General features: G+C 38.5%; 2 protein-coding genes across 7 annotated transcripts; both read left to right on the top strand.

Moving 5' to 3' along the window:
• The first annotated feature begins 9,429 nt into the window (after positions 1-9,429).
• Positions 9,430-33,127, top strand: STEAP2 (STEAP2 metalloreductase). Of its 6 annotated transcripts, none has more exons than XM_019626886.1 (6): positions 9,430-9,706; positions 14,117-14,307; positions 19,244-19,768; positions 22,484-23,011; positions 25,874-26,038; positions 27,998-33,127. In XM_019626886.1, the coding sequence occupies exons 2-6, from the start codon at positions 14,263-14,265 to the stop codon at positions 28,283-28,285; spliced, it is 1,551 nt and encodes a 516-aa protein (XP_019482431.1). In that variant the 5' UTR covers positions 9,430-9,706; positions 14,117-14,262; the 3' UTR covers positions 28,286-33,127. The 6 variants fall into 6 exon arrangements, with proteins under 6 accessions (XP_019482431.1, XP_019482430.1, XP_019482432.1 ...); XM_019626885.1 differs by having other exon boundaries at positions 14,114-14,307; XM_019626884.1 differs by lacking the exon at positions 9,430-9,706 and adding an exon at positions 9,721-10,006.
• Positions 33,128-37,961: 4,834 nt separating this feature from the next.
• Positions 37,962-62,731, top strand: LOC109373186 (cilia- and flagella-associated protein 69-like; the record flags this gene model as incomplete). Its single annotated transcript, XM_019626881.1, has 9 exons — positions 37,962-38,282; positions 47,686-47,745; positions 49,243-49,311; positions 51,491-51,600; positions 54,236-54,312; positions 56,952-57,050; positions 60,508-60,657; positions 60,762-60,939; positions 62,608-62,731. Coding segments are annotated over exons 1-9 (981 nt in total), but the record flags the coding sequence as incomplete, so codon positions are not given.
• Positions 62,732-62,945: the final 214 nt, after the last annotated feature.

The following is a 62,945-nucleotide window of genomic DNA, read 5'->3' as shown; positions in this document are numbered from 1 at the left end:
GAAAGGAGAAGAAGATGGAGAAGAAGGGACCAAGATGGCAGAGTAGATAAATGCTGTGCTTGCCTCATCCTCTGAACACATCAAAACTACAACTAAATTATAGAACAATCAACCTGGAGAACCATCTGAAGTCTAGCTGAATGGAAGTTTTGTAACTAAGGATATAAAGACAAATGGAGACTGGTAGGACAAGCAGACACCAAACAGGCTGGTCCCGGACTCATGTGTGGCAGCTGAAAATTGGGAGAGGTATCTTGGCCACAGGTGTTCCCCACAAAGGAGCAAGGGACCCCAGCTCCCCACATTGGGCTCCCCAGCCTGGAGTACTGTTGCTGGGAAGAGGAGCCCCCACAACTTCTGGCTGTGAAAAACACTGGGGATTCTGGCCCAGCTGTCCGGGTGGGGCAGAAGACTGTAGGAAAACCAGACATCCTCTTAAAGGGCCTGTGCAGCACTCACCCTGGGCTCTGGCAGAGGGATGGTGACTCCGGGGGCATCAGAGACATATGGAGAGAGACTGAGTTGTGTAACTTTGGGGCAAGGACTGGAGGGACAGTTCCCATTTGCCCTGTGTGGGACCCTTCACCTGAGCAGCCAGCAGGTGGGTGCCATCTTTCCTGTGTTGAGCCCGCCCAGGCAGGCCAAATTTGAATCTGATTGGCCTAGTGAGCTCTGCTGCTCCACCCTGGTGATTCGCTGAGACCCAGCAATACCCAACTTGCGTACCACACAAGGCTGTCAGCAGCTGAACCCGGTGGAAGCCAGCAGGTGGCAGCCGGCCTGAGAGTGTCCTGGCTTTTTGCAGAGCTACCCCATACCTGGTACTAGTGGCAGCCATCCTTGGTTCGCAGTGTGGCCTCTCCCATGCACCTCCAGGTATAGCACAGGCAGTGAAAAACTGCAGATCACTTTGTAACTCCTACCAGGTACTCCCTGACTAGTGACAGGCAGTGGCTGACCTGGGCCTCCACCAGAACCCCTCCCAAGAAACCCCAGAACCAATATACTTAAAGGCTGGTTTCAGACCACAGCAGAGTACCACCCAATTAGCCCCACAAGTGGCACACACAAAGGGTGGTCTCAACAGGCACCAGAGTCTGCTGGGTGAAATCCCACTTCATGGGGTAAGTCCCCCACACTGTAGCCCATAAGCTGTGGACATGGCCAAAGCCCACAGCCAGTCAGCCTGAGAGTCAATACCACCCACTGACATGCCAACAGCAATAAAGGCTCAACTACAACAGGAGGGCATATGCAACCTACACAGGGGACACTCCTGGAGCACCCAACTCAGCTGACCAGGGAGACAGTGCCACTGGGCCCCACAGGACCACTACTACATAAGGCCACCAGGCAAGACTGGGAGACATAGCAGTGCTACCTAATACATAGAAACACAGAGAGGCAGCCAAAATGAGGGGGGAAAGAAATACATCCCAAATAAAAGAACAGAAGAAAACTCCAGAAAAAGAACTGAACAAAATGGAGGCAAGCAACCTCCAGAGACAGAGTTCAAAACAGTGCTTATAAGAATGCTCAAGGAACTTAGGGTGAACTTCATCAAAGAGCTAGCAAGCATAAAAAAGACATAGAAACCATAAAGAAGAACTAGTCCGAAGTGAAGACTACAATACTGAAATGAAGAATGCACTAGATGGAATCACCAGCAGACTAGATGAAGCAGAGGATCAAATCAGCAATTTGGAAGACAGGTAGGAGAAAACACCCAACCAGAACAGAAAAAAAAAAAAATCCAAAAAAATGAGGATAGTTTACATCAAGCATAACAACATTGACATCATAGGAGTACTAGAAGGAAAAGAGAGAAATCAGGGGATAGAGAAGCTATTTGAAGAAATAATGACTGAAAATTTTTTTTAACTTGGCGAAGAAAATAGACATATAAGCCCAGGAAGTGCAGAGTCCCAAACAAGATAAACCCAAATAAGCCAACACCAAGACACATCATAATTAATATGCCAAAGGTTAAAGACAAAGAAAAAATCCTAAAAGCAGCAAGAGAAAAGGAGTTAGTTACCTACAAGGGAGCTCCCATAAGACTGTGAGCTGATTTCTCAACAGAAACTTTTCAGGCCAGAAGGAATTGGCACCAAATATTCAAAGTGATGAAAAGCAAGGATCTACAAGCAAGACTACTCTACCCAGCAAGGCTATCATTTAAAATCCAAGGATAGATAGTTTCCCAGACAAGAAAAAGCTAAAGGAGCTCATCACCACCAAACCAATATTACAAGGGATGTTATAGGGACTTCTTTATGATAAAATAAATGATCAAAAATATGAATAATAAAATGTCAATAACTATATATCTCTCAACAATACTTTCGATGTAAATGGATTAAATGCTCCAGTCAAAAACATAGGGTGGCTGAGTGGATAAGAAAACAAAACCTTTACATATGCTGCCTACAAGAAACTCACTTCAGATTGAAAGACATATAGAAACTGAAAGTAAAGGAATGGAAAAAGACATTGCATGAAAATGGAAATGAGGACAAAAAAAAAGCTGAAGTGGCGATACTTATAGCAGACAAAATAGACTTCAAAACAAAGGCTATTACAAGAGACAAAAAAGGACCCAATTATCCCACTTCTGGGTATTTATCTGAAGAAACCCAAAACACTACTTCAAGGGGACGTGTGCATCTATATATTCATTGCAGCATTATTTACAACAGCCAAGATGTGGAGACAGCCTGGGTGTCCATCAATGGATGAATGGATAAACAGGAGGTGGTACATGTATGCAGTGGAATATTACTTGGCCAGGGAAGGAACTGGGTTCTTGCCATCTGTGATGGCATGGATGGACCTGGAGGGTATTGTGCTGAGTGGAATATGTCAGGCAGAGAAAGATCAACACAGTGTGATTTCACTTATACGTAGAATCTAAAGAATAAAATAAACAAACAAACAAAACAAAAACACACTCATAGATACAAAGAACATTTTGATGGTTGCCAGATGGGAGAGGGGTTGAGGGGGTAGGTGAAAAGGGGGAAGGGATTAAGAAGTACAAATTGGTAGTTACAAAATAGTCATGAGCATGTAAAGCACAGGGAGTATAGTAAATGATATGGTAATAACTATGTATAGTGCCAGGTACCATATTTCCCCATGTACGAGATGCACCCTTTTTCAAAAAATTTGAGGTCTAAAAACTGGGTGCGTCTTATACAGTGCTTGTAGATTTTTTTACTTGCATTTCCTGCTTTTTTCACACTTGTTTTTGCGCTCATTGTTGTAGATATTTTTACTTGAATTTCCCGCTTTTTCATGCTTGTTGTCTTTGCGCTCATTGTTTCGTACTTGTTACCGGTATATTACGGTAGGTTACGTTTTGCACGTTCTGCCCAGAAATGGCTCAGAAAAGACTTTCGTACAGTGCTGAATTCAAGTTAAAAGACTTTCGTACAGTGCTGAATTCAAGTTAAAAGTGATCCTGTTTACAAAAGTGAATGGAAATCGTGCTGCTGAACGTAAGTTTGGTCCTCCTCCAACTGAGAAAACAATCCAAGACTGGCTACAGGAAGAAACCCTACTGAAAACGCCACAACAGAAGGCCATGAGAGGCAATATATGAAGACAGTGATTCATCATTAGATACAGATGAAGACAAGCTAATGGTTGGGAATTTTGACAGTGATGAGGAGTTGTATGAATTTTATGATGAATAAAACTTGAGTTTGATAACTTTATGTAATACATTTTTTTTCAAATTTCAGGCCCAAAAATTAAGGCACGTCTTATACATGGGGAAATACGGTAGGTACTAGACTAGTCAGGGGGATCATTTCTGAAATGATATAAATGTCTAACCACTATGCTGTACACCTAAAATTAACATAAAATAATATTGAATGTCAACTGTAACTGAAAAACTTTAGAAAGGCAGAAAAGCTGAAGGGTAATAAGAGGTCCAAAGTTCTAAGCAAAAACAAATAAGTTTTAGAGATGTAATATACAGCATAAGGAATATAGTCAATAATATTGTTATAGCATAGTACGGTGTCAGATGGTTGATGGACTTATGGTAATCACTTCTTTAGGTATATAAATGTTGAACAACTATGGTGTACACCTGAAACTGATATTGTATGTTAACTATAGTTTTTAATAAAAACCTTGAAAAAAGGAAAGAAAATAAAACATTGGACCCTCTTAACTAAATGACATAATCCTGGAAAATATGGCCTCATAACATTAATGATGCTCATAAAATGGGCAAATTTACTGCTATAAAATAATTTAGGCATTAAGATAATAAGACCAAGTATATAAATTGAATATTTGAAAATCTGGGAATTGCTTTATTATATAAGTTGCATAATAAAAATAAAAACAGAAGAAATGTCCTTGGCATCTGTAAAATGGTCTACATTTTACTTTTTGCCTTGACAAAGATGCACTGCGAATTTTAAATAGGTAAAATCTTTGGTGATTTGTTTAAAGAGGGAAATAGTTGATTGCTAAGAATTCATATGCAGGAAAAGAATAAAGAGATTATATAGAACGCCTATACATGGTATCTTTCTCAGTGTCTCTGTTTATTAATCAGTTTTAGTTCTTCTTTGTTAAAGAGTTTATTAAATTGTTTTGCCCATTTATTGAAGCTTAAAATTTTGTTTCTCTTCTGAATTTGTGTGATCTATTTAAATATTTAAGGCATAAATGTTTTATTAAATTTACAGCAAACATTTTCCTTTACTTTGTTTTTTAAAAACATACAGAACTTTACATTTTATTTAGTCAAAATATAAATATTTATCTTTGGGATTGCTTCCATCTATTCAAATTTAGAAAGTCTTTCCCCACTAGAAATCTGACAAATATTCATTTCTGCTTTTTCTAATTTTCTTTATCAGGTGACTTTTAAATTTTAACACATTGACCTAAATGGAACTTATTTTGATGTATTGAGTGGAATTCAGTATTATAAAGCACTTTGTTATTTATAAGCACTGTGATCAGTTCCTATAACTTTTGTACAAAAATAAATGGCAATCTCTTCTCAGAGATATTTGTATTTGGAGTCATAACATTTTAACATTGTATAGAACATTTTAATTTTACTTAATAGATTAAAGGCTCTGAGGATTTCTAAGTAAAGACATTTACTTAACCTATTCCCAATAAATTCCCAAATTTATTTTGAGCACTGAAGCTTTGTGAGCAATGCTTATTAAATGAACTAAGTTAAATATAATTTTAAAAATAATAAATTAGAGATTAAAGTAGACTCCTGTTTAATATCTTTTCCATTCCTAATCCTCCCTGATCCCTTTATAGTCATAAGGGTGAAACATTTATGTTTATGGAAATAGCAGTTGGGGTTTTTTTCTGAAAGCTGGTTTCATTTGTCGAGTATTAACAACAGGATTTGTAATGTTGGAGGTGATTCAATTTTTCTTGGAAACTACCTTTTTATTTTTTTAAAGATTTTTTTTATTCGGGAATTGGGGGATGGGAACAGTGCTGGGGATTTGGGACAGGGGTACAGACAAGTTGCTGTCTTTTTGTTCCTCAGTCTAGTTGTGGAGGACGTCGCTTCACTGGCCCAAATTGGCACCATCATTGCGCTCTTCCTGGGCAAGGCAGATCAGTTGCCAGCTTCTGGATGGCCGCTCACGCTGGCTGCTGGCTACACACAGTTGCCCATGGCAACCCACTGCAGCAGAGGCTGCATCTTATGCCATTGCCAGCGACTCACGGCAGCCCAGCTCCAGGTTGAGCTGTTGTTCAGCATCATAGCTGTAGAGGGCAGTGTCACTGGCCCTCATTTGTGGGGTCCGAACTGGGGCCCTCTGGCATCCCAAGCCAGCTCTTAACCAACTTGCCACTCAGCTGGCCCGGAAACTACATCTTAAACCAGCATCAAACAGATGATGAGATGGTATGAAACTATGAAACAGAGATTGATCAATTGCATATCTTCATTGGAGAAGTGTGTATTCAAATCCTTTGACTATTTCATAATTGGCTTGTCTTTTTATTTTTCAGTTGTAAGAGTTGTCTCATTAAGGTTTGACAGGGTGATACTGCTAGGCACCAATACAACAGCAAACACAAGAAAAGTGGGCTCTGAAATTACAGTTGTACTGAGTTTTAACATGGTCATCCATAAAATCCATAAACAAATTTGTTTATACTGGGTTGGCAGAATGGTACTTTGGGTAGGAGTTGGCTTGGGACACCAGCTCTGAACAGCAGGGCCCCGGTTCAGATCCCACATGAGGGCGAGTGACGCTGCGCCCTCTACAGCTAAGATGGTGTACAACATCTCCACCTGGAGCTGGGCTGCCGTCGGTCGCAGGCGAGGGCTTAGGCTGCAGTGGGACTGCAGTGGGCTCCCATAAGCTACCACGTATGGCAGGCAGCAGGCATGAGCTGCCATGAGCTGCCATGAGCAGCCATCCAATGGCCAATGACCGATCTGCCTCACCCGGGAAGAGCACAATGATCACAATACCAACATGGGCCAGTGAAGTGACGTCCTCCACAACTAGACTGAAGAACAAAAGGACAGCAACTTGTCTGTTTCCTTTCCCCAATTCCCCAACGCTGTTCCCTCCCCCAATTGCCCAATAAAATCTTTAAAAAACAAAAATTGTACACATCTAGACCGTGGTGATATATGAAAATATGTTCATGAAACAATGTTAACTACAAAATATTTGTTTCATCCAGATGTACATTCACATACTTTAATAGATTTACAAATGTTTCTGTCATTTTGTCCAGACAAAATCTATAAAAATATATTTATTCTTATAAATATATTAAAATACATGAATGTATTTATAAATGTCTACACCATAGTTGTCTTCAAACAAAACCTATTTCAAACAGATTATATGTATATTTATGACTCTATTAAAATATATGAATGTATATTGACAAATAAATGTAATATTAACATAATTTTATGTTTATTGGATCCTTTGGTTTCAATAAAAGCAGTTTTACAAAAATGGTTCTTTTTATTAATAAGCATTGATCACGAAGTTCCAGTGCTCAAAACAAATTTGAGGATATTGGGAATAGGTTAAGTAAATGTCTTTACTATAGAAATTCTCAGAGCCTTTAACCTATTAATATGCATTGTGAATCTCTAAAAAAAAATCTCTAAAATAATCTCTATTATTTATATCAAAGTATATTTTCATAGAAATTACACTTATATTACTTGTGTACACAAATTTGTGTAAATCTTATTTGCATTTGTTTCCTAGTATATCTTCCCAACCAAACAATGTATTCTATCAGGACAGGTAAGTGTAGCTGGGTTCTTCACCATTGTTCCTAGTGCCCCAGCCAGGGCATATAGCAGGAGCGCAATCAATATTTTATAGTGTATGAATTACTGGCGGAGCATCTGGAGGGACTAGTGCTTGAAGTTACACACTTTGGGAACTACCACTCTCAACTTATTCAACTGTAGAATAATTTCAAAGAAGAAATTGTGCTAACACCTCTAGGCCACTATAGACCCATTTAATAAACTATTGCTGCCCTTCAGTAGAATCAATTACTACTTCATGGAACTGAGGAGATTTCTCAGAGAGCACGTCATGACCTGGAAAAAACTTGCGAAATCATTTTTATACTCTGAAACTTCAAGTGAAAAACAGTAGTAAAAATTATAGTTAGTGTGAGTTGAGCTGAAAGAAATTGCAAAAATACCAACAATTTTTTGGAACACATTTCACTCCATGAGATTTTTCCACCAAGTGTATTTTCTTATTTTAATTATTAAAGTATGATTAAGCAGATAGTCTTCCTGGAAATTCCAAATTATTGACTCATTGATTTTCTTTTAGGATAAGTGATTTCACATATTACTATTTTTTTTTTGATAGTCAGAGTCAATGTTAAGACAGTTTTAGAAATGTTAAGACAGTTTTAGAAATATTTAAAATGTGTTGTACCTACATAATTTATGATTCTAGGATAGTTAGAAAATGGTATATCTTGTAATAACCCTTTGTGAAAGTTATGTACTACTATTGTCTTTTTAAAGCTACACACTTTCATTAACTGCTAAGATTCATGAATCCTCTCCAATTTCCTCCAAAAGTACTAGGGGAAAAATGCTAATTGCATTATTTGAGAATCGTGTTAAAGTGAAATAATAAAAATTGATATAAAATTTAATTAATTTTTTCCAGTTACTACAACAGGAAGAATTTTACCAGCTGTCAATGTCCCATACCCTGACATACCACTAAAAGCTTAGCTTATGCCTAAACTTTAAACTTTAATCATATTTGATGGTGGAGGAGGGAGCACACGTCAAGTCAAACAAAGGATGTATTTCCAAAGCAGCATTTGCAAAGGTTAATCTGTGTATGGACTTCAGAGGGGAAAGTGCAGCGTCCAATGATCGATCCAAGACCCCCTTCTCGGTTTATTCCCTGGTTAATAAACCACCGGGAGAGATCATTTTTAAACTTAATTTGCTGAAATGGGATTTCACTAACCTATGGAAAGGATCTCCAAATTTGAGAAATTTCAGTAAATTGGTTTTATATCTGAGCATAAAGATCTTTTGCTTCTTCTACTGACACATTCTAACAAGAGATAAAAGGCACCTGACTACCTGGTAACCTACAGGGAGAAATTTCACAGAACCCAGAGCCAAAGGTGCCCTTTTCAGCTCAGAGATCCCCTGAACACTCAAGGCCATTGTGGCCCCAGGGAGTTGAAGAGGCCTTCCCAGGAACACAGGTCTCCTAACTCCAGGCTTAACCCTCTTTTCCCCAACACCAAAGCTCGCATGGCACCAGCTAGAGTGAAGGTCAAAGTCAACAGGCTGATCTCCGGTCTGCCAACTGTGAGGGTCCTCCTCTCCGAGGGAATTTTAAGCTATGGTTCGCGAAAGGACATTTCTGAACATTTTATTCCAAAAACACAGTTCAGCCAAAAGATGGTTTGAGCGGGTGGAGGTGAGAGAAAGATCACGCACAGGAGAAACTGCGCAGTTTCTTGGAGACTTGACAGGAACTGAGAGTGGGGAAGAGGGAATGGGGGTGGGGGGCGGGTTGGGGGACGCGTAATAAAAAGCAGTCTAGAGAGGAAAGACGACCACCAAGCACAAAAGCAGTTGAGTACAAAAGTGGGCTTGATTTTTCTAGAGCCCTTTCAAAAGGACTCCTCGGGGAGCCCTGCAGGGGGGGCGCAGGAGAGGGGCAGATGCTCAGCTGCTCCCAGTTAGAGGGGAGCTCAAAACTGCAGCCGCGCAACAGGGACTGCTGGCTGCACAGCCCGCCCCCCTCGGGTCTTCGCGTCCTCCCGGACTCTCCTCAACGCCCTCCCCTGGCCCCTCCGGACTCCGTGACTCCTCCCTGCGCTCCACGGCTGTCCTCCTCGTCCGCCCTGCCCTCCGGCCCGCTCTCCCGCTGCCCGCTCCCCGCTCAGCGCCCTCCCTGCGCGTAGCCCCTAGCGGCGCGTCACCGCGGGGCCGGCCTCGGCGCGCCTCCCTCCCTCCGCCTCCGCTCCGGCTGCACGCGATCCAGCCCGGGGAGGCGGGGGAGCCGCCGGAGCGCGACCGCCAACACAGCCACCCTGCAGCCGCGGGTCGCAGGCGCAGTCCCTAGGCCGTGGAGCCCGGGCGGGCCCCTGGGGAGTTGACGCCGCTCCCGGGGGGCTGCCAGGCTGGCCACTGCCCGGCGCAGAGGGCGCGGAGGTGAGTGGGTCGGGAAAGGGCGCGAGACCAGGCGGCGAAGGCGGCGTAGTTGAGGGTCAAGATGCAGGCGGCGCCACGCACGGCATGCATCCTCCCGGGACTCCGTGCCCTCTGCGGGCGTCCGCCCTGAGCTGGCGGGTTCCGGAGCTCCTGGCACCTTGAGGTGGGGAATGGCAAAGGTGGGGAAAGGTGTTGCTTCCACCGATTACCCGCCCACTCCTCTTGGTCTTCCCGGAGCTCCCAGATAATCCTGAGATTGGGCCCTGAAGAGTGGAGGCCAGGAGAGACCGCGTGTCCCAGGTATGATGTGCCCCACTATTACCTCCCGGATAGTCTACCTACCACTTTTAGGGTTGGTGCAGCGCGTTTCATGGAAGATCAGACAGTACTGGGAACAGGGAAGTATTTCTAGTACTCATTTTGTTTATTACCCAATGACGTGACCGTGGTGTGTTTAGGCCATTGTGTGTTAGAAGTAATTGGCCTCGTCATTGAATGTCCTAAATTACCTTTGAGCCCTGTCTTCAGCCTCAGCCAAAACTTGTTGAAAATTATGCCCTAAAAATCTTGCTCTTAAAATAGCGCAGAGAGAGACAGAGAATTTTTGTCGAGAGATTTCCATTTATTATCTTCCCCCACCTTTTGGAGAGGAATTGGTGTCAGTTTTTACTCCTCAGGCAGTTCGTTTTTTAGATGGAAAAACTTATTACAGGCCATGGTTAATTATCTCTCACAACTACGGATGAAATTGGGAGAAACGGAATTGGAGCTCCCCCGCCCTCATGACTTTGATTTGATTATAGTCCAGTTAACAGCCCCACTACTGGGAACCTATTGAGTTCTCTTTCCAAACCACTTACCCCATCCCACCCCACACACACTTATTCCACCTTTATTATTTCATTGTGTTGATCTCCTCCGTTTATTTTCTTTTTCCTCTAAGACTATATATATTTTTAACTCTGTCTCCTTCTGTTGTTTCATGGCTTAAAAGCTATTTACAGAAGAAAAATATCCATTCTAGATACTTTGCAGAGTATTTAGAAACAATGTGCAGTTTCTTTCTCTTAGCTAGTCAGTCTTTTTTTTGGGGGGGGGGGCGGGGGTGAGGGAATGAAACAGTATCAATAATAATCAGTTGAGCTAATTGTGCAGAAAAGAAATGAAAAGCTGTATCCAAGTCACTTTTTATTGCACTGGTGACATGAAAAATGTACTTTTAGCGAATGAGCATAATTACATTTTAATACTGAAAAAGCACAGATGAAGGCAAACAAATGTTTAAAGAAAGGATTGTAAATGATTTAGAAAGGTGAGAAAGAAGGCACACCAACAGTTTGAAAGACTAGGACTGCAGGATACAATCAGGACTTCAGGAAATGCATTTATTCTGTGCTCAGCCAGTAACCACAACATTAACAGAACTATGACATTGACATATGATTTATCCGCCTTTGGGTCCACATGTCTTGATCAGCAAAAAAAAAAAGGTATCTAACCTAGAGTCCTATTAGATCTTTTTTGGTCCTGACATTTTTTGATGCATTCAACAACAAAGAATATGTATTGCATTCTTATTTACTATGTGGAGGCAGCGCTGGACAAGACAAACCTGGTTCTGCCCTTAGGAGCTTTTTGCCTGGTGGAGGAAACAGTACCGAGTAAAGAAACAATCACATAAGATAATTACAAAGGAAACTTAACAAGGCCTGAAAGGAAATCGGGAACAAAACTGGAGTGAGTCATTCTACTGAAGAGACATAACAGCACATGCAAAATTCCCAAGATGGGAAAGAGATTGGCCTTTTCTAAAAGATGCTGTGGCTGGATCGTAGAGAGTAACAGTCATACAGGACGAAATTGGAGAGTTGTACAAGGGCAGCAAGCTTATTCAGGGCCTTTTAGGTCATGGTTAGGAAGGTGGTGGTTGTAGTTCTAAGTACCACAGGAAGCCGCTGAGTTTTAAGCAGGGGATAGGTATCATCTGATTTGTGTTAGCTCATCATTAAGACGATCTTAGCTGCTGTGTGGAAAATGATTTGGAAAGTGGCAAAGGAGAAAGTAGATGGAAAATGTTTGCAGAGTTTAGGTGAGAGATGATAGAGACCTGGGTTAAGCTGGTGTCAGTGGAGAGGGATTTAAGAAATACTTTGTAGAACAGGAGTTGGTATTGGATTTTATGTCAAGGGTGAGGGAAAGCAAGGACTCGAGAATGAATCCCAGATTTTTAACTTGAGCAGCTGGTGGGTAATGGTACCATTTACTGAGGTGAGGAAACCTGGATGAATGGGAACAGGTCTGGGTGGAAAAAAGAGTTCTATGTTGAACCTGTTAAGTTTGAGATGTCTCTGAGGAGAACATAACCACCGCCCCTTTGGAGAAGAAAGAGGGTGGTCTCCAGGATAGAAGTGGACAGACTGATAGGTGAAGCTGGTGATCATGAATTTAAGGTGAAGCTAATGAGCTCAGTTGTCTGATTTTCTTCGGCAACCTTCACGAACTTGGATACAGAAAATGGATACCCAGGTATCCTTTCTTCCAGGCCTAGAGTTTTGTCAAGTGGATGTGAAAGAGAGCAAGAGAGCTGTCCTAGTTTGTTCAGACTGCTATAGTAGAATACCATAAATTGGTTGGCTTAAACAACAAACATTTCTTTCTTACAGTTCTGGAGGCTGGGAAGTTAAACATCAAGGCACTGGCAGATTCAGTGTCTTGTGGGGCCCACTTCCTGGTTAATAGACTGTCATCTCCTTGTGTCCTCACATGGCAGAAGGATAGGGAGAGCTCTCCAAGGTCTATTTTATAAAGACACTAATCCCACGCATCAGGGTTCTACCTTCATGACCTAATCTCCCAAAGTCCACACCTCCTCGTCCTTCACATTGGAAGTAGGATTTCAACATGAACTGGGGGCTGCGGGGTGGGGACACAAACATTTAGTCTATAACAAGAGTCAGTCTTTTTAAGCAAGTGACAATAGAGATACACCATGGAACCCAGAATAGGTAAAGAGAAACCAATAGGAAATCAATGGAGAGTGAGAAAATCGTGAGTCAATGAGTCCGATGTCTTCTGTCTAGAATTATCAGTGTGAATATTTGACTAAGCTTATTGGAAGATTAGGAGATAGTGTTTGAAGATGTCAGAAAGTGAGTGACTGAGGTGAGATGGAGGCAGAGATTCATTGCCTTTGGTGAAGAAGTGAAGGAAACAAGAGGCCATGAGGTTGAATGGTTCATCCACTTGGATGATGTATTACTGGAGAAGGATGACAGCGGTTGGGCTAGGGAGGAAGACTAGATATATATTGGGGACCCAAGTCACCAGAGATAAAGAATAAACTAAAAGTCAGTAGATGACAGCAGTGAGTATGGGGGAAAGGTATGATGAGGTGCCATGAGCCTCAAAGGAACTGGGTGTTTGTAGGAGAGAAGAAAAAAGTTTCAGATGTGGCCTTGCAAAGTCAAAAATCCCCTAACCCCGTCTCATGGCCATGGAGGATTACATTTTCTTAATAACATAGGAGTATGTAAATCAGCAGGTTTTGAATGTATCAAGATCTCTGAGGACAGCCCTTTCAGAGTTACTATCATCCAATAATTAATGCCCTAGATGTTTATATGTGAAACAAATTAGATTCTCTTTTTATAAATTAACATAGGATGACAGCTACCATTCGGCCAGAGGAATGTCAAAAAACCCTTCCAAACTGAAAATCTTAGGAGGCTATGTAGCTGAATGTAATCAAATTGTCTTACCTTGTTAATAGTATACTTCAAGTATTAAATGCATATAGCAAATCAAATGTCGGTTCAAGAAAACTGTGACCTTGATATTTTAAGGAGCCCTTGTGCTACTTAAATCACACTTTTAGATTGAGCTCATAAAGTTGAAGTGTCACAGTGTTAAATATAAGACAGTGATATTACCATTATTATATAACTTTAAGACTTGGAAATAAAATAATTTTAGTGTTGGGAAAGACCGCAGGAGCCAAGTACAGCCTCTTTGTTTTCCATTTAACTAATGAAACGGACTCAGAAAACAAGTTGATTTCAGAAGCCTTGGCCTGTTCTTTAATCTCAACACCACTTAAACAAAACTTTCTATCAGTGCCACAGTGTTCTCAGTTATTTAGTCTGTATGACCTGTAAATAACATCAAATGAAAAAGGAGAGGGACTTTAGGGCCTTGCTAGTCAAAGTGTGGCCCATGACCGGGACCACAGGCATCTCCTGGGAGCTAGGGGGACATGCAGAATCTCAATGGAGCCTCACTCCATCCAGACCTAGAGAATCACAATGTGCACTTTAACAAGATCCCCGGGTGATGTTATTCACATTAAAGCTCAATAGGCACTATTCTAGGACAAGTCAGTCCACTTGGAAACTCATCTACTCATGTCAGCAGAACCTGTGATGCCTGGAGAACTGAGGGGAGGAGCCTCTTGTCACACAGAAGAAAGAGAGACCATCACTGGAACATTCTGAATTTTGAATGTTAAGGAAACAACAGGAAGAGAGCATGCCGTGCTGTGGGATGACACCTTTTAAGGAATGGCACTGCCCTTCCAAAAAAGGAAGAGAGGAAATTGCAAAATAGTGAGTGGCCCTTCTGATATTCTTCCTGCCTGAGTGGGAAAGGGGAAAGGACTGCCTGCAAATTCTTCCACTTCCTGCATTCAAATGCAACTTGTTATTCCCTCACTAGTGTTGTTTTTTCATTATTACAAACAACAGTGTAAACATGAGCATAACTGAGAATCAAAAAGCCACATCTATAATCTCCAAATACCAAAATAAGCATTAGGTTGAATCCTGAATCTTTTAGTAGATATGTTTTCAATCTTGGCTGCATGTGAAAACGCCAGATGATCTCTGAAAAGAAATCCTGATGCCCAGGCTGAACCCCAGACCATTACATAAAAATCTGGGTGGTGGGGTGGTGGTGATTAGGTATCACTGTGTTTTAAAGCTCCTCTGGTCAGTCTGGTGTGCAGCTCGAGTTGAGAACCACTCTTGTTAGTAGGTCTTTCCCCCTTGTGGGAAGAGGCAGCTCTGAGATTGCAGTTCTGCCTCTCCACTTAGCCAAAACGGTGGGACCCTCTATTCTTTCCACAGCACCAAGCAGAGTCAGCACACCTGGGGTCACACTCTGCTGTGAGTATGAAAACCAGTGAGGCTGTCAGAACATTGAGGGAGGCAGAATTTTTTTAAAAAAGAGGCGCTCTTGTCCAATTTTGTTAAAATTTGAGTAATAACAGTTACTGCTGATGGAAATGTTCTAAAATTGGATTGTGGTGATGGTTGCGTAACTGTAAAGTTTTTTACTGAAAAGTGTTAATTTATACACTTACAGTGGGTAAATGTTATGATGTGTAAATTACATCTCAATAAAGCTTTTTTTTTTAGCTGCTGTGTATGCTTCAACATTCATGATTTTATCATACTGATTAGATAGCCAGGAAACCAGTACGTGCTTTGTGTCTTCAGAGTGTCAGCACCTAGCCAAACGCCTGGTGGACAGGGCTCAATAAGATATTGGATGGGTGAATGGCTAGGAGTGGATGGGGGATAGATGGATGATTATCATTATGATCTTGGGTTGCGGGCTGATTTCTAAATTGATGTCAATCACCAGGGATCCCTAAAATTCATAGCACCCAGTGGGCATTGGTGCCATGTGTAACCTGTTTTATGGTATGGCATTGAATTCAGGGAAATGGGTTTGTGTAGAAGCTAGAATGTCAGGCCTTTCACAGAAGATTAGTTATTTATTAGTGAGTTACACAACACAGAAACAGTTGTATTTGCTAGCCAGTAAACATAGGTATCCTTATCCCAAAGCACCATCTGAAGCAAGGTTATCAGATGGGAAAATTATTTCAGCCATGCTGTGACCCGCTACTGCTAGCTTCATTTTAGACATACCCGTTGGTCATCAAGTTAACTTGCATTGTTATAAAGCCCAGATATGCACAGGGCACGTGGCTACACTGGTGAGGTAGATGGGGGGACGCATATAGAATTCTCCTCTGTCCGATACTTAGAAGAAAAATGGGTGGGGAACTATTCGGAGGTTGTTGCTTTAATTTATTGACGAGGATTCTAAAATTTTGTTACCTGAAGTCCTTGGGAAGTGAATTTTTGAAACTGAATTTGTAAACTAACCTGCATTTAACCAGAAAGCTTTTTTTGTTGAAAATCTTCCTGTCATGAATTAGACTCTTTCCTGCCCTAATAGTGCAATGGAATAAATATGTGAAGTTTTGTTTTGGTGAGTTAGGGTCTAGAAATCATACCCATGTAAACATATGTATTGACTACATACTGAGCCTAGGAAATATCTTGGAAATGACTGGTTATTTTGAATTTGTCTCATTAAAATTCTGGTTGCAGAGTCTGGGAGGCTTAGAATTAGTGAAGCTTTAGCTATAAAGCTATTACATTTCTTTTCTTTGGTTGGTTCTATAAAACATGAATACCAAAAGACACTCATATCTGAGTATGAAATATTAATAAATCATTTACAATTGCAATAGTTTATAAACAGAATTTCAAAGAATAAATCTACATAGTTTTAATAAAATTACTATTTCATGATTTTTGGAAAAGGATTTTTAAATGAGGATGTATACCAAATTACCCAAGAGTTTCAGCTACGGGAAAGAATTTAATAACCTAACTTAAGTGGATTTTAATATTCAAACAAACAGCAAATAGTAGTTGGATTAGGGCAGTTATTCTCAAACATTTAACATGCTTGAACAAACTTTACAATCTTTAAACAGTTTTAAGATTCCCCATATAATGTTTACACTGCTGTTTTAGAATGAGCAGCGGTGGGAAGACTCACATTTGAATCCTGGTTGAGTCACTACAAACTGCATTGTCTTAAGCAAATTGCTAAATTTGCTCTGAGCCTGTTTCCTCATCTTTAAGATGGGCATGAGATATACTCCACAGCCATTTGAGAATTAAATAAGATAGTACTATACATGAAAGCTCTATGAACTATGAAGTAGCAACAAGCATATCATAGTATTACGTGCTTTCAACAAGACACAAATAAGCCATCAGATCCTTTAAAGTTTCCTTTTTCTCTCTCTTATGGATGCTTTTACATTCCTTAAAACTTTAATGAAAAGAGCCTCAGTTATTAGGCCCACTTTTATTTGTAGCCACAGTCACAATATCAAAGGGTTCAGTTAGAACTTGCCATTAGAAGTATAATGTGAATAAGGCCCAAACTTGTTAGAACAGAGTCACCCATAAATATGTATAAAACACATGGTGTAAGGAGGGGCCCATAGGGGACGTTACTAGATAGATCCCAATGTATTTTTACCTGTTCACATTCTGATTTACTGAAGGGGTTTGAACTTGCTTTGTAAAATAAGCAGATAACTGTTATTGCTTTGCTTTTGTTTCATCTTTAGTTCGAAAAGGCCTAGATCATCATGATTTCTTAGATTTAAAGATTTTTTTGCAATTCCTATATTTGGGGGAGATGCTACAGTCTCTACTCAGAGGAACTCAGGACTGGGATACAGGACACTTGGGTTCCTGTGTGTGCATGTACTAACCCTTTCACCCTTACATAACATATACGATTAGGGGTAAGTTAATCAGTTCACCTGAATTGTCATCAAAGGAAATGAGCGATTTAATTACTCCTGGTTCCTTTAGCTGCTCCTAAATCCCAAGATAGCCCACGATTTCTCCAAGAGGATGTTGACAGTTTGGTACCGTGGTGCCTCTGACCCCCTCCTGGCCTCCTGGGTGCCTAAAATCACTCAAGGAAAAGCAGATAATTACCATCCCTTCTATCCTGAAAATGTGAAATGAAGCATGCGTAATAGAATAAAAAATAGTGAGTTTTCTCCTTCCCCAGGATCTGAGTTAGACACTGTGATCACCAGGTAATGCTGAGAAGCAGGGACTCTGCCAGAGAAGGAGAATATACTCATGAGCACAGCTATTATTACCCTTTCCCGTTCCCCCTCCCATACCCAAAGAAAAAGCCGTTTCTTAAATTCCTTACGTGCACCCAAATGACACGTGCCTTAGCTGGACTGCCTGGATTCTAAATCCTGGCTTCCTCTCTTTCTCTGTTATGACCTTGGACAAATTAATTCATCTTCACAATGGGCAATATCAGCACCTATCTCACAGGGTGGTTGTGGGGATTCCATCAGTTATATATAAAGCACCCACAAAGCGAGCATGAGAATGCGCTACAATGGGTATTAGGTAATATTTTACAGTCTTTCCTAAAGATTAATTTACTGATTTTTTTGGAGTCATTGAATGTGATCCATTTCTAGGATAAAAAAAATTGAATTTTCCTGGCTCCGGTAATTTCAACTTCCATTTAGTAAAAACCCCAAAAGCATGTTTTTGAAACATCCGACCTGTTCCTGTAAAATCCATTAAATCCTCTGAAGTGATCCACATCTGGTGTTAGCATGAAAGAAATTGTGCAGTGGGGAGGGAATGGGAGAGTATTTTTCATTCAGACCCAGTAGAGACACCGATTCATGGCACTCTGACTGGTATTCTTGAGCAAGTTATTACAAACATTTTAGATATTAGTCACTTAAATAAAAAAGAATTTGACAAAATTTTCCGAAAAGAATAATTACATCATATTCTATTCCACCAACAAATAAGAGGAGAAAAAGATTTCAGAAATATTGTGTCATAGAAGGCCATACAACATATTACTAACACCCTTTTCACAGAGAAGCTATATTGCTCAATGATAAGTTATAGGATGTAGGGTGAATAATAGAAGCCAATGATATTTAATTAATCTTTTGTTATATTTTGATGCCTATTTTTCTTGAGATATTAAGTGCCAAGGTTCATTTTTTGGTAGTTGATTTATCTTACTCTCATTTAATAACAAAGTCACTCACTAGAGGATAGTTTGTTTGTATACTCCACCCCCAAATAACTCTAGACAGTTTGAATTTAAGTAGCTCTTTGTGTTTTATGGTTTTTGTGTCTTCTGTTGTCCTGTGTGTGATCACGTCCTATCACAGTCCTTTCCTACCTGTAGCAGCATTTTTTATTTGCTGCCTGTATCTGCTGAGAAACTGGGTAATCAGACTTGTTAGAACTGTGTTTTTTAAAAAGTCCTCAGTGAAAACATCAGTCTCTTCGTTTCATGCTCTACTACCTTGCTGTTCAAAGCGGGTCCACAGACCAGCCCCATCACCTTATTAGAAATGCAGAATCTTGGGCCTCTCGCCAGAAATACCGAGGCAGAATCTGCGTTTTAACAAGATTCGCAGGTGATTCGTGTGCACGTGAAAATTTGAGAAGCCCCACTTTTGCTTGTCAACTTTGTGACAGTTCATTTTTCTATTTTGAGATCCTGTTTTAGCCTACAGATTGTGTCTGGCTATGTTCTAGGTTATATAGCTGGTCAAAATATTTTACCTCTAGAAACGAGGGACATTGTTGTGATGTCTAGAAGTATATTAATGTTTGGAAATAGGTAACAGATGACATTTTATTTTCTCTCCCCTAGGATATCCCTGGTGATCTTGGAAGAGTCTACATCATGGAATCCATCTCTATGATGGGGAGCCCTAAGAACCTTAGCGAAACTTTTCTGCCTAATGGCATAAATGGTATCAAAGATGCAAGGAAGGTCACTGTTGGTGTAATTGGAAGTGGGGATTTTGCCAAATCTCTGACCATTCGACTTATTAGATGTGGCTATCATGTGGTCATAGGAAGCAGAAATCCTAAGTTTGCTTCCGAATTTTTTCCCCACGTGGTGGATGTCACTCACCATGAAGATGCGCTGACAAAAACAAATATAATATTTGTTGCTATACATAGAGAACATTACACCTCCCTCTGGGACCTTAGACATCTGCTGGTGGGTAAGGTCCTGATTGATGTGAGCAATAACATGAGGATAAACCAATACCCAGAATCCAATGCTGAATATTTGGCTTCCTTATTCCCGGATTCCCTGATTGTCAAAGGATTTAATGTTGTCTCAGCTTGGGCACTTCAGTTAGGACCTAAGGATGCTAGCCGGCAGGTGCGTATTTTTAAATTTTATTCTTATTTATTTTTGTATTTAAGTAGTTAAACAAATATTATACATTTAAAAACCAAATTCTTATACACACATACACACACACACATGCACACACACACACACACACACACACACACACAATGATTATCATTTTGAAGAGTATGTGTGAACACTTGAAAGTTAAGGGCACTTTTTTCTATTCTCCAAATAATGTGGAAAGCTGAGAAAATAAGTTGGACTTTCCAGTCATAACCTGCTAATTCAAGAAAAGGCAGGTTAGCTGATGAATAATGGGACACAGGGCACTGTGTCTCTCCTTGCTTCCTCAAAAATAGAAACAATAGCAAACATGTCTTTTTTCTTTTCCTCTTTCCCTCCCAACCTTTCTTCCTTCTTCCCTCTTTTTCATCTTCTTTCTTCCTTCCTTGCAGTTATTTGGTAACACAGTACTCCATCTCTGCATGAAACACTATTTAGTCTGACCCTCAAGAAGAATGCTTTAGAAGTGCCTTTTTATTTTACATAGAGTATTCATAGAATTTAAAATAGTACAGTTTGGTTTGTTTTAAGTGCAGATTTTAATCTGTGCGGGGAGGGTAGAGGCAGATTGGATTTCTTAGGTTCTCTTTTAGTTTAAGGGTTCTGTCTAGTTCAACGTGAGAATAAAGCAGATGGGGAGCTCCATTAAAGCCTTTGTGGAATGAGAAATTTTATAGGTCAACATACAGAATAGCGCACCTTAAAAATCTAAGGTGTGGTTATGCGTTATTATTAAGCATGACGCTAAAATCGTTTTATTATTTTTGCCCATAAAGAAAGGTGATTAGATGCCTTAGAAAACAAATTCAAGTGTTATATCATTGTACGTAGCATATCAGAGTCACAATAACCATCTACTTTCAAGCCGTTAATTTGGAAGACTAGTAAAAGAATATATACTTTCCAACTTTCCTAGAGGCTATTTCTGAATCCTTTTTTTAAAAATGCCTTTTGCATAGCCACTAAAGTTTAGTGATGGATATAGACCAAACAAATTCAGGATAAACCTGAATTTAATCCTTTGCATATATCTGTGATAATTTTAATTGTTTAACAACAGCAACAAATTTGTGGAACAGTGATTAAATTCAAAGTAAGCTACAGAAATACCTTCATTTGTGTATCATAATGCTCATGTCCTTATTATGAATGTTTGCTTTCTACTTTTAGGTGTATTACACAATTTTATTTATACTTTATAGGGTTTTTCCCCAATGGAAAAAAAAAAGAGTTTATGTCACCATTGTTACATCTGTAATAAATTAATTTAGAATACTTTTCCTTATTTCTTTGGTATACAGGTATTCTTCCCCACCCCATTTTAAAAGTTCATGAACATTTGTAAAACTGTATAAACTTTGTCATTCATCTGGCCAATATTAGATAAAATTAATCATCCAAGGGCCGGCCGAGTGGCTCAGTTGGTTAAGAGCTCGCTCAAGAGTTTGAGCTCTGAGCAACAGCGGTTCGAGTCCAGCCCGAGCTGAGCAGCCGCTGAGCTGCCAATAGGTAGCAGGATGGCTCAGCTAAAAAAAAAAAAAAAATTAATCATCCAAAAAGCTTTACATTGTCAGCATAATGTAAACAGGTTTAACATGCAAATATTTTCAGGGTGTAGTGTTCCATAGCCCTTATATAAACATCTTTAGGGATATATTCAGGAATTTGTTTTCCCCAAACAACACTCAGAAACTTTATAGCAATATTTTTCTAGCCCTGAGTGAGATGACCTGCCCATAAGTAACAGTGACTTGCTCCAGCAATAAATCTGGTGCTCAACAAATATTTGTTGAATTCTCAACTGCAGTACTATATCTAAGGTTTTGGTAGCTTGAAAGCCACTCTCACCCCCACCTATCAGGTTATTAGAGTTTCCTTTAGAGCTAACACCTTAGTCTTAGAAAATGGTAGTTGATTTATTTTTTTTTAATTAACTGAGCCTTATAATACCATTTTCCCCTCTCTAGGTATATTATCATCATTTAAAGATGAAAGCATCTCATATTCTGACCAATGAGATAAACCAATGAGATACTTGAGATAATCAAATGGGTGAATTGGTTTCTAAGCCGAAAGATAAATTTTACAAATAGTACAGCATTATCACATAATTTAAAGGTTTTTTTTATTGCAAATCCAGTCATCCAGAATCCAAGCCCACCTTCTCTCTTGCTGAATATCCATCCATAAGGGCAGTGCTTGCAATCACTCTACTAGGCAGAATCACTACAGTTCCAAAACTGAATATTGTCCAGGACAGCCTGAACACCAGCTCAACCCTGTTCCCTGAGGGAGAGAGAGCTGGAGTGGGGAGAGGCATGGCCTACAGCGCAAACTCCACCAAGCCCCCCAGTGAAGGGGAGACCTTAAATTGCAAGTGCCACTGAACCACGAGATCTAGAAACCTTTCCTCCCTCCTTCCTTCCCCTGAGGACTCCCCAATCCCAGGTTCTAGTAGATTCCTCTGCATTTTATTTTCATGTCATCACAGGTAGCAAGCGCTTTGTTTTCTATGACACTATTTTAATCTATTAATAAATTAAAAATGCTTTACCTCTTTAGCTTTTTGCATCACTCAGCGTCACCACAAGTGATGCTCCCTAGATTAAGTGGAGCATGGGATCATCACCATTTTTATAAACCATAGTAATGATGCGTCTTTTGTTTTTGCTGCAGGTTTATATCTGCAGCAACAATATTCAAGCTCGACAACAGGTTATTGAACTTGCCCGGCAGTTGAATTTCATTCCCGTTGACTTGGGATCATTGTCATCAGCCAGGGAGATCGAAAATTTACCCCTGCGACTGTTCACTCTCTGGAGAGGGCCAGTGGTGGTAGCCATAAGCCTGGCCACGTTTTTCTTTCTTTATTCCTTTGTCAGAGACGTGCTACATCCATATGCTAGGAACCAGCAGAGTGACTTTTACAAGATTCCTATTGAGATTGTGAATAAAACCTTGCCCATAGTTGCCATTACTTTGTTGTCCCTGGTATACCTGGCAGGTCTCCTGGCAGCTGCTTATCAACTTTATTACGGCACCAAGTATAGGAGATTTCCACCTTGGCTGGAGACCTGGCTACAGTGTAGAAAACAACTTGGATTGCTAAGTTTTTTCTTCGCTTCGGTGCATGTTGCCTACAGCCTCTGCTTACCCATGAGAAGGTCAGAGAGATACTTGTTTCTCAACATGGCTTATCAGCAGGTATGAAACGTGCTTGTTATTTATCTGATGCTTGATATAATTTGTAAAACATAAGATTAAAAACAAGGTATATCTTTGCATACCTTGTAATAGAAATTCTGGTATATTTAGGGCAGGGAAAGTATTCTTTAAACAATGTGTAGGCATAAGAATTATGTGGCTAATTCAAAATCATTTAGGTTAAAACCTGCAACCATCCATTTCTTTGCAGAATAAAAGCAGAGGAATAAAGTGTTGGGTTTTTTTTTTTAATGTTAGGATTGCAATGATTGCGTTCAGTACTGAACAGTTCACTATTTTAATGTTTTGCAGTTGGCTGTGTTCCACAACAACATGAAGGCAATTCTTAGTAAATGTATACAATACAATTAGAACCAGTGAAAATATAAAACAGAATAGGAAGTCAAGATCAATAGACATACTCTTTTTTTGTTATCACAAAGCAGTAAACATACTAGTTCCTCAGGTGAAGCTTTTCTAGCACTTAACTCAAGAAAATCTCAAGGAAAGCTTCATGAAAGGAGCTTGATGGTGGAGTATGCTATGATTTTCTCAGTAATTCCCATTCAGCAAATGTAACTTGAAGGGTATTCTTGAAACTCTTTGAAGTAGCATTTCTCTGTGAAAGCCAAGGACCCTGCACCAAAACTAACGTGAAAAGGCTTTTCCTTTTCATAAGGAACCAAAGCATCATGGTCCCAGTATGTAGCACCTAGTACTTATGCCTGTTTCAACAATTTCAACCTAAAATAATGAGGGGGGAAAAAAATTTAATACATTAATGTTTTTTTTAAGCCATTCTTTCCCTCAAAATACCACTTCTCTTAACTGAATACAAAGGCTTTGATATCTGCTCAACCAGCTTCCTCCCTCCTTCAAGTCACTTGCTCAGAAATTACCTCCTCAGTAAGGCCTGCGTTGGACACCATTTTACATTCTGCTCTCTGCTTCCTATTCAACCCTGGTACTCCCAGACCCTCTTATATACTTAAATAGCAATTTACCATCTTCTAACATCCTTTATGTTTTCCTTGTTTATTATAGTTACTATTGTCTGCCTTCTCTCATCAGAGTGTAATGTTGAATGAACTCAAAAAGAGTCTGGAGGCTTTGCTAGAAATAAATGATAGAGATTGATTCAAGGGCCTTGGAGGCTGCAAACTGGGAACACAGCTAGATAAAAAGCCAGAAGTGTTCCAAAGAAGAAAGAAAAGTTCAAAGTTCTTATGATAAAAAGTCCAATCTTGAGAATTATCAGTCCTGCATTTCTAGTCCTAGGATTGGTCCAGGTTGGTTATTAGTCAGATGTCAGGCGATCAGGATGATGGATACCAGGTGGACTGGAAGATGGGTGCTAGGAGGCCTGGTCAGGTCCCAGGGGTCTCGATAATAGTTATCAGGTGGATGTATACATGAGTCCTTCAGGGGTAATAAGGTGGTGTGGATAAGTGAGTCCCCCAGGAGAGAATTAGAGGGTTACCGGGAGGTCCAATTTTGTATCCAGGCATTGACGCAGGTCTGGAAAGGTCAAACAAGTTTAAGTTCCCAGGCTAGTTAGAAAAACAATGGAGTCTTTCCTCATGCCTCACCTTCATAATGTTAATAATTTTAGCAGCTTGGTTAAAATGACGCCATTTTATACCCTATTTTCATTCTTTCCTCAGTAAGTTTATGAAAGGAAGGATCTTTGTCCATTTTGTTCACTGATATATGCCCAATGCCTAGAACTGTGCCTGGCACATAGTAGACACTCAGGAAGCATGTTTGTAGAATGAAGGAATGAACTGGGAGGGCAGGTAGATCCAGGTTGTAACTTCTGGGTATACCGAGGCAAGATTGTACAGACATCAAACGAGATAGGAAGACCTTTCCCACACAGGAACTTTCTGGCTTTTTCCAGTATGTTGGTGTGATTGCTCCAGGGACCTACTGGCTAAGAACTAGCTTTTATTTGTTTTAACTTGAAGTGTGTTTGGTTAACTGAAACTGGACACAGTTAAGCTGGTGTGACATTAGAATCTGTTTACCATGAATAGACACTTATTTAAATCAAAGCTTTAGCTCAAGAGTCCAACTGTTGACTTACACCCTGATTATATTATGTGCCTCTGAAAATAGTCCCTGTGTAGAATACCACACGCCCAGCATTAATCAAGTCTGACTTGATTATATATGAATTATCAATGGGAGGGAAAGATACTTGGAAAAGTACTGTGTAGGAATGAGGCATTGGACAGTTGGAAAAGCATATGAAATAATGAGACAATTCAAGTGGATAAATATTTGCACTCAGTAGGGCTTTATCCTCAGGGAAATCTCAGGTTTCTGGGGAAAAGACAGTAAAAAGAAAGACAGAAATCACCATACGAAACTTCACCTGAGAGAGGAATATACAGAAGTAGTTTAGAAATTCTCTTCCTAGATTTTTGGTTGAATGAAGGCCAGAATGTACCCAAAATATTCAACGAAGTTTAAACCAACTTGTAAAAGTACCTCAAAACTAAGTCTAACTGCCTGTACTTCTTTTGTGTCACCCTGGAACCAGTGACTTATCATCATTTCATGGTCTTAGGATTCCAGAGTCCCTGGAACCATGATCTGTTAGAAACGTGATGACCAGTTTACCCACTCTTCTCACATGTATGCAAAGAAGAAGAGAGCCTTAGTCCTCTTTTTGTTTAGCTCTCCCCTCTTTCCCCCACACCTGGAACAATGCCATCCAGCAGTGGGTTCTCCATATAGTTTGTTAAATTTAATTAATACTACTTAAATATGTCCATATGTGGCATATCTTTATGCCAAGAGTGAACTGTCTGCTGAATTACTTAAAGTTCTACCAAATAAAGGAAATTCTCTTGTTAGGTTCATGCAAACATTGAGAACTCTTGGAATGAAGAAGAAGTTTGGAGAATTGAAATGTATATCTCCTTCGGTATCATGAGTCTTGGCTTACTTTCCCTCCTGGCAGTCACCTCCATCCCTTCGGTGAGCAATGCTTTAAACTGGAGGGAATTCAGCTTTATTCAGGTATGTGGAGTTTTGTTTGGTGAAGGAATGGGCTGCATAGACGTTAAGTGTTAAGATTGGAATTTTAAATATGCTTCTTATTAAAAGGAGTGCCTTTGGGGGGTGCATTTATGCATTGAGCTTGGAGAACACATATCCTTGGAGGCTAGTTTAGGACCATGCTGGTTTAATAAGTAAAAGACTAGTTACAGGATTCTACTGGAAGGCTTTGATAGTATTGCCCACCGTGCTATCGATAAAGGTTTTTTAAAAAGAAAATAAATGAAAGTGGGGATAAGTGAGCTTAGATCAAGTTTAATGCCAAAAGTCAATGTATTGTTAGCCCAATAAATGAAGAATTATTTTATATTTTGAGTCATCTTGATCTGTCCAGAAAAACTCATTAATTTGAATTCAAGTGGAAAGAAGGTCATTCTGAATATTATAAAAGAAATAACACAAGCAGTGGAAAACTAGGTAACTAGGTTAATGGATTATGACAAGCAACCAGCCTTATGAATCTTGTTAGTATGTAAGTTATATACATATGTGCATGCGTGTCAATAAAAGGGTTTCAAAACACCATTTTTCTTGAATAAGTTAAATATTTACCTCCAGTAATCATTATTTAACAAATTTGCACATTAAAAAAATATATAACTCAAACTTAGACCCTACCTATATTATCACAAAATTAGTATTGGTTGTACCAAGTGGTTTACAGCACAATGTGCGGACGAGTATATTTGGTGACATACTCAATTTGGGGGTTTTTCTCTGTTTGCTTGAGCCTGTTGTTTTAAGTCATCTAAAAATCTCATTCAAATTAAGGGTAGGTCCCTTGTCTAAATTCACTTTTCCTTTTTGAAGGAAAGAAAGTGTAAATACTTTCCCAACTACTAGTTTGATCACACCTGAAAAGAAATAGAAGATTATCTGACAAAAGGTGCTAGATGGTGCAAATTATCATTATAAATTTAGATGAGTAATTGCCAAGAACAATTTTCTGTTAGAGAGTTGATCCTTTCCCAGTGAAGTTAGACGTTACATCATTATACAGATATAATACTGCGTTTTATGTAACAGACCATTTCTCAAAGTAAGCAGTTGAACATAATAATTTAGGGCACCCAGATGCTGACCTGTTAGATTTTAATATATAAATTGCTTAACTGAAATGCTCTTAATAACCTCATTTAATATGATGAATTAAGCCACATGCTTGAAATGCTATTTATATTATATATTAACATATAAGATTTTGTATATTTACCTTTCAGTATGTGTGTGTATGTATGTACGTATGTATATAAACACTTGTGAGAATGTTCCTCAGGATTTAATTTTATTATAAATGTGTGTATACATATATATGTATGTACATATGTATACAGACACACACTTTTTTTAATGTGCACAGCTGGCAGAAATGTGGATAACCTTTATAAAGAAGCTTAGCAGTTTTTAGCAGTTTTTATTAACACACTTAAGGAAAAGCCAGATGTTTTGACCAGCAATCTCACTATTAGAAATCAGTTCTAAGGAAATAAAATAAAGTATAGAAAGGGGCTTACCGTGACATTATTTATAGTTGAGGAAAACTGGAAACAGAGTAAACGATCAACAAAAAGAATGATTAAATAAATTATAGCACATCCAGTCAATGGGATATTATACAGCATTGAAGTCATGTTTTCACATTGAATGACATGAGGAAGAAGTTCTTGATGTAGTAAATGAAATAATTAGACTATTAAATGATATGCAGTGTGGGCCTTATTTGTGTAAAATAAAGTGTGCATATAAATATATATGAAAATGTTTAAATTGTTTAATTCAATAGAGAACAAAGAGTAGCTCGATCTGTTAAGATAAAATTGTTTTATCAAAACATAAGCTTGGTATAGCTGGAGGGGTTAATTTATGAGTCTGAATAATTTGTTTCTTGTTCTTTCTTTTTTCTTCCTCTCCTCCCCCAAGTCTACACTTGGCTATGTCGCGCTGCTCATAAGCACTTTTCATGTTTTAATTTATGGATGGAAACGAGCTTTTGAAGAAGAGTACTACAGGTTTTATACACCACCAAACTTCGTTCTTGCTCTTGTTTTGCCCTCAATTGTAATTCTGGGTAAGAGCGTTTTACTTCTTCCATGTATAAGCCGAAAGCTGAAAAGAATTAAAAAAGGCTGGGAAAAAAGCCAATTTCTAGAAGAAGGTATCGGAGGAGCAGTTCCTCACCTCTCACCAGAGAGGGTTACAGTGATGTGATGATAAGCGGTGCTTGCTGATGCCATATAAAGGTCTTACTCATGCCATTATCTTTGACCTCCTCTGTGTTCAGTTGCCAGTGCATTGTCACATTGCTGTGGGCTAAGCCCTGTTCAATGTGATCTCAGCCAAATTACTGGTAGAATTTTCTTCAAATTATTTCTCACAAATGTCCTATTTTGCCAATATGAATTTTTGTAGTGAACTTATTGTTGAAATTCGGGTATATGTTTTGTTTTGCACAACCGTTACTTTAACAAACTATATCACACAATCATGCAAAAATATTTATAGTTAATAATGTAGATACAGTAGAATGTTAAGAAAACTTTGCGAACCAGGAGAATTTTAAGTTTTCATGTAATTCAATAGATACTTTGTTTTTTTCCCCCTGAAGCTTAAGTAAGTATTGAATTGTTATCCAGCATAAGAAACAGAAATGCATAATCGTACCTTAGTTTTAAGAAAGGACGCATTACATGAGCATCTAGGTAAGGATGCATGGTAACATTCCTATATTTCTGTCATAAGATAGGATTTGAAGAATGTAATTAATTGTAAAAACCATTGTGATTATGTGAACAAACACAAATTAAAAAGACAAAGTGAACCTAAAATTGTATTTAAAATGCATGGAGACATGAAATACATACTGATAATGCATACCTCATGAAAGATTTTCTTCTCTATCTTATTACAGAGCAGTCCTATTTGTATATTCATATATTGTCAAGAAGAAGCCAGTACTACTTGGCCTCTGAAATTGATTTTTCTAATATAGGACCAATCCTGGGAATCTTATAATGGTTCCTGGTTAGAGGGAAAGTGTTAAGTTTACACACAGGTGGTTGTTTGTCCATTGATCTATGTTTGTTGCACCTTAGCCAGTCACCACTCTCTATGGTATAGGATTTTACAGAAGTTCATTGAGGGAATATAATATGCCAGGTTCTGTTCTCAGCACTTTACTTGTATTATCCCATTTAATCCTTAAAACAGCCCCATGACAGAGGTAGTAATTAAACTCATTTTACATGTGAGAAAAAAATCGAAGGATAGAAAAGTTAGGTAATTTGCCCAAGGTCATGGAGTTAGTAGGTGGCTTTCAAGTCCAGGCAGTCATATTCCAGAGGCTGTGGTTTTAACCACTCGCCTGTATGGCCACTGCTCCATTCCCATGTGTTACATTCATGTTGCCAATCTAGATGCTTCCTCTTTTGTGTAAAGGCATTAACATTCCTTAGAGTGAGTTGTGGCTACCAAAAGATATATGAAAATATTACAATCATATATTTATTATTCCTTGTGGGATAATCAACAGTTACTTACCCCAGGGGGGAGGGGATCTTACCTGGGACATGACCCTGGAGACCCCGTGGCAGTCCATACGCCTCTCTATGCATAAGGGACTCCAGCAGAGATAGGACCATAGCAGTTTTAATGAATGGCTGAGGTCCTGCAGAATCTTCAAAAGTCCCTGTAGAGCTGGTCATGTCCTTTTCTCCTCTTGAAAAGTCCCCCTGCCTGCTCAACCATTCATTAGGAGCAATTTGCAAGCAGGATGGATATTAGAGTAAGTGGTTAATTATAAATCTACTCTAGAGACATAATCACACAAATTATTCATACAATTTTTCAGTGCTGACACTCCACATTAAAATTGCATTTTATTCAAACTTTGGTTAGAATGCCCCACATATTTTCCATTTGCTCTTTTCTTATGAAACTAAAAAAATTACAGACAAGATACAATGATATGCATTCCTCTTCCTGAAATGCTAACATTTCTCAGCTTACCCACTGAGGCACTTGAATCAAGCTGCCAAAAATACAAGGACTTTTTCTTAGTGGAGGCTACTTTTCCCACCCATGGCTTTTCCCCTACCTTGGCATTATGTCACTTTGGTAAGTCACTTATGATTCTCTGCTGTTCTTTTCTTGGTGGATTTTAATATCTGCTACTTTTTAATTGTGCTAGCTCTCCATTTTCTTTCATTATATTCTTCCCCCCTTTATAACCACACTTACTTGTTAGTTCTTAGTAGGAATTCAGTTGGGTAGTAACTTTTAAAGGTAAACACCTATAACGTATTGTAGTGGACTAGTGAAATTAACAGCATATTTTCAATACTTTCTTATTCCTTAAGTTTCACTGTCTTAGGACCATAGGTTCACCATTTAACGTGAAAATACAATGAAATATTTTCAAGTTAGATCACTATTGAAGTATATTGTTGCACATATATATTAAGTAGTCAATAATATAAACAAAATTATCACTATAACAGATAAATGGGGCCTTTGAAAATATGAAAAAAAACAATGTTTATGAAAATATATATAAGGTGTAACTGTTGTTTCAAATGATATCTCCTTATGTCCTTTACAAAGATAAAATTAATTTTGAAGTTGTAGAATAAATGTAATATATTCATTGTAATTGTAAATGTTTAAGTCTTTCTAAAAAGGCAAACATATTGACTTAATTGCTCTATTTGACTTTTAATTGCTTTATTTTAATATTTCTACCTCATTATTTTTCTTCATCACTATTATTCATAATCATTTTCTTTTAAGTCATTACCCTGGCCTCAGAAGTAGGACTGAATTTTGTTCTTGCTAGATGTGAGAAAGTGGTGGGAGCTTTAAAATAACATGGATTTGTTTCCTAATCTGTATTTTGAGAAGTGCCCCTGAGACTATTATAAGAATGTAGAAAATATACACAGTCTTAAACCTATGCAAAAAAATCAAGTAATTTTTTCCTGAGAAGAAAATAATCATGGACTGACTCGTGCTGCTAAGCTTTTTTGTGTGCAGATTTCATGTCTCCTCTAGTAATAATTTTTAAAATCATGTTTAAATATAAATACATTCATGCTAACATATATTTTTCAAAGCATATATGGAAATTTAGCCAAGATTGCCTACATTTAGAGATTTTTATTTTAATTTTAAAATATTTTAAAGTATGAATAAATTATATTTATAGGTATTTATCAGAGATGATTATTTTGTGCTACATAAAGGATTGGCTAATTCACTCATGTTAAACTACCGGATTATTTTCTTATAAATTGGCATAAACCTGACTTGATTAAGGAATTTTACTTTTAAAATTAACTTGGTAACAGTGACGTAAGGTATATGTTCATAGTCAAATTATGAAAATTATGTGTGCAAAAGGGCTTCAAGAATATATCGTATTCCGTTTTTGTACTGTTTATCTCTTATGTAATATGATAAAAACCTTAATTCTTTTAAATTGCCTTTTATCATTAAACTATTTCATAAGAAATTCTGTATAGAGTTCCCCCCAAAAGAGATTTATTTGTGAAATTTAAGATTTCTTATGTATTTTAAATTAAGTACCATAAATGTAATTCATTAAGTATTTCTTTATGAAGAGCCTGTGTTAGTCTATAAAATCTGTTTGAAATAAGTATTTAAGCAGCCTAAATGGTTGTGTTGAAATTATTTTGTAAATTCATGACTTAAAGCAGTGTTACACATAGTGAAACACACCTTAGTCCAGTGTTAAGATTAGTATTTGTGATGGGTCGTGAAGAAAAGGAGATGTTCCACTCTCAGTTGTTCATAAGACAGCAAGTCAGTAAAACAAATAAATTCCAGTATGTATTCAGCATATGTAATTGTTCTAAATGGAACTGTAATAATTTTAGTGGAAACACAACCTGTTCTTACCTTTGAACAGTGGATTTTACAGGAATGAATAGGTTTTTCAATGTTTTAATGCAAGAAAATTATAAAGTGGTAATATTCAGAAATTCTGTCCATATAATCCCAAAAAAATGTTTACTTCAGCCTAACACAAGTACATACATACTGAAATCTTGAGCTTTCCAAATGATTGCATCTCCATCGCGCAGTCACCCAAAATTAGGGCCGACTATCTGGATACTTCCAGTGGCTAGATAGGCTAAATTAAATCACCAGACCAGGTGCTTTTGTCTGATTTCCAAAATGCCAACTTTTAGGAAGTATTCTCTTATGATTTTCTTTAATGGTCTTTCATAGCTTGTTAGATATCCAACCTGAACAGGGACTGTTCTTTGTTCTGCCCATCGAATTCCTTAGCTGCCCTTGCAGTTAGGTGTTACCATGTGACTGAGTGTTGACCAGTGAGATGCAAGGGGAACGTAGGAGTGACTTCTTGGAAGTCTCTTCAAAGGAAAGCAGCATGTGTTCTCTATCTTATTCCTCCACCTTGCTGCTGCAATTGTGGCTATAACAGCAGCCTTGAGGACCAAGGCCACACCCAAGGAAAGCATGTTAGAGACTAAAAAGATTTTGACTGCTTCACCGCTTGGACTGCCTTGACCTGTATTTAAGCCATTGTAACTTTGGGTTTCTTTATGTGAAGTCAAAATCAATCCATTCTGGCCTTCAGTTTTTTGTTATGATACCGTTTAGCACTGTTTGAATGAAGTAGACTGCAATAATTGTTACCTTTAAAAGTTGTGGCTCAACAGGGTCGCCGGTTCGATTCCCGGCCCGAGCTAAGCTGTTGGTGAGCTGCCAACAGGTGGCAGGATGGCTCAGCTAAAAAAAAAGAAAAAAACAGTTTTTAAAAAATATTCTGCACACATTACAATTGACTTTTCCATTGTTAATTAATCATACTCATTTTCTTGCCTTGATCTTTGATTAGATATTTTGTATCTGCTTAGAAAATACTATCTTCTTTATAACTGTATAATAGGTATTTGCTAAAACTCTGTAATCTCCAACATATTGCTATCAAATTACATGCCATGTTTTTATATCATTCTCATAGATCTGCCTTATAAACATCTAAATAAAAAGTACTATTTAATGCGTTTTAACTTCTTTTTTTGAAATGTTATATACAAGTGGAGTTTTCTTCTTTACTGAATAGTAATTCCAATAGTTAATGGAGGCCATGCAATGTTTTTCTGTTTCTTTTTAGAAGCATCCAAAAAGCAATACATGTAATAGTTTTGGGGGTTTGTGGGGGGGGGGGTTAGTTCGTTAGTTTTTGCCAAAGTAGTCATTTAGAAAAACATCCATCTAATGAGTTGGTATTCTTAAAATTATTTCATTTCAGTAGCATTCATTGAGTCTCTTTAAACAATATTCAAGCTATATTCTGTAAGCTCCCTGATAGCAGGAACTCTGTCTTATTCGCTACTATATTCCCAGTGCCAAGTGCAGTATGGTCCAACAGATACTAACAAGATATTGTAATGAATGTTGATTCATTTTTATCGAAAATTATGTTATTTATCCCCACATCCATTTGGCCACGCCTGCCATCCTTCTTCCCACACCCCTCCCTTCCCATCACTGCCTCCCCATCCACCTTGCCTCATGGCCAATAACCTGGAGCCGCCCTGGAGTCACTGCTATTGCTGCACTGCCACCATCACCACCACTGCCACACTGCTGTATTGAGGAAGAGAACCAAGCTTGAGGCCTATGGATTGTCTGTGGAGGTTAGGGCTTCCCCTGACACTGCCTGGTAATGCATGGGTGTTAGTATCCTGAGAGTAGAGTTGCCAGGTAAAATGCAGGCACCCAGACAAACAAGTAACTTTTTAGTGTAATTCTGTTAGTAATATCACATGGGATTGTTTATTTATTTGTTTGTTTGTTTGTTTGTTTGCTAAATGTGGCAACACTACTTGAGTGGTGAACATTGACCAAAGAGATGCAACAGAAGAGGGAGCTGGTGGATAAATTCTCCCTTTCTCCCAGATGGGCTGTTCCAAAGTACGATAATTCATAAGGTTTTCATGAAAATATCCTAAAAGACAGAGGAATTAACTGCACTTATTCCAAAGCTATGGCCGGCTCAGTAACACCTATATTTGTGCTTCCTCCTCCACTGCCTGCCTCACTTCCATCTTTTCCTAACTTCTGCTTCCAGAAATGGTGCCCTCCAACAAAGTGGCAGCAGGTGAATGTTGTTGTTTGCTTGTGGCATTCTCTAGGGAACCTAGGCTAGCACAGTAGTTTGGGTAGCAGATTCTTCAAATGAAAAATGAAACATGAAATAAATGATGATTTTGACAAAGTCTCAAAATCCAGATTGGTTGGGAGCCCTGGAAGTGAATACAATGTGACAGATTCACATTGATCAAATGTACAGTGATAGACTCTTAAATCAGAATAGTCATTTATCACTACTGCGAGAAATATCAATGTCCTGTAGGCAAGAATATCAGCATTGCCTTGACTAAGCATATTCTATTCTTGAATCTCTTTTAAGAATTCAAATTATAACCCAAAGGATGTTGGACTCTGTTAATGCGCTGAATTGTATCCCTCTAAACTTCATGGGTTGACCCCTAGTACCTCCAAATGACTATATTTAAAGATAGGGCCTTTAAAGAGGTAATTAAGGTAAAATAAGGTTATAATCCCACATGACTGGCATCCTTATAAGAAAAGGAGATTAAGATATAAAGGGAAGACAAAAGGAGAAGGGGGACATCTATAAGCCAATGAACCCAATCTTGGACACCTTGATCTTGGACTTGTAGCCTCCAGGCTTTGAGGAAATAAAATTTCTGTTGCATAAGCCACCCAGTCTGCAGTATTTGGTCTGGCAGCGCTACCCAATTAATACAGCGCCCATGAAATCAGAACAAGTGAAATTAGTTATAGAACTTGAATAATTGGGAAAAACTTGTCTAGTTAATCCTGCTCCACAATAAAGACCGTTCTGTTCTGGGGGTACTTCACTATAACCTCCCAACATGTAAACACAGTAAATAGTTTTTAGTTCTAAAAGCTCGAGAACATTTCCATTTCGCAGAAGTATTCCTGTGTCGTGGAACTGAAGCTTTGGTCAGGTAAAAAGACACTCTTTATAAATTCACTTCATTTATTACCATTTATTTAGTTTCTCCACTACAAATGAGTACCTCCTCCAGCTTCCTAATTAAAAATCGCTTGCAATTTAGATTACTAGTACACTTTTTATTAGAATGGTTGACTTCAAGGGTGGATGTTCTTTTACTTTGTTTTCAGTTCAATGTAGTTATTACTCCCAAATTTGCATTGGTGATTCTCTTGGAAAGAGGTAATTTGTTCCTTTTTTAGGCTTTGTTTCTGTAAAAATCAACCTGAAATGATTTTTAAACACTAAAGTAGATTAAATTCTAGCTCTATATGTATTTCTTCTGTTACATAATCCCCCTAAAGCTAACCTACTAAGATTATACTCTAATAATATTTCATATGTGCTATAAAAATTCTGTTTAAAATGAATTACTCTGACTCAGAAAGGAATAACCTTTGCCTGAACATTTAGAACATCAGGCATTAGTTTAGAGACTACCAAATTCGTATGTAATCTAAAATACTTATTAGAAATGTTCCTAATTCATGGTAATGAATAATTATAATTTTACTAAACATTGCTAATTAGGCAAGTATTCAAAGAAGTATCAGGAAAAAAATCAGAAGAACAATATTTCTTAACATTACATTTATTTATGTTAAAAACATTTAACTTTGTTACTTTAAAAATTAAAAATTGTGTGTAGGTCAACATATTATTAAAACTTTAAGTTAATCTTTAAGTCTACAGCTGCTTTTTATAAGATTGCAATTTATAACAACAGAAATTTTAAATTCTGCAGAATTGCTATCAGATTGAAGCATTTTTGTTTTCTATGTATAATTCATTTCTCATACATTCTCTATTATGAATTTAACTTTTTGCTGAAATAATTTACCATTTCAATAGTTGTTCATTTTACCCTTATAGCTTCCTGTTTTAGTGTCATAAAAATGTCTCCTGTGCTCTTAACTTAGAGCCTTCAGAAATCTATATTAAGAAGGATCAATGAATAATGTTTAAACTTAAATCCTGCTTATTTTAAACAGGAAAAAAGTCATGGGTTTTTAAGTGCTAGAAAGAGTAAGTTTACGGAGTTATGCTAATTAAGTATTGGAAATTGGTACTCTGGATATAGGAGAGAGTGAATGTATAGGTCTGTACACACTGGTTAAAATAAAATAAAAATCCTGTTGTTCATTCATCAGGAAAGTGTCTTCAGTTAAGTGAAGTGAGGAGAGTCTGTCTTTCTAGAGTCACTTAGGTTTATGGAAACTTATCCGTTTCAACCTGTTGTGCTGAAACACAATAATCAGTTGATATCTCCTAGGCAAGCTATTTTAAGTCAAAAATTTTCCTTTGCAGTCCCTCCCATTCTGCTTTCCTCATCTTGAGATGCCATTATGAGCACGCAAAAGATGAGCAAATCATCTAGTTGTCAGCTCTCCACCACCATCTTGGTTTCAGGCGCCATTCTCACAGGATTCCATTGTCTTTATCCAAATGGTTTCAGTCTCCTTTTGATGAGGTGTACTCAGAATGTGCAACAGCGATTAAGGTCAGGTTAATAATATACTTGACACACCCTTTTGCACTCTCCCTGGGTGATTGTAACCTTACACCCACTGAACCCAACTGTAGGTGTGAGACCTGAGAGAAGCTCTAGAAATACCAGAAATAAAGAGAATGCTGCAGCCCAGGTGAGGGAGTTTCAAGAAGGGTAGAACGGTCAACAGTGTAAAATACTACAGACAAGTACAGCGAGATGAGGACAGGAAAGAATCTACAGATTGCCCTCAGTGCAGTTTCAGAGGATTGAGAATGAGGACAATGGAAGAATGAATTGAAGTGGGGAAATAAGGACTGGAAACGCTCAGTACTCTTTCGAAGAAGCTTAGTTTCTTTGACTTTGATTTACATTAAGTGCTGCCAAGCCACACCTAGTTTTTCCATTTCTTTTAATTTGAAGGACCAAAGTTGATGTCATTCGGTGTTTGAACTGGTTACAGAACCTTAGAAATCACTGATCAACTTGCTATTCTACAAAGGAGGAATAGTGAAGTGAAATTTATTTTCATGGAGTTTGTTATGTGTAATTTTTTAGTCTATAAGTTTTATAGAAGATATAAGAACTCACAGTTAAATCTTGGAAAATTTCTGGAGGTTAAAAAAAAAGATGAACAGGTTTAAAGGATTCTTAAACAAGTTTTCACAGCTAATGATAACCTTGACCATTGACAAGATTGCTTATTATGTGCCAAGCACCACTTTTCAAAACTATCATCTTATTGGATCCTCCCACAGCAATCCTATTTCACAGATGAGAAAAGGGGGCGGGGCGCTGGGGGGCTTCCAGGGCTTAACTTGCATTAGATTCAATGAGTTGATTCAAAAGCTTTCTAACATTGTGTAGAATGCCTTGTTTGGTTACTTAACCGTCCACTCAAGTACAGAAGAGGTAGTAGACTGAGAAATGCAGATGATAGCAGTCACTTCTCTGGGATGTGATAAACTGCTCCGCTTCCAACACTATGCATCCGTCATCCGTCACTCAAACATCCCACAAACAAACCGCATCCCTCCACCCACTCAGGTCGGTTTTAAGAAGACCCAGCGCAAACTAGCAGAACAGACACAGGTAACACTCCACTGCTACGTGCTCAGGTCGCTGAGGTCTTCTGCCACCTCCCTCTGCGGTGCAAGCCGACCAGCCACCTCCGCGCTGGAGGTGCAGATTAGCATGTGGGGTGCTTTGCATCCCCGGGCTTCGGAGGGGCAGGCGCTTCCGCCCTTCTGGCCCCGCCCCTAGCAACGCACTGGCTTGTGTTAACAACTGGCCGGCTGGCGGCCGCCGATTTCCGCGGGTGGCCTGCGGCGGCGCGATGAGAGTGGGGTCGGGGTGGCCGAGGCCACGGCCGGACCTCCGGGGCCTCTCTTGACTCTCGCGGCTCTCAGGTGGCCTTCCCTTCTCCGTGGCAGGACCTCTGTGTGTCCCGCAGCTGCGGGCTCAGGGCAGCACCTAGGACCCCCACCCCTCACTTCGCCCCCGCAGCCATGTCGACACAGGGGGCGACCGTCCAGGCCCAGGAACCTGGCGGCAGGACCAAGTCCAGCAGCCCTCGACAAATCCCGGTGGTCAGGGTGGTGACGGAGGACGAGGACGCCCAGGTACGGGCAGGTGGATGCGCTTTGGAGGGTGTGGAGGGGGCAGGTTGAGATCTGGGGGCGGGGGCGAGGCCGAGGCAGCAGGGGCCGAAATGACCCAGGTGGAAACACGCGGAGCCCGCGGTTCCGAGCAGCCCAGAGCTGATCCTTCCGAGAACTGCGCCTCCTGCAAGCAGGGTTAGCTGTCGTCAACCAACCTGTGTGGCGACTTGAGCCGCGAGGCCCTCCCAGAGTGTCCCCACTGAGCTGTGCAGGCGAAGCTTTGCAACTCATCTTCCAAAAGTGTGCCTACGAGGGGCTTGGGGAAGGAGCAGTTCTTAGCGAAAGCAGGAATTTGACCACTTTATTTGAACTGTGCTTTTGTAGGTGGATTCCTTTTATCAAGTGATGTTCTTGATAGAGGCAGAAATTTCTCCGGTGTTGAAATTTGCTGCTATTAACACCTGTATCGGGAGGGGAGGAAAATGCTGTTAAAATTAGACATGAAGAGTTGTTTTCATATGAAATTGGAAGCTGATTGTGGAGAGGGTCAGAGAGAACTGGCAGCGAATAGAATTGATTTATTTTTGTGCTCGTATTTGGTTTTGAGTTTACTTTTGCGATGAATACAAAATTAATTCTTTCAAGTCGGTCTGTTGAAACATCTCCCTTGGATTTCCATTTGTGGTGGGGTTGTTTAGTTGGAAACTCCAAGTCGTTTGTTTCGTGCGAGAGGTCCATTGCTCCTCGCTAGAGAGCCATGATCAAGCCCTAAAACGTGAATTCTATGGAGGAATCCTGTCCCTCCTCCTCACACTAATGGCGTGGGGCCGCTGTGGGAATTCCTGTTGAGACTTTGCAAGTCTCAGGCTGCGTCAGGAGCCCTGTCTCCTGGGTCCACATCCTGGAACCTTGGCGAGTTCCTTGGGAGTGGCTAGTGAGTTGGCTGGGGACCTCTTCTCCTGTGGGAAGACGGTTGAGCTCTGTGAAGATGGTCAGACATTTACATTACTTGTGGAGCAACAGTACACTTTTGCATGAGGAGGAGCAGGGGTAATTTTCCTAAACAGTTATGTGGAAATATTCCAGCCCGGGCTGGGAGAAGAACTTTGAGGAACAGTAGTAGCTCTCCAACTCGCAGGGCTGGCTGCAAAGGTTGCAACACGACCGCTGTTCTCCCAGACACCGAGCAAAACTGGGAAGTAGGTGAATTTTGTAACTTATGGCTCTCATTCATATTTCCTTTACTTGCTGTAAAAAAAGGGGTGGGGTGGCAAGGGGATATGAGGCAAACAAGCAAGGGTTAGACAGAGAGAGAGAGAGAGAGAGAGAGAGAGAGAGAGAGGAAATACTTTAAAAGGCCATGGTCAAAATAGTCCATAACATATCAAGTAAAGCAAACAAGTGTACCTTTTTCCTTTCATGCTTCCGTTTCTTTCATTACTAACTCTCCATCCATGACCTAGGATTCTCATCCAGGAAGAAATCAATTTGTATTAATTAAAGTTCCTACCTTGTTAATAATAATGACGAGAAAAAATCCTGAGATGTCCTGCATTAAATTACATCAGGCCTAGGGAGTGAGAGAAAAAAGCAAGAGTAGTTAACCAGTTCATAGCTGTGGGCCTTTTAACAAAAGACTGCTCACATTCCTGAATATATTGCTGTGTTGGAGCTGTGAATACACCTACAGGTGTCTTATTAGCTGACCACTAGACCCATTGCTTCCTGCATATGCATGAATCATGAACTTTCAAGACTGTTGTTGCCAGTCAAATGTAGTAAATATTGCTTAGAGATTGTGCACCTCATATAGAACTGCGCCTGCTTCACCCTTTGCCTGCTCCCCTTATCTGTAGCCAATGTAAATTCTTTCAAAACAACTTACACCTTTCTTCCCCAAAACATAAGGTATAAAAGCTCTCCCCAACTCCAGGATGGGACAGATTTGTCTTTTTGACCTAGCCCTGCTGCTGGTGGTTTAGACTGCATTGCCCCAGGACCTGGTCCTTTTTTTTTTTTTTTTTTGGCTAGCTTACACCTCAATAAATCCTTTCTTTTAGAAAAGCTTTCCGCTGTGAAAGGTTTTTTTGTTTGTTTATCTACTTCAGAAGTATTGATATTTTATAAAGTATTAAAGAAAAAGGCAGTACCTACCAAAAGAAATACAATCAAAGAAAAACTTTGTAGCTGGGAGAAGTGATCACAGCCTTTCTAAGGTTTGTTTGTTTGTTTTTTTACAAATGAGGACCCTGAGGCTTTGAGAAGTTACTTGAGAGTTACTTGGTTTCTTTACTCAGAGTGGGTGGGGTCTAGTCCTCTTTGCCATCATTAGAACGGTAACTTTTTAGACCTCTTCTGCCTCAAGCCAGTAGAGGTAAGACTGGTGGGACTCGAAATGTTTTCAGTCCTTTCAAACCACTCCACATTTGCAACTTGAGAGACAGTATATCCTAGTCACTAAAAGTGAGAATGTGGATTCTTCCTCAATTCTTTAAGCCAGGTCCATCATAGGCTGGAAATCACAAACTGTTTACCCTTTATCTATCTCCTGTTTATTTTAATGTTGTTCCTCATTCGAAAGAATCTGAAACCCTTTTGAGCAGTGCTTCTCAAATTTTAATGTGCATTTGGAACACCTGAGGATTTTATTAAAATGTTTCTGATTCTGTAGGTCTGTGGTGGGGCCCTGGACTCTGCTTTTCTAACAGGATTCCAGGCAATGCCACTGTGACTGGTTAGAGGACCCCATTTCCCACTCAGAGCAGCAATGCTTAGTGTATGATGGCTGCAGGATGGTGTGAAGGGTTACAGAGTTTCACAACAACTAACTCAGGAAAGCTGTAGGAGGTAGTTTAATAAGGACTCAGATTATAAAACAAAGTAAACATTAACAATAAAACACAATTCCAACCCTCCCCTCACCAGGTCAGATGATGTGGTAAAAAAAAATAATAATAAGGGGCACCAAGTTGGGCTTTAAAAGAGCTGTTTGCTCTCCTTTCTCGTCACTACAGCAACTCAGTCAGTCCTGGATTAATCGTTCCTCCTCCTCATCAGGCCTTCGGTTTGCTCCTTTTCCTTTGCCCAGTCTGTTTTCCATAAACACCACGTCATCCCCCTTTGTCCCTGAGCCTCACCCTTCTTCCTTTCAGGATTCTACAGAATCTCCTTATTGCTTACCTCGCCTAATATGTATAATTACACCGGCCAAATCACTTAACCTCTCTAGACCTGTTCCCTTTTCTATTATCAAACAAACAAACAAAAAACTTTCAGGGCCAAAAGATTTTCGAAAAGAAAGGGCTTATTGAACCATATGCTAGCCAGAAAAGGACCAGGTCCTGGGGCAGGACGTCTAAACCACCAGCAGCAGCAGGTGAAGGCAACGGATCCATGATGCCGGAGTTGATGGGGTTTTTTTATGCATCAAGTAGGGGGGAGGAAAGATGTTAGTTGTTTTGACAGAATTGGCGTTGATAAAGGGGGTGGGAGAAGGTGACGCGGGGCCAGTTCTGGGATAGGTGCACAGTCCCTAAGGGAGAAGTGTTTGTTCCTTTGGATTGGGTGAGGGCAGCAGTCCAGAAAGTTCGTGGATAAGCAAAGCAAGTGAGAAGGGAGGCCCCTGGTGGTTAGTCGCACCTTGCTATTCTCTTTAGATAATCATGGAAATAGCCACCTGGAAGTTATTTCAGAGTTCCAACACCCATCCAGGAATGTAAGCAGCCTTTTGATGGTTTTGCCCTGTTAACTGATTAACCTTTTGTCTCTCTCTTCCTTCCACCCTCTGACCTGCTGTGATTAGTTTAGGGCACCTCAGAGGTTTCTCCTTGTTAGCATAAAACCAGCCTGTACTAGATGAGTGTTCCCCAAACCTGAGTGTCCATCATAGTCATCTCAGCTTGTTAAAAACACTGTACTGTACATGCTACAGATCTACTCAGGCATAACCCCCAGTATGGAGCCTGGGACTCTTCAAAGGTTCACTCCAGTGATTGTCAGCCTCAGGACCCCTGTACCAAATGATATTCAAGGTCTCTGCCATCCCTAAAATCCCTCAGCTCCACTTCTCTGCTCTGTTTTCAAGGCTTTCCAGGGCATAATCTGTACTTTATCTGTTTATGTATGCTGTGCTTAGAGCCAGCGTCATGAGGACAGAAACCTCGTCTAGTGTTTTTTAATGCAGTGTCCCCCATTTCCCCCAATATTCCCACTGGCAACATCCAGCACAACACTTGGTACACATAAGGTGATATTTAATATTTATCGAATGAATCCCTTTCCCTCTTTTCTGAATTTACATCTTACCCCTCCCCCCAGATCCTGCCTCTGCAACATAAAGTACTCCCCCAATAGGACACACTTCCCATTTATTTTCACCCTCACAGACCTGCTGCTGATAAATGGGTATAGTCCTAGCTCTGAGTCACACAGTTTTTCATCTAATTATCGCTTGTTTTATGTTGGTCACTGTTTCATTTATCGAAGTTTTGTCTCTCTCACTAGAATCTGGATTCCTTAAAGTGTGTACTATATCTTAATACTTACATGTCCTTCTCCCCTGGACTCTGAGCTCAGAGTGGAAATACAAGTCCTTAAAGTAGCTTACAAAGCCCTCTGTGTTCCAGCCACACTGGCCGCCAGCCTCTCCTCGCCCATGCCCGGTGTGCACCTGCCGAAGGGCCTCGCACTTGCTGGGCCCATTGCCTGAACGTTTCCCTTTGATATTCGTGACTTTGCCCCTTTACCTGCTTCAAGACTGCTGAAACGTTACGTGCGCTGTGAGTCCTCTGCTGACCACTGCTGGTGCACCCTGGCACTTCTCCCTGTCTCCAGATCGGCACCATCTTGTTGTATGCTGTATAACTTATTGATTTTGTCTCCCTCAAAGCATATCAATTCTTTATGAAAGCAGATTTTATGTGTTTTATTCAATATCATATCTTTAGCACTTAGAACAATGTCTAACACAGTATAAGCTCTCGATAAATATTTGTAGAAAAAACATATAATTGGGATTATCTCAGTTGCGTAGGTATCATGGCTGAGCTTCCTTGCCCAAATTTGCTCTCCCTCTGAGAGCCTCCACAATCCGCTAGTTGATTCATATTCCGCCACTGTCTGTAATATTGCGGTGGGCTGTGTCTTTAAAATTGCCTACCCCTGTTTTGGAGAAATTGTTAGAAATAACCTCTGTGGACAATTGAGTCAGGCAGAGAACTAAAGTGCAAAGAACCAGCATTCATGCATCAAACACACCTGCTGGCCCATTTACTAGCTATGTGACTTTAACAAGTTAGGTCTCAGGGTCCCAGTCACAGCAACAGATATAACAATGCTACCTTTATACGGAAGATTTGAGGATTAGTTAAGATATAAAGTGCCAGGCACATAAAAGGACCACAGTAAATGTTAGTTCCTTTCCCTATAACAAAGTATCAAACGAGTAAGATTTCTCCCCTTTGAAAGGTCCCATGGTAAAGTGGGAAAATAAGTTCATCCTATAACTTGAACTTGGAGGCCTAATGTGCTTCACAGCAGTTTATTAAACTTTTGAACTTTAAAAGGTTTTGTTAAATATTTTTGCAATTTCTCTATAAACATCTTATGATAACAGCAGTTATTTTGATATTCACATGTGTGTGTTTTCTTTTGCTCTTACACTCTGCTTGTGTGATCTCATTACCCAAACTTTTCCAGTTATTTGTACTGTGATTTAGAACTCTCTACCCCAAATTTAACTCATCTCCAGCCTCAACACAAGCCTCTTCCTCCAGCATTCCCTACCTAATTCCTCAAGCCCAGGAGTCACCCTCCCCTTTTTCTTCCCTTTCCCACCAAATCAAATCACTTGTTAGGCTCTGCTGACTTTACCTCCTGGATGTCTGTCATTCCACTCGCTGTTGTCTATCCCAGTTACCAGTACCTTAGTCAAGGCCTGAAGTTACAGACTGCTCTCCTACTGCCAGTCTAGACCTTTCCAGTTCAGCCTCTACTCAGGAGACAAATTATCTTGTTATTGTTACATTCCTCTGGTTAAAACTTGAGGAAATAAACCGACCCCCCTAATGAGAACAAACAGGCTATTTATTCAGAGCTTGCTATAGAAAGTACAGCCAGCATTACTGGCATTTGGCAGGGCCCCAGGGCAGTCAGGGAAGCTTCACAGTGGAAAAAAAGGAAGGCTTCTGGTTGCTCTGGTCCGAGGTGGTTGCCATGGGGAAGCCGGAGGTGAGCTGGCTTGTACAGGGCATCCTGTGGGATTCATTTGGGAAGCATATTTGCCTTTTTCTGGGTCCTGAGTGGCACATGGGGGGAAAAATTAGGGAGTTGGGCAGTCATTGACCTAATTCTGACTTTTCTGAACCAACCGCTGTAGAAGGTGTGGGTTGGCTCCCCAGGTTGGTTGCTGCAGGTTGTAGACCAGAGTTCTAGTGCCATGTATAGTCTGGCCATTGTCCGCTTCTATGTCCAGGCGCTCAAACCATCTAGTAACTTCTGAAGATCCTTGGCATAGCATCCAAGGCCTTCTGTAAAATGGAGGAGTTAATCATGGTTTCTACGTCATAGAATTTAATTAGTAATATGTATAAACAGCTTACAACTACACCTGAAAATAGACATTGTCTATTAAGTTTTAGCTGTCACCATCATTGTTATTATCATTATTATTCATGATCTGACCTCTGCTTAACCTCATCAGCAGCATCTGTAGCCACAATCCCCTACACTCTCCTCTCCCAACATGCCAGGTGACACAGGATCTGCCAAATGCCATTTGCTGCTGCCTTCAGGCCTTCACACATGCCACTTCCTCTGCCTCCATCTCTCGAACTTTCAGTTCATCTCACAAACCCTACTCCTCTCACCTCTGCCTGCAGCTCACTTCTTCTGGAAGCTGTCCCAGGCTCCCTCTCTTCCTCCCCACGCCATTCTGTGTACTTCCACCACATACCTCTTAGCAGTCACAGAGCACTTGGTAACATGTCATCTGTATTATCTGCACCCCATGCCAGACTGACAGCTACTCGAGTTCATGGCAATGTTTTTCCCACACCTAGCACAGTGTCTAAAACACAGAAGCTGCTTATAAATATTTGTGAAAGGAGGTAAGGCTAAGGGAGGGAGGAATCTTTAAAATATAATATAGTCCAAGCAAATAAAACACAGAGTAACATGAAGTGATAAATACAAGACAAATCTAAGAGGAATCTATGCTTTAATCTTTACTACTCTCTATTTCTTATGAGAGTGATACTGTTCAATGGGGCAGAATAATCTAATAATACATTCAAGTATTAAAAAGAAAATCCTAGGGCCGGCCGAGTGGCTCAGTTGGTTAAGAGCTCGCTCAAGAGTTTGAGCTCTGAGCAACAGTGGTTTGAGTCCAGCCCGAGCTGAGCAGCTGCTGAGCTGCCAACAGGTAGCAGGATGGCTCAGCTAAAAAAAAAAAAAAAGAAAAGAAAATCCTGTATTGACTTTTCATATCCTTTCCAACCCTCAAAGCCAATATTGCATAAAAACTCATGATATATATTTCTCTGAGAACACAGGAAGAAAAAAGAAAGAACAACTGAGGTAGTGGCTGATAGCACTGTTAAATACCAATTCTGTTTACAATTTTTTTGGTAACAGTAAATTTAATAATATAAACAATTTAACAGTAAAATATAGATTTCAATGGTAACCATAATACCAGGTATAGTTCAGTGTTTACTAAATCCTTTTTGGTTGTTAATTTTTAAAGTAAAAAATCATTTTGAATAAATAAACTCATTCCAATACTTATTCTGCAGAGTTAAAGTTAGAATGCTTAACTGAAAATTGTTTTTGAAAGACATTTTTTAAGGTCAGAATAAGAGTTTCTAATTGTGAAATGGAAAGAAATTCTAGATTTAAGAGTCAATGGAATAATGACTGTGGAAATATGGAAATGTATGAATCATACATTTAAAAGTCAGAAAATACAATGGTGTTAACATGAAGTAAAATTATATAAAATATTTATTCATGTAAATAAAAACAGAAAATAATATGTAAAAATATAAATATAAATAGATGTACTTAGATGATAGGAATAAATAGGATTTTTCCCCCCTTTTGTAGCATCATTGCATCATCTTTTCAGTTATTTTAAAGTAGAAGTAAGCACGAAAGCAGGCCCAACGGGAGGAAGGAAGAAAATAAACGAGATTGGGATAGATTAACTCATATAATAGGAATACGCAATTTTGATACAACAATTGAATTAAAAAGAAAATGTCATGCAACAAAACATTAATCCCCAAGATAAATATAACCAGAACTGCATTTAGAATTTGAAGATTTCTGCATCATCATAAATACTTAAGCTTTGGACAATAGCACCATCTGTTTCCTTCACCACTTACCAACAAGTAACTTTATATAAATCCCAGGCCCAGTGTTTGGTGCTGCAGGTGCCAAAAAACAAAAACCTTTGCCCTCAAATGAACTTTGGGCCAGGGTGTGGTGGGGCATAAACACGTGAACCATTTTAGAACAACGTGATGGGAATGGCGATGGGTAGACACGTAGGGTACTATGGGAGCACAGAGAGGGGACATTTGTTCTGTCCTTTTTCATCCCCTGGGGAGGTGATTCCTGAGCTTTGTCTTGAAGGGCCAACCTGTGGGGTTAACCAAGGAGAGGAATAGAGTTGTAACAACAGAAATGAAAACAGAGGAGGGGGTGAGAAGGATTGGTAGAGAGCCATTGAATGATTCAGAGGGGTTCTATTCAGATTTGCGTTTTATTACTCTGACCTTAGGGTAGAAGACATGTTGAAAGGTCCAAGAGTCAAGCCAGGGGGAACAGCAGGAAATCTTCTCAATTGAGTGAGAGATGAGAACTGAATAAATCAGTAAGAAGGAATGGGCTCAAGAAATACTGAAGATGTAAAATCTGTAGAGCTTGGCAGTTGTGTCCTAATGTGGATGACTGTGCTGGTACCAACTGAAAGAGGGGATGCCTAGTTCAGGAGGGCGATTTCCTACCTGTAGTGTAGAAGCGAGTCTTATGTGTATCTGCATAGACAAATTCAGTGTAATGTGTGTGCATGAGATGTAGAATATGTATGAATGAGATCATTTTATTTTCCAAACCATGGAAGTGCTGTTATTCCAGATACTCTCTTAGACCTTTTAGGACTAATGAAATTTAAAGACATTGGATTATAAGAATTTAATTTAAAGACATTAAGATTTTAAGATTAGAATTCAAGAAGTTTTTTTTTAACTCTGAAATTTATTTATTCCTATAATGTCTCATCTGCTTTTCATTCTCTCCTGTCTTTTTGTTATAATATATCTTATAAGTTACCAAGGGATAATATAATATAAATATAGTATGTTTGATGTGATTTCTTGATTCTCATAATATAGACTATTAAGAGTTGTATGTTTTTTAGGGTGCTTTAAAGCCCATGGACCTAAGTCGCGTCATCAAACTCCTTGAAGAGACTGATAAAGTAAGCTTTGAGAGAAAATTTCTCTGCTATATCACTTATAAACCATGATTTTCCTGAAAGGTAACATGTATTTCCCCAAGTATAAGTCTCATTTCTCACGTCTTATTGAAAATCTTCCAAATAGTGTATATCTTATATTCAAGGACTATTTAAATTTAGTATGAATGTATTTAACCTGATAGGGAGGCTGGAGGAGAACAGATTAGATTTCATGGGATGGACAAAATAATGGTGGAAGTAAAAAAGAAGGAATCATAAGAGTAGAAAAAGACTCATCTAGCCTCTGTATTTGATTGTTACCAAGTAGGATGTGTGGAACAAAGTAGAAAAGATGCATCATGATATACTACTTAAATTTTTCTGATATGGAATCACCATATATATATACACACACATACATATTCATAGGTAATTTATTTTGACAGAAATCTTACATAGAATGTAATGGAAATAAAATTACTTTAGATACGAGGCTCAAAATGGAGATCTCAGGCATTGGGAAAAGATTAACAAATGCATATGCATACCTGCTCACACACCATATACTCCTGACGTTACCCAAATTGACTGAATGCCTACAAGCCAGCACACACTATGAAATCACTGCAGGACAAAGATGGCGTACTTTTAGTAAGTGGTAAATGGGCTGACCGTGGTAGAGCTCATCAGAACGGAACATCTTTTAGTCTCTACATTTTTACATAGAAAGAAGAAAAACCGATAAAAATAGTAATTTACGTTTTGCAGGCTATGTTTGTTGTGAAAGTTATTTTTCATTGTGAATATATCTGCATTTTTTAAAAAAGAAAACCCAACTACATGTAGCTCCTACTAGTTGTTAAGTGAGGATGAGCAAAAAAAAAAAGGGGGGTGGGAGAAGAAAGTATAGAAAATGCCACCGCTTCTTATAAGCAATTTAAGATTAAAAAGACAGAAGGGATTCAGTCATGAAAGCACATTACTGTAGAGTTAATTTTGTTTTAATTGGCTGAATATGTTTGGCTTATGCCAGTACTGTGGGCATATTTTAAAGGTTAGAATACAATTTCTGGAGTCAGACTCCTGATACCACCACTTATTATCTGTGCGGTTTTGGACAGATTAGTGTTTCAGTCTGAGTTTCCTACTCTGGAAAAGAGGAATAATAATAGTACCTTCCTAATAGGACTGATTTGAAGCTTGATAGCTGTGTATAGTGCCTAAATGGTTCATGGCATAGAAATGCTCAACATACTTCGGGTATTCTTAATATTATTTCTGGAAACAATTACTGCTCTTATATTAACCTAGTTTTAATTCTCAATTTCCTAATCAAATTTAAATGGTAGTTTATTCTTACCTTCACTGTTTCAGGAAACATTTTATAGTGCTTACATTATAACATAATAATTTAAGAATTTCTTAATAATTTTGATGTGTCTACTTTTTATATTAAATGTTTTTTACTCTCGACAGTTTTATTAGCACAAAAGAACTAAAATAGATCATTTGTTTTAGGGTGGTTTAGAAGAAAAACAACTTAATAAATCTGTCAAGAAACTGATGCAATATTATCAGAATGGACTTGTATCCTTTACATACATATGTATGTTTGTTACATTTATCCTGAAATGGGAGATTTTTATTAGAAAATGTATTCGTTCCCTATTGCTGCTGTAACAAGTTACCACAAACTTAGTGCCTTAAAACAACATAATGTTTTTGTTCTGGAGATCAGAAGTTCAAAATAAATCTCGCTGAGTTACCAAAGTCAAGGTGTTAGCAACCTCGAGGGAGAATCCAGTTCCTTGCCTCTCCCAGCTTCTAGACGCGGCCTGTATGCTTTTGGCTCATGGCCCATTTCGTGAAGTAGCATTACTCTCACCTCTGCACCTGTCATCACTTCTCCTGCCTCTCTTTCCCTTATAAGGACCCTATGATTACATTGGTTCTAACTGGATAATCGAGGATAGCTTTCCCATCTCAAGATTTTTAACTTAACCACTGTAATGTCCCTTTGCCATGTAAGGTAACATTCTCAAGTTCTAGACATAGGATGTGGACATCTTTGGGCGGGCCATTATTCTGTTTACCACAATAAATGTCTAACATTTTGGGTTTTTTATAAAATTACATTTTTTGTTTTTTAGAAAATAGAAAATTGAAGAAAACTGTAATGCTGTTAACTCTGTGCAGATAACGTCAGTTTCTATAGGCTCAGAGAGACAGTGCATGTAGTTGGGAGGGCCACGTCAAAGTTTTGTTTCTGTCAACTTACTTGACTGTTTGCACTGTTGATAAGTTTCTTAACTTCTCCGCCCTTGTAAAATAGGGATAACAGCACCTCATGCAGTTGTTAAGAAAACTAGATGAGATAATGTACATGCAAGTGCTTGATAACCTGCAAAACATTATATAAATAGAAGGTACTACGCCCGCTGCCTATATCACCCCGATCAGAATATGTGGAAACTAGTGTGTCTCAAAACTCTCTGTACTTAAGAATCAGTTTGTTATTGGGTGCCTGTTATTGTTTTAGTCCTTGCATATATACTCGTATGTGCTATTGTGAAATGCAATAAAATTGTCACAGGAAGCTCACTTTCTGTGGTCACCTTGCCACACACTGGTAGCACACAATTTCAGAAGTGGCAGTCGTCCATGGACCACCCCTGCAGCAGTTGTGATCTAAATGATTTCTGGCAGTTGTGCGGCCTTATCTAAAGAAGGCATCAGTCTCTAATATTAGCTTGTTCCAGCATGTCAAAACGCCTAAAGCCTCCCACTCAGGGAAATGTGCTTATAACTTTACCTAATGTTTCTCTTATCGTAGTTTAGCCTAGTCTTATATGGATTTGTTGGGCCAGTTACCTGAGGGCTTGTGGATTTCACGCACTATTTACTGGTAGCCAAGAAAGTCTACTTTCTTGCAAGTGATTTCTTTTCCTAACTATCATTTTTCCTCTTCTTCAGGCTACAGAGAAGGTGGCAAATGGCTCTATTTCTGAGTGCCTTTAGTAGGCTGTCTTTAGAGGTTATAAAACTTAAAGCAAAGATAAATTAAGGAAGTAGCTTGGTCACTTATCTAGGAAGTTAACAGAGGTTTATATTTCTAATATACCCAGCTCTCACAACTACCATGTTCCCTTAGTTGTAAAACAAAATTATGAAATTTGGTTATGTCCCAATTGGGTTTTTTGAATAGGTGAAATTAAAAGGTGCTTTTACTAGAAAATCTAGAGATGGTACATTTTGCTTTCATACTAGTTTTAAATGAAATAAAATCTCAACCAATTTAAGCCTTAAAAATAAGAAAATGAATCAGAGTAATGTTAATAAAGTGACGCAGAAAAGTAAGGTAGATTTGGGTTGCTTATTCCGGAGCAGTTAATGTTTCATATGGGTGGGTGAGGATGAAGGATATAATTGAGCCATTAAATTAATTTTGTTCAATGTGTTATTACTCATTGACAATAGTAAGTTATTGACCAACTGAATCTGTGGCATAGTAGTTGGTAGTCAAATTCTAAAGGTGTAATAAGAGGAGGAAAAAAATTTTTAAATAGCTTACTGAGACAAAAATTAAATAATATTCCTTAAAAAAAATTTGGTTTTAAGTTTCCCTCTTTAGACTTCAAAATTAGTATAATTAAAATAGTGTCGACCACGTTTAACAAAAGAGAAATTCTATAGACTTTCGTGCTATAAAGAATATGTTAATAAAAATATTAATATTAGTTTTATTTCTTAACTAAAAATATTACAGCCCCTACGGGATTTAGCACAGATATTTAAAATTCTGAATCTGTGTGCAAGAAAAATTCAACACCAGCCCCATTTTATGGAATCTGCATATAATATCCTAAAATTATGTAGGTAAGTTGTTTTTCTTTAACTTTATTTTACATTAGCATGCAGTATATTTTATGTTTTATTTTGTATTATGCATTATGGTGTAGCAAAATGATACAGCACTCCGGAAACCACTTGATCACTTGATTCTAGCAGTTAGTATTTCAAAGGTCATCAGTTTTGTAGTCTAGGATTGCTAGGCACAAGAGATTAAACTGTATGTATATTAAAATATTTCCTCATAATAAGTTGCTCTCAAGTGAACTACAAAGGTGAGATGAAACCAAGAAATATTTTTAGAGAATCCTTGAGAAAATGTGTGGATAATACGTAATAGTTTCAGGCTAGTTTTTTTTCTCTATCTTTAAAAAATTTAACTTAAAGATATATTAGGGTCTATGTCCTGTTTTATTTGATTTTCCAAATTTGAAATAAGAATAAAATGTCAAGTTATTTTTTATATATATATTTTTAATGTTAATTAGAGGTTAGAATTTAAAAATGAATATGTCCCACCCTCTGTACTATTGTTTCTCCATTTTGGGGAACTAGGAATATCTTTTGTTTCCTTGCTGCCACATAGTGACTAATCAAGGTATATATTAATATCTATTTTTAGTTTTCAAAATAATATAGTAGAACAAATTTCTTAAAGTAGGAATAAACCTTTCTGACAATTTAACCTTCTAAACCTTTCTACCAATTTAGCTTTTTAAATAGGGTATTTCTCTTAATATGCAAATAATATTGGAAAGACTATATAATAGTAGGTTGTAACTCTAATTTTTAGATTTAGCAGCAGTAATATTTAAAATTTTGTAACTACTTACATTTGATTTTTTTTTTTTTTAAGCTGAGCCATCCTGCTACCTGTTGGCAGCTCAGCGGCAGCTCAGCTCGGGCCGGGACTCGAACCGCTGTTGCTCAGAGCTCAAACTCTTGAGCGAGCTCTTAACCAACTGAGCCACTCAGCCAGCCCTTACATTTGATTTTTTCGATTCAAAAAATAATTTATTGAATGCCTTTACCATGCCTTACTTTTTAATAGAGACCTTGAAAAATAAAGAAACTATTGCTAGGGTGCTTTCAAGGAAATTTAATGTACAAATTGGAAATTGTTGTTATTATAACTGGCATGAGATTATGTGTGTAAAAAACATTTTCAAAATTTGAGACTGTGCAAGTCCTAGAACACCAGGCTCATAAGCATTACTTTCAACATCAGTACTCCTACAGAGCTCCAAGAACTGGTTCTCTATGAAACTGTGACAAAATGTTTCATTGCATAATATGACAAACCTTTTGAATTACTCCACTTTGCCTTGTATTTCATAATTATTCATATTTCATTTTATTTCTACTTTCTTAATTTCTGCTTTCGATCTTGCATTTTTCCATACCTCACCCTCACTTGATTCCCTTTTCAAGAATTTTTTGAGAGATAAAAACATTGAAAATTAGAAAATAAAAAAAGCCTTTCTATTTTGGCCTCTGAGTAGTATGCTTTTCTCACTGTATCAGAAATGCAATGCTTTTTTTTTTCCCCGCAACCTTTTTTGGTAGAAAACTCTTCTGATGTTTTATCTTTTAGGTTGTTTCCTTTGGTAGAAAATGAAAAAGTTTGAGGACAAGTAGAACTAGTTTTAGAATTCTTCACATTAGAGGTTTAACAATGAGCTGGATAATTAGTAATAAGTTATTTGTTTCAAATGATAAATTCTAACAAACACTAGAAACGAACCTCTATGGCATTTATAAAATTGTCCTTTTCATAGCATATATCCATCCACAAGTGAGATAGTTCTAAGTGCCATTTTGCAGCCACTTGATTAATTTTTCTTGAAAAACATTAATGAAAAGTCCTATAATAGGATATATTATACTTTTAAATAAGTAGCATAGGAGGTTCAAATTTTGAGCTCAAGAAATACCAAAATAGTTTATATTTTGTATTTAAGAGGTAACTTTTATCTCTCCTTTGACATTTAGACTAATTAATGACCTAGGTTCAAGTGCCTTGTCTTTTATGACTTATAAATAAAGTATTTTCAAATAACTTTGGTTATAGTGGCTGTGAAATGCAATTATAATATAATTAATGTTTGTTAACTTGGATTCCTTAGTGTCTCAAAAAGAATATCTTATTTTGTGGATAGTAACTGACCCAGTTAATAAGGAAAGGTCACTGACCTTTAAAAACAAATAGACCATTGATCTATTAACTAGAGTTTCAAAAACTTCAGAAAAATCCCTTGATCAACTTTTAAGTTATGGTAAGCCTAGATCTGTGATTTGTATCAGGTTATCTAATGTCATACTAATTTGGATAGAAACTGAGCTATCATCCCTTATTATTTTTCCTTCGAGAGAAAGAGAATTAATTTTTAAGTTTTTTTATTTATGTGGTGTTGCACGATTGCTTTCTTAACCCTTGTTTTTCATGTCTGTTTATCTTCATTTTTATTAGCTTATTTTATTTTATTTTTGGTCAATTAGAGACACAAATTTTTTTTATATAGTTATCAATTCCTAGGGCTAAAGATTAGGATATTATTCTCATTTTATTTGCTAGAAAGGAAATTTTCCCCTACTTTGCAAATGATGCTTTGATTAAGGACTTCATTAAACATAACTCGTACATTCTTCATTCTTATTGAAGCTTGCCATTTTTGAAAAAAAAAGTATCGGATGAAATAACATATGCTGAAGATACTGCTAACTCAATCGCACTTCTGGGTAAGTTAAGATTTCCTTAAAATATAGGGGTGTAACATATGACAGGTGCTACCGACAAAAAAGAAATATCTCTTTCACTAAGTTTCACTAGGAGTACTCCTCCAAATCTAGGCCCTTTTCTTCTTTTCTGGTTGGGAATTAATCATAGTGTGCTTGGTGATAATTTTGTATTGTTTTCCACTCAGGTGTTTCATGATACCAACAAGATTCTGTGTTTCTTAAGTATAAGGACTGGCAGATACTTCTGAACATTTATTTGTCTTGATGTTATTCAGTTTGTGTTATTTAGAAGTATTTGTCCCTCTCAGTAATCACAAAATGTTTTCAACTTTGAACTCTAATAATTGCTAGAATCATTGAGAGCCAAATTGTTCAATAAATAATCTAAAGTTTTAAATAAAATCATAAAATGACAGAACATTAAGAACTTCAGCATAATATACAGAAAGAAGGTGCCTGTGTTTTGTATTCAAAAATATGAAAAAATATAAAACAGCAGGTGTTTGTATTTCAGTTATTGCTTGATTTTCTAGAGAAAGAAAATTATAATTTCCTAGAAAATGAGACCAAACACTAGTGCCTTGAATCTATCCTTGAGACATGACAGCGTGTTCCCAAAACAAATCCTACATTAAATTTATACTTATTAATTTAGGTCTTTGTTCATATAAGAGAAACGAAAGATACACAATTGGCTCAACAAATAAAAAATAAGTATTTACTGAATAGTTAGTTATGTTCCCAGCATTATATACCATACTGAAAGATTTTAGAGACACACCTGGAATAAGTAAAAAACGTTTTTAATTTTTAACATAGACACTAACCCCTTTACAACTAAACAAGTTTCATAGTCCTCAACTGTAGATACTTCGGGGAAAATTTGTGGCCTAGAGTAGGTAAAGGTGTCGAGGAAATTAGAATAAATATGGGGAGTTAGATAAGATGACCTTAAGAAGCAGGCAGGCGAAAACCCAATGGGAAACTTAGTTCTGCACATCTCTGTCATCAGTGGGAATTTACAAAGAGAAGCCAACCAAAAAGGAGACATGGCAGTATTAACAGATCCAAAGTGTAGGTTTGGTTGGTAACATTTTTTAAATGCCGCTGTTGCTCCTGTTATTTTAAAATGTTGCCTCCGAGAGTGTTGGCAGACATTTGTATGAGAAATACACAGCCCATTTCTTTGTGTCAGTCTGCTCTTTGCTGAATTACTGCCTGCCTACAGAATGTGTTACTCTCTCATTTCAGGCCAGTATGAACTCAGCTTAAAATGAACTCCCTTCACTGATTACTGAGTGCAAGTACTGCTGTTCTGTCCCTAATTTATTCATTACTGGAAACATGGGTTTAAACTAAAATAATTATAGGTAGTGTAAAGCATTGAACAAAGGCTGTTTATTCTTTACTAATAACTTCCAGTTTTACTAGGCACTAATAAATTACTTATTTTTCTAAATGATAGATATTTCTGACTCAAGAGCAGGATTCCGGTAATGTATGAGTGAAGAGACACTCTGCAATGATATTATAAAACAGGAAACGAAGAACGAAAAGGGTGGAGAAGCAGATGAGAAACCTTAGAATTTCCCATAACCTTGAATGTTCGGTTAGTTTTGTTGGAAAAGTTTAGTTGTTTCTGTTGCCTAAATTTTTTCAAAACGCAATTTTTCAACTTCAAAGGAAGGGCCCAAAAAATAAATAAAATTGAGAAAATAATCTTGAAACTGCCCTTTTTTGTAGTGGTGTCTTTTGCATATAGCTTCTCCTAAAACAAGGATGAGGCTTCCCTGTGCTCTCTCCTTCGGTCCACTTGCGTCCATGTTCACTGATCACCCCAGAGATGAACGTTATGTAAGCCCTAATGCAAAACTCAAGTCTTCAGGGAACACGTGTTTCATCCCTTTTTCCCTCTGAGAATCCAACCAGATCTGATTCAGCCCTAAAGCTAACACTACTGAGTCCAGTTGTCCTCAATCATCCAGAGGGAATGGATTAATTCTAAAATTTCACAGATCATTTTCAGATTCCTTTGAGGATCCCATTTGTAGGACTTCACCAGAGCAAAAGCAGTCCAGTTTGAAATGTCACCTGAAACCAGTTCAGAAGTCACTGAGATATGACTGAAAAGGAACCCTCTGTAGCCTCCACCCCCACCCAGACAACTTGAACATAAAAATATTACCTGTAGGACAAAGACTGCCCAGAAACTCAGTGTCTCCCAGTTCGTCAGCAAGTCGAAGAGCAGACCTCGCTTGGATCTTCTCCAAGCAAAGGATGCATTATTACAGGCAGCAAATCACATTTTCTGGTTAGGGAGGAAAATGCTGCTAACCCACATCTTGCCAAAATAATAATAGTAACTTATTTAGTAACAGAGACACTGTTCTCTGTTCTTTTCTCATATTAACTCATTTAATCCTCACAATAATCTTAAATGTTATACTCGTTATATAGAAAAAGCAACTAAGACACAAATGTATACAGATAGTAAGTAACAGAGCCAGGATTTAACCTTAGACAGTCTGGTTCTAGCATTTACGCTTTTAATCACCATTCTTTTCTAACACTTTATGCTTATATTTGCAAATGAATTTCTGACAGTGTTATTAAATAGTATTCATTTATCTTTCTGGCAGGTGACTTAATGAAAGTACCAAGTTCTGAATTGAGGATACAAATTTGTAAGTGTATTGTTGACTTTTATCATGCAGAACCACCAAAAAAGCATATTACAGGTGAAGTTTTTAATGGTCTTTCAGTAATAACTTAAGTCTTTATAATACAGAATATTCTGTCTTATTTGTTTTTTAACTTAGAAAGACAGAGTGGGATCAACGTAACAAAATCAGGTGGTTGTTGTTGGTTTTTTTTTGTAGTCTCAAACTCTGGTCATTTTAAACAAAAAATTTTATATATTTTTTTAATTTTAGATTTGTATGATTTTTTAATTCTGATGCTAAACATTTGTGATTTAATTTTAAAGTCATACCCAAGTTTAATTATAATTATTACCATTAGTTAATGTTATTTCATAGCGTTGATAATATTATTTATTATTTTCTAACATTTTATAATTATTTATAATATCTGTCCCACCCAATTAAATGTTACATTCCTAATATTGACAATTCTCTATCATGTTTGGGAAAATAGCTCTGCATGTTACAGCTAAGGGATCTTAATATATAATGATAAAAATGAATCACACTGAAATTACACTGATAATCAAGGCAGAGGGCACTTGTGCTGTGAAGGATATGATGTCATTTAGGACATACTTCCTACCTTCATAGTTTCTGTAATTTATAATCTAGGAAGGGAGAGACAATATCAGTAATATTTTTAAGTTATACATTCCTTAACATAGATGGAAATAAAACCCTGGTAGAAATGAAAGATTATTCATGACTAGGGAAAAATAGGAAGACATCTGAAGTAAAAAAATGAGTAAGATTATTAAATGTCAAACTTAAACTATCGATGAGATAGACAGGTGAAAGTGTTTGGTAGACAGGAGACGTTAGATACTAAAAGCAGAGGCCAGTGATACACGTTTGGAATTCATCCAAACAGAGCTGAAAATTGAAGCCATCAGAATGGTTGAGTTTACTGGAAAAGCAAGGGACCAAGAGTGATATGGAGACTGCCCATATTGTGGTTTGGGAAAAAATTATCCAAAGAAATTGGCAGTGACAGGAGATTCTAAGAGGAGGAAGAAAACCTTAAGATTGCCATGTCTTGTGTGTCATGAATGACATGTTTGATGAAGCAAGTTGTGGTCTCAGTGGCAAATACTGCAGAGGCCTCTGTAATTGAAGAATCTGTGGTATCCGGAAAGTTGTGGTTAACCTTTGGCAGATTATTGCCATAAAGTGGTGAGGGCAGATGCAGGATTGAAGAATGAGAGGATTGTGGGAGTGGAGGCAGTGGGATGAGGGAATAGAGGCAGTGAGTACAGACTTATATTTTAAGATCAGATGGTGAAGATAAAGAAGGAAGATAGAGAACAGTTCAACTGGTAGCAAGATCAAAGAGAGATATTTAGATTTTGTTGTTTTTAATTTGTTTTTAGGTTGGGAAAAATGACGTATGTAGGCAGAGGAACAAGAAGCTAGTAAGTGGAAATGGGAGGGTGAAATTCCCAAAGAAAGCATGAGAAGATGGAATTAAGAGTGCAAGCTTGGGGCTAACCTTGGTAAGATACAGGCACCCTTCTTTAAGACAGAGACACAAATGATGTATGAGATACAACAAAGGGGTGAAGGGGCAGACAAGTGAGCCTGACCTTAATTTGATCAGGCTCTCACTAACTGTCACACAGTTGGTTTCAAGTGATGGGCATCTGGCACCTCAGCCGACAAGTCCTCAGTGGAGCAACTGAGACATAGCCCTGGAGATAGGAATCAAGTCCGTGAGCCTTCTTATTACTCTGCCCTTCTATAGAAATGTAAACTCAACAGAAAAAGGTACAGTAAATTTAAGTATACATTTTGGGCCATTTCTATGATAGACTGTTATGCAAATAAAAAATCATGATTTAGGGAAGTGTTTTACAGAATGGGGAAAAACTTACAATAAAATGTTTAGTGGCTGCAGAGAAATATAAAATTCTGCATATATATAGTATATTGTTAAAGTTCTACACATACATTAAAATATCAACAAGAGGGCCAGCCGAGTGGTGCGTTGGTTAAGAGCTGGCTTGGGACGCCAGAGGGCCCTGGTTCGGATCCCACATATGAGGGCCAGTGACACTGCCCTCTACAACTAAGATGCTGAAAAACAGCTCAACCTGGAGCTGGGCTGCCCTGAGTCGCCGGCGACGGCGTAGGCTGCAGTCCCTGCTGCAGTGGGTTGCCATGGGCTACCGTGAGTAGCCAGCAGCCAGTGTGAGCAGCCAGCAGCCGCAGTGAGCGGCCGTCCAGAAGCCAGCGACTGATCTGCCTCCTCCAGGAAGAGCGCAATGATGGTGCCAACTTGGGCCAGTGAAGCAACGTCCTCCACAACTAGACTGAAGTACAAAAGGACAGCAACTTGTCTGTTCCCCTTCCCCCAATTCCCCAGCACTGTTCCCCTTCCCCCAATCCCCCAATTAAAAAAAATAAAAAAAAATATCAACAAGAAATACAGCAAAATGTTCATATTGTTACATCTGGGTGGTGAAATTGCAGGCAGCTTTTGTTTTCCCCTTTATACTTTTTAAATGCCTATCAGGAGTAGCTAGAGCCCACCATAGAGAACCCATCCCAGGAAGGAACAGGGCCTTGTCCCGGGCCAGAGTTCAAATTCAGAAAGATAAGACAAACTGACAGACATCCCAGAACCGTGGCAATGTTAAACAATCTAGTTAGTCTCAGAAGTCAGGAAGTCGGATAAGTGAGATCACTAAAAGAAAATGGCTGCATCTTAAGTGAGCAAGGACCCTCTGATGTTCATTTAATTTGTCTTGTTAAATGTCATTGGGCAGGCACCTTTCAACTGTATCAAAAGGAGAGGTAGTATTTCTCATAAAAGCTAAGGCAGAAGGAAATTCTTATAAGACATGTCACCAAGAATCAAACGTCCCTAAAATGTCATTATACTCACCAGCATGTATCAGAACAGCATTACATTTTTACCTCTCACTTCATTGCCAACATCACATATTAATAATTGTTGTCCCTCAGAAGCACTGAAGTAATGGGTAGACTTGAGTAGTGAAAACATTCAGTATTTATAATCGTGCCATTTTCCTTTATGGAAAGGCACATCTACTGACAAATAAGAAATATTGTTCTTTTTTAGAATTTAAGGTGTGTCCCCAAATTTGTGGTCTTATTTCAAATGCTACACCAGGGATCAGCAAACTACACACCTCTGGCCAAAGTCAGCCCACTGTCAATAAAGTTGTATTGGAACACAGCCATGCCCATTTATTTTTATATTGTTTATGCCTGCTTTCATGCTATGGTCGCAGAGTTGAGTATTTGAGACAGAAACCTTATAACTTGCCAGACCTAAAATACATACTACCTGGCATTTTATACAAAATGTTTGCCGATCCTTGTGCTAAACAAACCATTTTAAATGCCATACGCTTGTAAAAAGTTTTGTTGTTGCTGTTGTTTAATAATAAATTACTCATTCCTTTGTCTGAATGTAGATGACTACTATGTGAAATAACTATACTTATTTATCAACTAATTGCTGTAGGTTACCAGCAAGCCAGTTCATCATTTAAGATTCAGATGGCTGAAGGCGCAGGACTGGCAAAAGCAATGGTCCAATCACTGGCCTTGCTTGAAAATCAACTTGTTGAGAAACTTTGGGTACTTAAAGCTCTGCAACATCTCTCCACTTCTGGTGACTATATTATTACATTTGAATACTTTATTCTCAATTATTTTTGCTTCCGTCTAGCAGTGTCAAGACTGTGCAACATAAATAATGTTTAAATGTATTTGCAGAGGTTAACTGTACTTTAATGATGGAAGCACATGCAGCCAGCGGGCTCTGTGCTCACCTCAATGATCCAGATCCCTCTGGACAGCTTCTGTTTCGTTCGTCAGAAATACTTTGGAACTTGCTGGAAAAATCTTCCAAAGAAGAAATCATACAACAGCTTAGTAGCTTGGAATGTTTGCTGTAAGTATATGTGGTTAGATAGGAATGGTTTCCTACATTTTTGTTTGAATTCATGTTTAGTTAGGCTTTAGATTCATTAATGGGCTCTGTTTCAGGACATTTTTTTGAGCCCTGGTATAAATGCATCTGCACAATAACGAGCCATTTTTTCCTATGTAGAAGGCTTTTAAAGTAGCTTCTTGACAAAACTAAAGTATGTCTTTGAATATGTGTAAAGTAAAATTAGACATTTAAAAGAACTATTACATTTGTTCATTCAGTAAATCTGTTTTTTGAATATTTATTGTCATCTAGATACTGCAACAAGCCTTAGAAATAATATGAGCAAGCCTTTAGTTACTTATTCATTTATTCATCAAGCAATTATCACTTGCTATGCACCAAGTTCAGTACTAGGCCATCGAAAGACAATTGAAAACAATACAGACATGATCTCTGCTTTCGTGAAATTTGCATTATGTTAGGAGAGATGGACAAGTAAATAGGCAACTAAAAGTGAGCGTACTAAATGTTACAAAAGAGAATATCACAAGGCGCTGCATGTTTTCCAAAAGAAGGAGAATCAGCACATTTTTTGTTTGCAAGTGACTGAACACCCAACCCGACTGATTTAAGCCAAATAGGAAATTTATGGGCTAATGTAACTACAAAGTCAAGAATAAAACTGGTTTCATGTATTCAAGACTCAGCAACTATCAGGGCTCGGGCCCTCTTCATCTCTTCTTTCTGACTTCCACTGTGTTATTTTTCTTCACAAGGTCCACATGGTGAGACGTAGGAAGTCTAGGTTCACAACATCACAACCCCAAATCAAGCAGAAGAGAACACTTGCTATTCTGAAAATGCAAAGAAAATTCTTCGAATCGAGTCCCTGTTGGCTGTGGGCACTCTGGTGTGGGTCATATGCCCATTCCAGAGAGAATTACTAATGGCAGAGAGAAGGACTGCTCTGACTGATGAAAAGGAAGCGAAGGCAGTTCACAAGACCAAAAGTAGGGAAAGAGTGAAGCCTGAATAAAAATACGGATACTGTTATCCCAAGAAGGGCAGGAAGGCTGGTCCCAGGAAGCAAAGCGACATTGTGCAGGGAACCTGACCCAGACTTGGAGAGTTAATAAAAGCGTCCTAATGAACCCTACCTAATCTGACACCTGAATGATAAATAGTAACTGGCAACACAGAAGAGTTTTGCATGTGGACAGCATCCTTAGACGGGAACAGAAATGAAAATAGACTTTAGCAAAATCAAAAAAATTAAAAGAATTTCAATATGGTGAGAGCAGAGAGTACAGGGTAGAATAGTAAGACAGGAAGTAGCAATGTTAGCAGGGACCGTAGGTATCAAGAAAGGCCTGGTAAGACCTACGGTAAGAAGGTAGGACTTTATCGTAAGAAAAAAAAAAAACCCTTTAAGCAGTTTTGAAAAGGAAAATGATGTGATTGAGTCTTTATTCTAGAGCATTTTGACCACCATGCATGGATTGGATTGATGGCTTCTTACTTACCTGGATGTTCTCACTACAGTGAGTTAGAGGCAGATTTGGAAATACAGAAAAGAGTAGAAATACTTTGAAATGAATACTGTAATATACAAAGGGAAATTTCGTTGACAGACACCTAAGTAGTCCCATAAAAATGTGGTTCTAAAAATATGATTTTACTTTCTAGGGCTTTGAAGGAAGTATTTAAAAATCTGTTTATGAGAGGTTTTAGTCATTACGATCGTCAGCTTAGAAATGATATATTAGTGATCACTACAATTATAGCTCAAAATCCTGAAGCACCAATGATTGTAAGTATGAGTAAATTGTATTAATTTTAGTTGTGGAAGTAGTGGGAGTGGGGGGGCGGGAGCACTAGACTGTGTTGTAATATGTACTTTGTTGTAATGTCCAGTTATGTTGTAATGTCATGATGGTCACGGGCCTCCTCAGTCTCTGCCAGTTCTTGTTTCCATTGCCTTTGGAAACTTGAGGTCCTCCTCATATTTTATAAGTTACCCACAT

The sequence above is a fragment of the Hipposideros armiger genome, unplaced genomic scaffold, assembly GCF_001890085.2.
Source record: "Hipposideros armiger isolate ML-2016 unplaced genomic scaffold, ASM189008v1 scaffold_693, whole genome shotgun sequence".
Lineage (NCBI taxonomy): Eukaryota > Metazoa > Chordata > Mammalia > Chiroptera > Hipposideridae > Hipposideros > Hipposideros armiger.
Note: the sequence above shows the minus strand (reverse complement) of the source record. Positions and strands in the feature narration are given on the sequence as shown.

Excerpts from the sequence above, each read along its gene's own strand:
- STEAP2 (XM_019626886.1), top strand. The coding sequence starts at position 14,263 with ATGGCACTGCCCTTCCAAAAAAGGAAGAGAGGAAATTGCAAAATA. Across the intron at positions 14,308-19,243 it reads AGAGAGGAAATTGCAAAATA|GATATCCCTGGTGATCTTGG; the intron begins GTGAGTGGCCCT and ends TCTCTCCCCTAG. Across the intron at positions 19,769-22,483 it reads CTAAGGATGCTAGCCGGCAG|GTTTATATCTGCAGCAACAA; the intron begins GTGCGTATTTTT and ends TTTTTGCTGCAG.